This window comes from Zingiber officinale, chromosome 4A, assembly GCF_018446385.1.
Source record: "Zingiber officinale cultivar Zhangliang chromosome 4A, Zo_v1.1, whole genome shotgun sequence".
NCBI lineage: Eukaryota > Viridiplantae > Streptophyta > Magnoliopsida > Zingiberales > Zingiberaceae > Zingiber > Zingiber officinale.
In genome coordinates, this window is record NC_055992.1 from 12,327,763 (window position 1) to 12,399,851 (window position 72,089).

Genomic DNA, 72,089 nt, shown 5'->3' on the forward strand with positions numbered 1-72,089 from the left:
TCTGCTAATTATCATGGATGGCAACAAGAGACTGTATAGATATTAAATCAATTATCTCAAAGATCGAGTGGATAAGTATCAAGCTCAAGAAAAAATATGAGTGGAGTCAAGGTAAATACAGTAACTACTCAAAAATATAGCTCATGCATTAAGGTCAAATTACTTAAGAATCAAGGTAAGAAGTACTACCCACCTTTATCTGTCGATCGTACTCAATAATCCCACGTTGAGACGTCAAATCAATGTCCTGTAAATCACATGATGTACAATTTAGCTAATCATATATACAACAACTAATCGAAACCCAATCCTAATTTGATTATATAACCATGTTTAATTCCACATAATGATCCAAATCTAATTAGATAACAAGTCCATCCTTAATCCACCAATCAACTCCTTAATTCTCACCAATCAAACACTAATTAAACCCCATCATAAATCATTCTAAATCCACTAATCACTAATTATCCTTAACTAGCACCTAGTATAGCATCCACACCCCAAATTGTGTGCTTAGAGATGATAGATTACCTCAAATATAGTAGTCGACAATAATGTTCCTAGTGAACAGTACCCCTTGAACAATTTGGCCAAAATCTTCTCCTTGGAACATAAGGTAGGATCAAGCACCAGTCACAGTGGTGGATAGTGGCCAGGATTTAGTAGTTCACATGGTCTCCACAACTATGGATCTGCAACTAAACATAGTGGTCGGATAACATCAGTGACCGACGGTCGAACCAAAGGAAGGGCAGATGATCCTGTCTAAGAAGCCTGACAAAACGGAAAGCTAGGAGAAAACCTACTGCTGATGAAGAATGATACCTGTGGAATACCGATTTGAGAAACCCAAAGCGGATCTGGAAGAATGAAGTCACAAAATGCCCTCCTTGTGCGAAGATCCAGAGACAAAAGGAGAGATCCAATGAAGAACACCGAGATCTGGGGCCTCCAAGGCTTCTTGCGCACAAGAGACCAACCAACACTATCGTCAGTGACCTAAGACCGGGGTGGAAATCCCTGGCTAGGCCCTCCGATGCTCAAGTTAGTGATCTCTTTTGGTGTGGAAGAAGGAATAAGAAGATGAACAGTAATTGAAAACTAGGGTTGTGAGTGTGAGCCTCAATGTGAACTTACTTAGCCAACGGAGAGGATTCCCCTTTTTATACCACTTCATATAACCTCCGTAGTCATGAAGTGGACCCCGGTTTGTTAGAATTTGTTATGAGATGATGTAAGCTGTGCACTTGTGGAAAGTAACTTTTAAGGATTCTTTTTTGTATCCCAGATGTACCTTCTTTGTCATTTAGTACCTGCTGAAGAGTCTAGAAACATACTTCCCGCCAAGTTAGCAAACCTGTTATACAATCACATATCACAGATATCTTTATTAAACTATTTATGAATATTCTGGAAATACTTGCTTTCGTCCTGTCTTCACTATGTTATAGACAACTCGATATTATACCATGATTGTAACGCCCCAAATTTCCTCAATTAGAGTCCTAAAAGTAATTTTAAAATATTTAAAAATGCTATAGAAATATTCTAGGGATTTTTAAAAATTTTTAGAGTATTTTTATGTAATTTTTGGAGGTCGTTTGGTATTTTTATTAAACGAAGGAAGTTTCGACAAAAAAATGTCCAAGCCGAGAATAGAACCCGCGACCTTTGACTCGGTCAAAACACGACTGACCAGGTGGGCAAACAGATTTTTCTGTTTAGAAAAGGTAGCGAATTTATTTAAGATAGTTAACAGAATATTGGATTATAAAAGGGATAAGTTGATCCTAGATTTGTTTGTTTAGAAAAGGTAGCGAATTTATTTAAGATAGTTAACAGAATATTATAAAAGGGATAAGTTGATGTTGGATTTGTTTGTTTAGAAAAAGTAGCAAATTTATTTAAGATAATTAACAGAATATTGGATTATAAAAGGGATAAGTTGATGTTGGATTTGTTTGTTTAGAAAAAGTAGCAAATTTATTTAAGGAGTTAACAGAAATATCAAGTTATAAAAAGGGATAAGTTGATGCTCTGTTTTCCCGTGACTTAAACCATTCTCTCCTTCTCTTCTGCGTACGATGGCGGAGCTCAGGCAGAAAATGAAAGGGAGTTAGGGTATCATCTCCGGCGGCCGGCCAAGGTCCTATATGCCCTTTTTGTTCGGTTGTGAGTCCAAGAATCAAGGTAAGTGCTTCTCACCTGCAGTAGGAGTAGTTTCGGACTTTTGTTCTTCTTGAATTCGAAGCATGATGAGCGCTTATAGAGCATATTTTAATTAAGTCTATAGTGCAGATTTTAATTAAGCTCATAGTGCAGATTTTTATTTAGGCTTATAGTGCAGATTTTAATTAAGCCTATAGTGCAGATTTTAATTAAGCTTATAGTGCAGATTTTTATTTAAGCTTATAGTGCAGATTTTAATTAAGCCTATAGTGCAGATTTTAATTAAGCTTATAAGTGCAGATTTTTATGTAAGCTTATAATGCAGATTTTAATTAAGCATTGCAGTGTAGATTTTTCATTAAGCATTTCAATTACAAATTTTGAGTTCCCTATTAGTATTTTGAGTTTAAGAAAAGTATAAGAAAGATAAAGAAAAGAAAGAAAAAGGCCAAGGCCTTAAGTAGATCTCAAAGTCAAGACTTTAGGGAATTTGGCACACAAGGTGCTAAAGAAAATGCCGAGGCATTATATATTAGAAGTATTAAAAGATAACAAGTATTTTACTTTCATCAGTGGCACTGTGCTGGACTCTCAGTTGTCCTTGGGTTAGGCTCCCATAGTCGTCCCTAGGTTTAGATAACCTAGTAGTAACGGCTCGGCCGACGGTCGACGGTCGACGACCATAGGGTCGCCAAATGGGCCGTCAAATGGGCCGCCGAATGGGTCGGGTCGTTACAAAAGTAAAAGCACAGTTGCCGGGCCCAAGAAGAAGTTGATTATTATTTTGAAGTATTATAAGTATAAGTTTTTGAACAAGTAAAACGAGTTTTACATAAACATAAAGTATTAAAGATTAAGTTAGAACAAATGAAATAAGTTTCATATAGTTCTGAAAATCAGTAAGTTTAGTTCTTTATTCTACCATGTTTATCTAGTAGACGAGTAGTTTTTCATGTTTACCTATTAGATGAGTAGCATGATTAGCTATTAGAATTACATGAGTAGATTCCTTAGCTTTTCTTTGCTATTAGTTTGACATGAGCAGTTATGTTTATGCTTTATTTCTTTTTAGAGCATATAGTTTTTAGTTCTTTTCGTATACATGCACATTCGTGTTTTTGTGAGTTAGATAGCGCTTACTAAGTAAATTTTGCTTATAGACTACACTTCCTCTTACTGCAGATACAGGAAAGGAAAAGATATAGAAAGGAAGGCGACAAGGAGGTGTTCGAAGGATGTGTGATGCCTGGACTATAGAAGCCTTGGGATTTAGCATAAGAATTTATTAACAAAGAGTTGAGTAGAATGTATTAGATGAGTCATTTAATCTTCCGCTGCTAGTTAATTGTATGTTTTGAGTTTCTCCGAGAGTTTTAGGAATTTCTATCAACATGTGAACAAGGATAGTTAAGTAAAGTTAGTAGTCCAGTAGCGCTCCGCCCTCACAGACTAGTAGCGAGGAGGGTGGGGTGTTACAATGATTTACATTGAACAGAATTGAACTTAAGTTATGTCCGGGCTAGTCATTCCTATTGTTCAACATAGGTTCTAATATATTATAAATCCCATAAAGCCTTGTATCTTTTCATACCTGGTCGATCATATACACCCAACTGGTACTAATTTACGTTTGGATGTGTTAACTTAATCGGTTTTGATTTATCTATTTTACCATGCTTAAGCCCGACCGATGTTAGTCTACTGCCTTAAGGTATTATCCCGATCGATATTACTCTACCCTTCTCAAAGTATATCCCGACCGACATTAGCCTACTTCCCTAAGGTATTATCCCGGTCAAGATTGCCCTACTCCTTGCAAGGTATATCCCGACCGGTATTAGTCTGCTGCCTTAAGGTATAACCTTGGCCAATATTAGCTTATCTTTCCTAAGTCTGTCGTCCTAGCCGTCATTGAGCTATCCTTCTTACGGTATTTCTCGGCCGGGATTGGTCTACCTTTCTCAAGGTATATCCTGTCTGAAATTGGTCTATCTTTCTCAAGCTATATACTAGCTGATATTGAACTATCCTCTCCAAGGTATTTCATGACCGATATTGGACTATCCTTTTCAAGGTATTTGATAACCATGATTTTACTATACTATTCTCATTCATATAATCATGGTTTGATGTAGTTTTCATATATAGAACCCATATTTACACTACATTTTTATACATTGTATCAATTTTGGACTAAATTACAAATTATGTTATTATGGCTTAATTTGATGCTAATATTTGTTTGTTATTTTGTAGGCATCAGAAGGGTCATGGACCCGATCAGATCAGGCTGCATTTGGGCTCAAATCAAGGGCTAATCAAGTCGATTAAGCCTCGGAGCATTATAGGCCGTTCATCCAAGATTGAGCAGATCTGAGCCATCCGTTGAAGATCTGGCTCATTCAACCTAATGAGAGATAGATCTGAGCCATAGATGAGGATCCAGAGGTTTTGATCCAGATCTGAAGACATCACAGCCGTTGATCAAGCCAGAAACGACCTGGACCGTCAGATCAGATCTGAGGAGTTTAAAAGGCTTCGCGTGAGAAGCTACAGTTGGACTCGGCGTTTTCGCGACTACAGTGCCTTCGCCTTCCTTCTTCCGCGACGCCGAGCTTCCCGTTCCTCAATTCCAGATCCGAGAGCGAGCTTCTTCATCGGCGGTGATTGCGAGCTGATGGCGTCCATCTCCCGAGATCAGTGAGTGCCAGAGGGAGATTTCTCTGGTGCGATTTTGGATTTGTTCACTGTCGCGATTCTGAAAGAGGGAGGTTTCTCAATCAGCGATCTTCTCGTCCACCAGAGCTTCGAGGGAGGTTTCTTGGAGTTTCTGATCATCTTTCCGATCGTCATTCCATAGCAAGACTGACTCGATCTGATCAATCGGATTGGTTTGCAAACCACAGATTCATCCTCTGTTCTTCGGCTGTTTGGGGTTGCCAGATGATTGCGAGTTTGAGGGGAGGTTTCCAAAGACTGTGAGCGATCCCTGGTGATAGCTGTAAGCTTGTACATTGATCGTTGGGTGTTGAGGGGAGGTTTCCGATTCACCTCTGTTTCACAGCAGATTGTGGAGGTTTGAGCTTGGATTCGGATGAGGAATGTTTAGGTTTTGTTTTTCTTTATCTTGTCTTTGAATTGTGTTCAAACTTTGCTCAGATCTTCAGATCTGATACCTACCTTTGCAATTTCAATTTCTGTTTGAGATTTTATGTTTATGATTTCGAATTCTTGCTTTCAAACCCGGATTATTGACCTGATACTGATACTGATATTAACCTTAGTGATGTTAGGTTTATTCTGCTACTAATGCTGATGGTTGTAGGCTCTTGTGATGTAGTTAGTAATTCTTTGCTCTGATTTTGGTCTTTAAACTTGTAATCTTGCTTAAATGAAGATGGATCAACTTGAGTTTTGATTGTTACCTCTATTTAAGGAGTTTATGAGTTCATCTATTTCTGTGAATGAGCTTAGTTGTAGAAAACTTAACTTGAGATTTGATTGTGTACCTTGTTACTGAGATTGTAGATTGTGGAGATAGGAATTGAACCATTTGATTCAATGATGCATAAAAATCCTCGTTTAAGTGATGTTCATTTGGTTGGAAGGAAGGTGATCAAGTTAAGAAGAGAGTGATATGTAGAGAAGAATAAACCTTATTTGATTTTAGTTTCAATTGAAGAAGAACTCAATTTGCTATGTGAATCAATTCTAGAATACTCACACATTTATTAGTAACCCTTGGAAAAAAAATACGACTTGGGACTCGTTGCTACAACGCTTGTATTAATTTTAATGAGTTTCAATTTTAATTAATTTGATGTGCCACGTGACATGAAAATGGCTAACACCAAATATTGGCGCCGTTGCCGGGGAGCAACTAACTAGTAGTGTGTGTTCATTTTAGATTATGCATTGAACATTGATTGATTTATTTTGTTAGCATGTTGATTGATTTGATTGCCTATTCTTTTTGTATTTTCATGTAGATTTGTTTTTGAATTTTTAAATGCTTTTACTGTTCACATTTTCATGTGTATGAAACTTTATGCTCTTGAATCTTCTAATCTTGATTTTTGAGTGTTGTAGTGAAGAACAGGAGATTTCTTTAGCATGGATCCATATTTTCAAATTTTTGGGGGTGGAATGGAGAATCAGTATTTTAAGCTTGAGTACCAATTTTACCCAAGCATTGATCAACAAAATAGGTATGAGTCATTTTCAAATGATTTTAATGCTAATTGGGTAGATAATTCATCTTTCAGGTATGGAAGTGCACAAGGACCATTTTTTGAGCCATATCAGGCTGCATTTGGGCTCAAATCAAGGGCTAATCAAGTCGATCAAGCCTCGGAGCATTATAGGTCGTTCATCCAAGATTGAGCAGATCTGAGCCATCCGTTGAAGATCCAGCTCATCCAACCTAATGAGGGATAGATCTGAGCCATAGATGAGGATCCAGAGGTTTTGATCCAGATCTGAAGACATCACAGTCGTTGATCAAGCCAGAAACGACCTGGACCATCCGATCAGATCTGAGGAGTTTAAAAGGCTTCGCGTGAGAAGCTACAGTTGGACTCGGTGTTTTCGCGACTACAGTGCCTTCGTCTTCCTTCTTCCGCGACGCCGAGCTTCCCGTTCCTCAATTCCAGATCCGATGAGCAAGCTTCTTCTCCGATGGCGATTCTGAGCTGCCGGCGTTCATCTTCCGGCGATCAGAGGAGTGTTAGAGGGAGGTTTCTCAGCACGCCTTGACTTTGCTTCACCGCGCGTTCTTGATCCGGGGAGGTTTCCGATCAGTGAACTTCGTATCCAACTGAGCTCAGAGGGAGGTTTCTTTGAGTCTCAGACCCTTTTCCACACCCCATTCCGCAGCTACATTGGATCGATGCGGCCGTTCGATCTAGTTTGGCAATTCACAGATTCAAGCTCTGTTTCCTTCGGCTGATGAGGTTTCCAGTTGCTGGGAGTTTGAGGGGAGGTTTCCAAGGACAATGAACGCTTTCTGGTAATAAGTTGGAAGCTTGTTTATCGTTTGTTGGTGCTTGAGGGGAGGTTTCCGATAGCACATCTGTTTCACAGCAGGTTGAGAGGAGTTTGATCCGGATTTGGGTTTGTGGAATGTTAGGGTTTTGTTTCTTTCATTTTTGTCTTCGAATTGTGTTCAAACATGCTCAGATCCTATGATCTGATGTCTTTGTTTTGTAGTTCCATTTCTGATTTCTTACTTGCAGTTTTTATTTTGTTGAATTTCGGCAATTAAACCCCATGATTAGTTACTTAAGAAGTTTGCAATTCTGATTAGAATAGTTAGTTTAACTACTTGGATTCCGAGAACTTTTGCCATTAGATCTTCGTTTTTAATGGTTAGATTAGTTTGTAATTTAGTTTTTGTTTTGGATTAGAAGTTAAGATTGACACAAGCTTGTTAGTTTCAGTTTTGTAGTTAGCGAGGTTTTTGTTCTGATCAGTGATATTTTATAACTGGGATCATGCTTACATTTGGACTGCTTAATTTGATATATTGATTGTTACCTCTGTTCAATATAATTTTGTTTAATCTTATGAGTTTAATTGTCAAGTTGAATTTTACTTGTTCATTGAAGATTTTATTGATTGTTTTCCTTGTTTTACTGATGCATTAAATTCGAATTTAATTTCAGTTAAATTGATATTGAATTCATCTTGATGATGTACGAGTATAATTGGAACCAATTCTAGAAATCACACATTCACTAGTTAACCTTGGAAAAATACGACTTGGGGCTCCTTACTACACGTGTTTCATTTAGTTTATGTGAGTTTCAATCTTTATTAATTTGGAACGCCTCGTGACATGCAAAAAGGCCAACACCAAATTTTGGCGCCGTTGCCAGGGAGCAACTAACTAGTAGTGTGTGTTCATTTTAGATTATGCATTGAACATTGATTGATTTATTTTGTTAGCATGTTGATTGATTTGATTGCCTACTCTTTTTGTATTTTCATGTAGATTTGTTTTTGAATTTTTAAATGCTTTTACTGTTCACATTTTCATGTGTATGAAACTTTATGCTCTTGAATCTTCTAATCTTGATTTTTGAGTGTTGTAGTGAAGAATAGGATATTTCTTTAGCATGGATCCATATTTTTAGAATTTTGGGGGTGGAATGGAGAATCAGTATTTTCAGCCTGAGTACCAATTTTACCCAAGCATGGATCAACAAAATAGGTATGAGTCATTTTCAAATGGTTTTAATGCTAATTGGGTGGATAATTCATGTTTCAGGTATGAAAGTGCACAAGGACCATTTTTTGAGCCATATCCAGCTTACCAGAGTTCATATGGGTTTCAAGAGGTTTCAACAAATTTTATGTCACAACCTTTTCAACAAAATGACCCTCAGATGAATGAGATAGCATGGAAACTCAGAGAGATTATGCAACAAATGAGTGAACATCAAGAGCAACAATTTTCAAGGATACAGAACATACAGAGTCAGATAGATCAAATTGCATCATCCATCAATTAGCTGAAAGCACAAAACTCCAGTGAGGAGATAGGAAGTAGTGATTCTGTCAGGCCTGACCATACTTCCATTACTTCACATGATTCTTCTAGTATTTTTTGTGATAATGATGTAATTATGCAAATTTCTGATCCTAACGATTTTATTGTTGAAGATGTTGTTAGTGAATCAGGTTCTGAACATATTTTTGAAGATGATTTAAGTGTAGGGGAATGTTTACTGGAAGCATTACCTCAAGAATCACGAAGAGTTGAAGGTGTAAGTGTAGGGACTTGTGCTATGGAGCCAAGCACCCAAGAATCACTACACGAGGATGTACAACCACTAGAACAAGAGCTTGAGCCATATCTTGATGAAAAGGAGGTAACAATCACCACTCCAGGTACCTTTCAAAATGAAAAGGTGAGTATTGTTTGTGATTTTTCAAAAAAAATTATAGAGGTACCGTTTATTGATTCCATTAGTTGTGATTCCTTCCTTGCTAAATTTTCTACCCACACTGATATTTTCCTATTTTCTTACCCTATATGCGTATGGGAGGACTTGTTTTTTAATGATGTTGTAGGAGAACATAAGCTTCCGGAGTGGATGCTTACACTGAACCGCCTTAGACCTCCAGAAAAAATTTATAATGGAAAAATGATGAATAAAAAGGAATTGAGTGGAACCAAAAGTACTCCACTACCGGCATGAATTATTCTTCTCAATCTTCTTCGACCACCGGAATTAAAGGGGAGTTGGTTTTAATTTTACTTTCTTTTGCATTTTAATTCATACTTTGTAAATAAATTCTTTTTGATGAGACTTTCTTTAGTTTCATACTTACATTTGCACATTTACTTCCATACTTTGCATTTTTGTTTAGTATATAGCATGTCATTTTTGAATAAAATTCTCCATGGAAATTTTTTAAGTAATACTTTTAAGATGGTAAAAGTCTCTTAAATTTGATCATCAATTTTAGGTCATTTAACATGATTGGATGCTTTTCTTGCATAATATTGGTTAATTTGGTGGTGGACTCCAATTTAATAAATTGAGTTAGATTGCATGGAAAATACCTAGAGAGGACTACCTTAAGCCTAAAAACTATTATTTTCTTTTGTGTGGCATGCACTCACAACAATTGAAACTCTAGAACTTGCTTAGTTTCTTTTCAAAGTCACGATAGCATTTGTGTGCATGGAAATTGAGGATTTTGTCAATTTTGTTTCCCTTCATACTTTCTAATTCCTTCCCTCACAATTTTCTTTATACATTCTCATCTAACAATTTTATTCTTGATAATCTTTGCTTGTCATTCTTTAATTGAGTGTTTTGGGTTGAATACTTGATGAGTAAGGTTGTCCAAGGTTTTAAGTGTGGGGGAAGGAGTGATTATTTGACAAGTCTATGGAATTGCTTTGCTTCTGCTCAATTACTTAAATTTCTGTTAGTTGTGATCAACTGTCAGAATTGAAAGAGTAACAAATTGTGAAGCTTGGAAGGTGGAACAGAATTGGAGGTTGGGCTATCGAAGGATATAGCAGCTGAGATTGAGTTCAGATTTCATTAAATCAAAAGCCTCAATTTGAAGCTTGACAGAAATCTGCTTTCAAGAAATCTGTCAATGCAGAATCTGTGGGTTAAGCTTGAAGCCAATGGAGAAGAGGAGTTGCAGAATTTGATATGGTTATTGAATTACTGATGCTGGATTCTGAAGTTGGATGGACAAGCAGATCTGATTTATGGAATTACTTTTGGAATGGAACCAAGTTCAATTTCAAATTCTCTGAAGGTTGTTGTTGTCCAAGTTAAGTATCTAATTTGCAAAGTTTTTTTGATGTCATATACTTAAAAGCTTGGAAGAATGTAGTGCAGAATTATAGTTAGCAGTTGGAATGTTGTAACAAGGGAAATTTATAGAGAACACTTGCATATGCTAGAATTGAGCATCTGAAAGGGAGTAACCAAGATAGCATTATGTGGCAATGAGTGTACCAAAATTCTGCAATGGCACATAATCTGGATAGTAATGAATTGCACAGGAATTGAAGCTGATTTCTGAATATAATTCTGAATTGGGAAGTTTTGTCAGATTTGCAAGAACAGAAATGAAGAAAGGCTGCAAAAATGTATTAATTTTGTGCCAAGTCAATTGTAGACTCTGATCACAAGTAACCTCAAGATAAAATTTGGAATGGCACACTTAAAGTTAATACACTAAACTTGAGATATTGCTATCAAGCTACATTCTCTGGACTTGAAATTGATTTCTCTAATTTTCCAGTAGTGACAGATATAGAAATCAATAAGATTCTTCATGGTCAAATGTGATATTCTTTGTGTTTACAAATTCAGAAACAGAAGCTCTGAAATTATAAGCTGGCATTGTTTTCTTAATTCCAGATAATTAAGTGTTTTAAGCAGTCATATCTTTTGATGATCGGTTTTTATGTTGAAAGGTTCATTACTTGAGTTCCAAAAGAATAGTATCAGTCTAGTGGAACCAGAAGCTTGCAAACTTGGAATAAAATTTTTGAAACTTAGTTGGAAAGTTTAATCTGTTTTTGATAAGTTCTGGAATTGAAGTTTGGAATTGGAATCTGGGAATACAGAATTCAGAAGCTGCTGCTGATGAGACAGAGAATTCTTCTACAAAATCCTTCTAATGTCTGAGATTTAAGGGTGTGTCGAGCTCCATTTGGTACTGAATTCTGAAGTTTATGAATGCTGAAATGCTTTAACAGTCTTGAATTCCGGGAAGTGTTCAGAAGAAGCCTTTGTTGGATTTTAAGGTTGTTGTTGTGTAGAAATTAAAAGGTTGCTGCTGTGTTGGAAACTTTTCTGGAAGTGATAAGAGAATTGTGATTCTTTTCATGCTTCTTGTGCACATAATCTGGAATATGGATTCTGAAAAGCTGTTATGTAGAGCTGAGTTTAGCAGCAGAAATTGAGTTTGGGATTCTGAAATTTGATTCCGACCTACTAGATATTGCAGTGCTGAATTCAGGAAGTTGGATTGCTGAACCAACTTGAGCAGGGACTGATGTAAAAAAATATATAGAAATGGCTGCAGAATGGTGTTTATATCAGTAACTAGGAGGAGAAGCATAGTGTTCATCATCAGAAATGCAAGACAAGAATTAAGATTGTTGTGCAAATATGCAAAAGAATATACTAGATGAATGTAATCTTTTGGAGGTTGAAGCTTTAATGTTTGGCCAAAATTTCCAAGTAGATCAGAAAAGAAGAAAATGCAGAAATTTCTGCAAATGAAGCATTTTTGTGCCATTTCGGAAAATGAGTTATGACAAGCTAGAATTGTTCAAATCTAGAAATTTTTGGAGGATGAATTGATAGGGTTCTTAAGAGGCTAAGCGAAGAGGAATTGGAATTTTTGGTGGCTAAATGATGACTAGTTAGCACAAAGTCAGGAAGCTGTATAGAGATTCTGGAAACTTGCAAGTTCTGTGATACATGGTGTTTAGAGCCATTGGATCACTGAAAAATTATAATCCAACTATTGTTCAAGTATTGTTAAATGATGAATTTACTTTTCCATAGTTTACAAAACAAAACTGAGAATTGGATGCAAATCAGAAACACAAGCTAAGAACTGAAACTGAAAACAAATTCTGCAGTTTGGGTTTTGAACTGTAATTGCTGTGGTGAATGTTAAAATTCGAGTAGAATTTTTGTGTCATTGCAGAAAAAGAGGTTAATTTTGGCTACCAGCCAAGTGTAAGAGGATATAAAGTTTAAAGAGGGAAGGGTGCAGCTGCTAGTGGAGTTGTATTCTAATTTTAGAGAAGTGCAGTTCAGTGCAAATGATTTCAGAACCTGTACTAATTTTCTATCAGTTAAGTGTTTGAAATTTCTGATTCAGGAATTTAAGTACCAAGTGGGAGTTTTGTATCAAGTTTTCTTTAAAATTCTGAAATTGCTACAATTGCAATCTGCTGGTGAGACTAACTTCTTCATAGCAATTACTAGAAATGTTGGAATTGGCTAGCTGCATTTTTCTAAATTTCTTCAACTGAATTACTGAACTTGGAAACATTGATACCATCTGATGTGTTCAAAGGAGACTATACTATAAGAGAACAACAGGTTTTATTCTGCTTGTTGCAAGTACATGGAGTTTGAATCACAATTCTTGATGTTGGTATCTGTAGCAGCTGTATACAGCAGAACCTTGCTTCCTTGATTGTTTTGTTTGATTCTGAGATTTGTTTTATTGCCCGAGACGGTCAAAATTTTAAGTGTGGGGGAGGGAGCTAGTCTTTATAAGTTGATTGAGATTATTTTAGTCTTCAAATGCTGAAATTTAAGTGGAAAAAGGAAAAAATGGCACATTCAAGAGAGTATCAAAGTTGGAGATAGAGTATCAAGATTCTATGTTTGCATTCAAATTGAAGGAGAGGTTAGCTTGATACTTTGAAGTGGTAATAACAAATGGTATTCATCTCTTTTCACATCAAAATGGTCAACTCATCAAGTATATTCCTCCAATACTCTTATCTTTTCATTCTCTTCATTGAATTCTTTTCTTTTGCCATTGCATTCACTTTCATTGTTCTTTCTGCTTCCATTTCAATTCTTGATGATAAAATCCTTTTGATTCATGTATGTTATGTTTATAGTGGTGGAGAAGTAGGAAATAAGCAAGCTTATGGTAGTGAAATGTTGTGAGTGACATTGAGTGAGCTCCACTAATACATATTTTGAGTGAGAGGGCTAGAATAGGTAAATTCCTTGTGAGATTGCAACTTGCTTAATTTTTCAATTGGATTAAAACTACCATAACTACTGATTATTGTTTGGATTGTATTGATGAATGTTTGTGATTTTTAAGATGATCTTAGTTAAATTCTTTTTACTATCTTCTAGGTATTGCTAGAGAATTTGTGTGGAGATGATTTTTAGTTTTTCTTGACTTTCAAGGGACGTTCAAGAGTAAGTGTGGGGGAATTTGATAACCATGATTTTACTATACTATTCTCATTCATATAATCATGGTTTGATGTAGTTTTCATATATAGAACCCATATTTACACTACATTTTTATACATTGTATCAATTTTGGACTAAATTATAAATTATGTTATTATCGCTTAATTTGATTCTAATATTTGTTTGTTATTTTGTAGGCATCAGAAGGGTCATGGACCCGATCAGATCAGGCTGCATTTGGGCTCAAATCAAGGGCTAATCAAGTCGATCAAGCCTCGGAGCATTATAGGCCGTTAATCCAAGATTGAGCAGATCTGAGCCATCCGTTGAAGATCCGGCTCATCCAACCTAATGAGGGATAGATCTGAGCCATAGATGAGGATCTAGAGGTTTTGATTCAGATCTGAAGACATCACAGCCGTTGATCAAGCCAGAAACGACCTGGACCGTCAGATCAGATCTGAGGAGTTTAAAAGGCTTCGCGTGAGAAGCTACAGTTGGACTCGGCGTTTTCGCGACTACAGTGCCTTCGCCTTCCTTCTTCCGCGACGCCGAGCTTCTCGTTCCTCAATTCCAGATCTGAGAGCGAGCTTCTTCATCGGTGGCAATTGCGAGCTGATGGCGTCCATCTCCCGAGATCAGTGAGTGCCAGAGGGAGGTTTCTCTAGTGTGATTTTGGATTTGTTCACTGCTGCGATTCTGAAAGAGGGAGGTTTCTCAATCAGCGATCTTCGCGTCCACCAGAGCTTCGAGGGAGGTTTCTTGGAGTTTCTTATCATCTTTCCGATCGTCATTCCATAGTAAGACTAGTTCGATCTGATCAATCGGATTGGTTTGCAAACCACAGATTCATCCTCTGTTCTTCGGCTGTTTGGGGTTGCCAGATGATTGCGAGTTTGAGGGGAGGTTTCCAAAGACTATGAGCGATCCCTGGTGATAGCTGTAAGCTTGTACATTGATTGTTGGGTGTTGAGGGGAGGTTTCCGATTCACCTCTATTTCACAGCAGATTGTGGAGGTTTGAGCTTATATTCGGATGAGGAATGTTTAGGTTTTGTTTTTCTTTATCTTGTCTTTGAATTGTGTTCAAACTTTGCTCAGATCTTCAGATCTGATACCTACCTTTGCAATTTCAATTTCTGTTTGAGATTTTATGTTTATGATTTTGAATTCTTGCTTTCAAACCCGGATTCTTGACCTGATACTGATACTGATATTGACCTTAGTGATGTTAGGTTTATTCTGCTACTAATGCTGATGGTTGTAGGCTCTTGTGATGTAGTTAGTAATTCTTTGCTCTGATTTTGGTCTTTAAACTTGTAATCTTGCTTAAATGAAGATGGATCAACTTTAGTTTTGATTGTTACCTCTGTTTAAGGAGTTTATGAGTTCATCTATTTCTGTGAATGAGCATAGTTGTAGAAAACTTAACTTGAGATTTGATTGTGTACCTTGTTACTGAGATTGTAGATTGTGGAGATATGAATTGAACCAATTGATTCAATGATGTATAAAAATCCTCGTTTAAGTGATGTTCATTTGGTTGGAAGGAAGGTAATCAAGTTAAGAAGAGAGTGATATGTAGAGAAGAATAAACCTTATTTGATTTTAGTTTCAATTGAAGAAGAACTCAATTTGCTATGTGAATCAATTCTAGAATACTCACACATTTATTAGTAACCCTTGGAAAAAAAATACGACTTGGGACTCGTTGCTACAACGCTTGTATTAATTTTAATGAGTTTCAATTTTAATTAATTTGATGTGCCACGTGACATGAAAATGGCTAACACCAGTATTACTCGGCGAGGATTGGCTTACCTCTCTTAAGGTATATCTCGGTCGATATTGATCTATTTTCTTAATTCTGCTATCTCCTTTCCCTTTTTCACCAGGGACCTACTAAACCTAACTCATATAAGCAGAAATAAAGAAACTCAGTATTCTGGACCGAAGGAAGGGCAGAGACAAAGAAACTCACTGTTCCCTCTGTGGACTGAGAAACGTGTCCCGACTGATATTTTAGGAGATTCTGGACGGGTGCTTCACGTCAAAGCAGGGAAAAAGATCTTGCAGAAGTAGTGTGGTTTGATGGGTGGAGGCAAAATGCATAAACATGCGACAATAGATATCCTATGGCTGACGGCATCGACGATGAGGAAAGGAGAAGAAACTCTTGGTCGATAGTGAAGCAAACAGCTCCAGCACGATTAGGTGGCAGTGTGATGAGATCGCGAGGGAGGAGGGTGGTGAGGTCATCCTCAAGATGGTCGGCTGCGTTGTATCTTTGGAGATGTGTGGGCGACTACAGGTGAGGAGAAAGGAAATAGGGGGGATCGGGAGGAATCAATCGGGGCACAACTGAAGGGCGATGGCATGCAACGGGGTCATCACTCTCATGGTCGAAGCGTACAGCGACCGATGTCGGATTGTGGTCGTCGGCAAATTGGGATCAGGCAGGGGAAGGAATCGGGAGAGGTTGAGGTATTGAGAATGAAGGCGTCGACAAGATGGGAGAAAGAAGAGTTAGGGCTTAGCAATTAAAACCTAGGTACATATATATAACCTTAGGTTAATTAATCTCAACCTTAGGTTAATTGAAACAATTACCTTCTGACTAAATGAGTATTCTAAACAGGCTTTCTCTAAGCTTGATCGATTCATCACCTTAGACGTGTCATACAGATTCTGTTTAAATCTAGAAAATTTCTAAAAAATTTTGAAAAATTCTGTAAGGTTATTACTCTAATAACACTTATTATTGATTTGTTGTATCTTACATAGTGCCTCAACTTCACGTGCAAGCTACTATGCTAAAAAGTGCCGACAAGCTTCAACATCTATTTCTATTGTCGGTATATTTTTTTTTGTTAAGCTTGCATTGTTTACTTTCTAAAAGATAATAGTGTGTTAATATCTTTCATCTGTATGAATTGCATCTTTTTGAAGATTTTGGAAAGAAGAATTATAGTGGATTGTCCAACAGTGCGATCAAAGATTAAGGGTCTTGAAGTAGGAGTTGACAAAGACTCTGAACAAAGTAACCAAAACAAGTTCTTTATTTTCCACTGCACTACTCTTGTTTTAACGATTCAAAAGAAAAAGTTTTAATGAGCGATATCCACCCCCGCCCCCTCTGTCACTACAAAAAAACATAAATTTGGGGACAAATATTTGGAACGAAAATTATTCGTCTCAAAATTGCGACAAATTTAGGGTCGAAAACAAATTTTGACCCAAATAACCAACGAAAATTGCAACAAAAAAAATTTGTTTCAAATTTGCAACAAGAAAAAATTTCGTTGCTAAATTCGTCGCAAAATCTGGGACGAATTCAGAATTCGTCCCAAAATCTGGGACGAATTCAGAATTCGTCCCAAAATCTGGGACGAATCCAGGATTCGTCCCAAAATCTGGGACGAATCCAGGATTTGTTCCAAAAATGGTATTATTTTTAAAAAAAGACAATCAAATATCGAAGGCTTATATCTTGACCTAGAGACATCGAAATTTGATGAAACAAGTTTCTATGCATTCGTATCATTAACTTGATCGTAAATATGTCACCATCCATATTTTTTAAATAATATTTTAAGTGATTCAAATTTTTAATACCAAATTAGGTCAAATTGGAATTAAAAAATTCCAAAAATAAATATATTTGGTAAAAAATATTTTTATGGATATATTTACGATCAGGACAATGATACGAATGCATAAAAATTTGTTTCATCAAATTCCGATGTCTCAAGGTCAAGATATAAGCTTTCGGTCTTTAATTTTATTTTTTATAATTATTTTTAGTTTTGGGACGAATCCTGGATTCGTCCCAAAATTTGGGACGAATCCAGGAATTCGTCCCAAATTTGGGACGAATCCAGAGATTCGTCCCAACAATTTAATTATAAAAAAACAAAAAAAACAAAATTGGACGCCTTATATACGGACCTAGAGACATCGGAATTTGATGAAATAAATTTCTATGCGTTCGTATCATTGTCCTGATCGTAAATATATAAAAATAATTTTTACCAAATATTTTTATTTTCAGAATTTTTTAATTCCAATTTGACCTAATTTGGTATTAAAAATTTGAATCACTTAAAATATTATTTAAAAAATATGTTTTGTGATATATTTACGTTCAGGGCAACGATACGAACGCATAGAAACTTATTTTATCAAATTCTGATGTCTCTAGGTCAAGATATAAGCTTTCGGTCTTTGATTTAATTTATTTTAAATTAATTTAAGTTTTGGGACGAATCTCTGGATTCGTCCCAAAAATTTAAATATCTTTAAAAAAAAAACAAAATGGGACGCCTTATATACAGACCTAGAGATATTGGAATTTAATGAAATAAATTTCTATGCGTTCGTATCGTTGTCCTGATCGTAAATATATCCATAAAAATATTTTTTACCAAATATTTTTATTTTGGGAATTTTTTAATTCCAATTTGACCTAATTTGGTATTAAAAATTTGAATCACTTAAAATATTATTTAAAAAATATGTATGGTGACATATTTAGGATCAGGGCAACGATACGAATGCATAGAAACTTGTTTCATCAAATTCCGATGTCTTTAGGTCAAGATATAAGCTTTCGGTCTTTGATTTAATTTATTTTAAATTAATTTAAGTTTTGGGAAGAATCCTGGATTCGTCCCAAAATTTGGGACGAATCCAGGAATTCGTCCCAAAGTTTGGGACGAATCTCTGGATTCGTCCCAAAATTTGGGACGAATCCAGAGATTCGTCCCAAAAATTTAAATATCTTTAAAAAAAAACAAAATGGGACGCCTTATATACGGACCTAGAGACATCGGAATTTGATGCAATAAATTTCTATGCGTTCATATCATTGTCCTTATCGTAAATATGTCCATAAAAATATTTTTTACCAAATATTTTTATTTTTTGAATTTTTTAATTCCAATTTGACCTAATTTGATATTAAAAATTTGAATCACTTAAAATATTATTTAAAAAATATGTTTAGTGACATATTTACGATCAAGGCAATGATACGAATGCATAGAAACTTATTTCATCAAATTCTGATGTCTATAGGTCAAGATATAAGCTTTCAAACACTAATTTACAACCGTTCACTACACAACCCCTTTTTAGCTAATAGCAACCTATATATGTATTAAAAAATATCTACCTAGAGACATCAGAATTTGATGAAACAAATTTCTATGCGTTCGTATCATTGTCCTGATCAAAAATATATCCATAAAAATATTTTTTACCAAATATTTTTATTTTTGGAATTTTTTAATTCCAATTTGACCTAATTTGGTATTAAAAATTTGAATCACTTAAAATATTATTTAAAAAATATGTTTTGTGACATATTTACGATCAAGGCAATGATACGAACGCATAAAAACTTGTTTCATCAAATTCGGATGTCTCTAGGTCAAGATATAAGCTTTCGGTCTTTGATTTAATTTTTTTTAAATTATTTTAAGTTTTGGGACGATGTAACGACCCACCTTTCTACACTACTACTATTCTCTAAAGGTGGACGCTACTTGACTACTAACTCTACTTAACCGGTATGATTAAAAATTACATAGAAACTCTACCGAAAAATTTCGGCAGAGTCTCCCCTGTACTGGTGACCCCAAACTGGGATACATAACATGTATACTCAGCCACAGGCGGCTGGAACATATAATTTCACAACCACGCAGTATAATAGCACAATAAAAATATGAAACTACTCTAGCAATGACAAACAACCATATCACTCCAACAATAGGAGGTATCAAACTACAATGCGGAAATAAACTCAATTACAATCTCAACTTCATAATAACTTAAACTAAAACTCTAAACAGGTAGGTCCTGAAAATTCACTAGCGAACTCTGGATCTCTCCATAGTCCTGGCATCACACACACTGTCACAGCATCTCCTTGTCGCCTTCCTTCTTATATTTTTCCTTTTCCTTTATTTGCAGTAGGAGGAAAATAGTATCTATAAGCTAAAAGCTTAGTGAGCGCTATCCTACTCACAAAATCTCGATATGCATGTATATAAATAAAAACATGCTAGAACTGAATGCTAACATGTAAAGCTACTCATGCTCATAAATAGCAAAGGAACTAACTGAAAAGCTAACATGTAAAGCTAATCATGCTCATAAACCAATAAAGGAATCATACTAACTGAAATACTAAACATGTATAGCTAATCATGCTCATAAATAGCAAAGGAACTAACTGAAAAGCTAACATGTATAGCTACTCATAGAACTATCCTGTGTATCAATAGGAAACTGAACTGATACATTAGCTGATCTAATTAATGCTAAACTGAATCTAACTTGTATTCACATAACTAATTTGTGAAGTTTTGAAAACTATTTACATAATAGATCAAAATAATAATCATGCTGCTGATGGGCCCGGCAACTGTACTTGCTGTGCGCGCATCCCTAACTAAACCCGGGATTGCAAGTTCCGAGTCTAGTAGGGTTTACTAGGTTATCTAAACCTAGGGACGACTGTGGGAGCCCAACCCAATGGATATCTAATCCAGTACAGTGCCACTGCTGAAAATAAAATACTGATTTCATAGCTAATTTTCTTACCTTGCTTTAACTAGGTTATCTGAACCTAGAACTAGGTTATCTGAACCTAGAGGCGACTGTGGGAGCCCACCCATTGGACCGTAGTCCCATATAAGCTGAAGCAAGACTAAATAAGTTATTTTAAATGCTTCTACTGCATTAACTGAGCTATTAAAATGCCTACTGTAGCATTATATTGAGCTAAGCATTTTATCAAGCACTTGGTGTGCACTAGAACACACCCTACGTACTGAAAATCTGTATACAAAGCTTAACATAAATCTGCATGCAAAGCTTAACAAAAATCTGCATATTAAGCCTATCACAAATCTGCGCTAAAATGCTTAATAAATCTATGACAAACTAAACTGAATGCTTTAAATCTAAAACTGCAATACAATTGGAAAACTGCAATGCCAAACAAAACTAAAACTGGAATACTAAACATAACTAAAACCAAAACAGTAAACTCCAAGGCTGTTCATGTCCCCTTTTGTGGCACAAACTAATTTGAAACTTGTTGGCATTTAAGCCTTTGTGAAGCTTGCTGGAATCTTAAACAAACCTATGTAAAACTGGTTCAAGCTTGTACTTTTATAGAGCAACAAAAACAAAACTGCAGGTCTAATTACTCTACTAACTAATTACTCTATTTAAGGTTCTAACCGAATGCTAACCGTGAGGAAGAAAACAACTACAAGCTCAAAATTTATCCCAAGCTATCTCATGTGCATCGCCTACTGCATATACCAATAAGACTAACACACTTCTGTTCAGTATTGTGGCAAGGAACCAAAAAACCTAGCTATTCTGTATACCCAGTGCCACGGCAGGGAAAACTCAGACCATATGCCAACACTATGCAATTCGTCTCCCTTCTTTGACAGTCACAGCATATCTTATTAGGTCAGGGAGGTGTAAAACAATATCAAGAAACATTTTGAAACTCTTTTCCATATCTGTATCGAGACCCAAAGGAAAACTCACGGCAATAGCATAAAACCAAAACCCCTAGCTAAATTCTGAAACTTGTAGGGCTCATGTGTAAACCGAACATACCAATTAGGGTAACAAACAGGAAACCCAAATCAAACGCTGAATTGCTAACATCAAAGCTTGAAGAAAACTAAATCCGAAACCTCAATTCACAGCGACAAGGCAGAAAATCCCGGAAGCAAACAAAGAAGAATCAAAGCTCGCGGAACTACTCCTACTGCAGGTGAGAAGCAACTCACCTCGCTGTTCTTGGACTTACAACCGGAGAGGAGAAATCTAGGGTTTCGGGTGAAGCTTGAAGATCTCGGCGGCTCCCTTGAGTTCCCGAGCTCTCTTCGTCGCGGTGACCACGCACAGGTGAAGGCCGACCGGAAGAAATCTTCGTCGGTCGCCGGAGAGAAACCCTAGGTCCAGCATCGTTTTCGCCCGAGAGCAGAAATCGCCGCGCGCCGTCGCGAGGGAAGGGTGAGGAGAAGTTTTGTTTCGGGAATAAGAAATTAACCCTTTATAACCTAGGTTTTAAATCGAACTATACCTTAAATCAATTTGTTCTCATATCTGGTTAACAAATCGAGCACAGCTCGGTTGGTCGGGCCGAGTTCTGCTTGGGCCGAGGAGCTGGGTTCGAACCCCAGCTTCTACAAACTTATTTTCCTTCTTATTATTCTCCATTACCATGTTCTACATCATATACATTTCATCTCATTTATTATTAACAAAAACGTTTCCAGACCAGTTGGTTGGCTAAGTCCGGATTCGGGTCCGGGGTCTTGGGTTCAAAACCCGGCTTCAACATTTTATTTTTAAAACTTCTTCCTCTGGGTAAAAATACCAAACGAACTCCAAAAATTGCATAAAAATACTCTAAAAATTTCTAAAAATCTCTAGAATTTTTATAAAACATTTCTAGATTTTTATAAGGACTTTTAGAACTCAAAATAGGGAAAATTGGGTTGTTACAGACGAATCCTGGATTCGTCCCAAAATTTGCGACGAATCCAGGAATTCGTCCCAAAAATTTAAATATCTTTTAAAATAAAACAAAATTGGACACCTTATATACGGACCTAGAGACATCAAAATTTGATGAAATAAATTTCTATGCGTTCATATCATTGTCCTGATCGTAAATATATCCATAAAAATAATTTTTAAAAAATATTTTTATTTTTTGGAATTTTTTAATTCCAATTTGACCTAATTTGGTATTAAAAATTTGAATCACTTAAAATATTATTTAAAAAATATGTTTGGTGACATATTTATGATCAGGGCAACGATACGAATGCATAGAAACTTGTTTCATCAAATTCCGATGTCTATAGGTCAAGATATAGGCTTTCAGACACTAATTTACAACCGTTCACTACACAACACCTTTTTAGTTAATAGCAACCTATATATGTATTAAAAAATATCTACCTAGAGACATCAGAATTTGATGAAACAAATTTCTATACGTTCGTATCATTATCCTGATCGTAAATATATCCATAAAAATATTTTTTTACCAAATATTTTTATTTTTGGAATTTTTTAATTCCAATTTGACCTAATTTGGTATTAAAAATTTGAATCACTTAAAATATTATTTAAAAAATATGTTTTGTGACATATTTACGATCAGGGCAACGATACGAACGCATAGAAACTTGTTTCATCAAATTCCGATGTCTCTAGGACAAGATATAAGCTTTCGGTCTTTGATTTAATTTTTTTTAAATTATTTTAAGTTTTGGGACAAATCCTGGATTCGTCCCGAAATTTGGGACGAATCCAGTAATTCGTCCCAAAGTTTGGGACGAATCTCTGGATTCGTCCCAAATTAAAAATTTAAATATCTTTAAAAAAAAACAAAATGGGACGTCTTATATACGGACCTAGAGACATTGGAATTTGATGAAATAAATTTCTATGCGTTCGTATAATTGTCCTGATCATAAATATATCCATAAAAATAATTTTTACCAAATTTTTTTATTTTTGGAATTTTTTAATTCCAATTTGACCTAATTTGGTATTAAAAATTTGAATCACTTAAAATATTATTTAAAAAATATGTTTGGTGACATATTTACGATCAGGGCAACGATATGAACGTATAGAAACTTGTTTCATCAAATTCCGATATCTATAGGTCAAGATATAAGCTTTCAGACACTAATTTACAACCGTTCACTGCACAACACCTTTTTAGTTAATAGCAACCTATATATGTATTAAAAAATATCTACCTAGAGACATCAGAATTTGATGAAATAAATTTCTATGCATTCGTATCATTGTCCTGATCATAAATATATCCATAAAAATATTTGTTACCAAATATTTTTATTTTTGGAATTTTTTTAATTCTAATTTAACCTAATTTGGTATTAAAAATTTGAATCACTTAAAATATTATTTAAAAAATATGTTTGGTGACATATTTACGATCAGGGCAATGATACGAACGCATAGAAACTTGTTTCATCAAATTTCGATGTCTTTAGGTCAAGATATAAGCTTTCGGTCTTTGATTTAATTTATTTTAAATTAATTTAAGTTTTGGGACGAATCCTGGATTTGTCCCAAAATTTGGGACGAATCCAGGAATTCGTCCCAAAGTTTGGGATGAATCTCTGGATTCGTCCCAAAATTTGGGACGAATCTAGAAATTCGTCCCAAAAATTTAAATATCTTTAAAAAAAAACAAAATGGGACGCCTTATATACGGACCTAGAGACATCAGAATTTGATGAAATAAATTTCTATGCGTTCGTATCATTGTCCTGATCGTAAATATATCCATAAAAATAATTTTTACCAAATATTTTTATTTTTGGAATTTTTTAATTCCAATTTGACCTAATTTGGTATTAAAAATTTGAATCACTTAAAATTTTATTTAAAAAATATGTTTGGTGACATATTTACGATCAGGGCAATGATACGAACACATAGAAACTTGTTTCATCAAATTCCGATGTCTATTGGTCAAGATATAAGCTTTTAGACACTAATTTACAACCGTTCACTACACAACACCTTTTTAGTTAATAGCAACCTATATATGTATTAAAAAATATCTATCTAGAGACATCAGAATTTGATGAAACAAATTTCTATGCGTTTGTATCATTGTCCTGATCGTAAATATATCCATAAAAATATTTTTTACCAAATATTTTTATTTTTGGAATTTTTTAATTCCAATTTGACCTAATTTGGTATTAAAAATTTGAATCACTTAAAATATTATTTAAAAAATATGTTTGGTGACATATTTACGATCAAGGCAACGATATGAACGCATAGAAACTTGTTTCATCAAATTCCGATGTCTCTAGGTCAAGATATAAGCTTTCGGTCTTTGATTTAATTTTTTTTAAATTATTTTAAGTTTTGGGACGAATCCTGGATTCGTCCCAAAATTTGCGATGATTCCAGGAATTCGTCCCAAAGTTTGGGACGAATCTCTGGATTCGTCCCAAAATTTGGGACGAATCCAGAGATTCGTCCCAAAAATTTAAATATCTTTAAAAAAAACAAAATGGGACGCCTTATATACGGACCTAGAGACATCAGAATTTGATGAAATAAATTTCTATCTATTTGTATCATTGTCCTGATCGTAAATATATCCATAAAAATAATTTTTACCAAATATTTTTATTTTTGGAATATTTTAATTCCAATTTGACCTAATTTGGTCTTAAAAATTTGAATCACTTAAAATATTATTTAAAAAATATGTTTGGTGACATATTTACGATCAGGGCAACGATACGAACGCATAGAAACTTGTTTCATCAAATTTCGATGTCTATAGGTCAAGATATAAGTTTTCAGACACTAATTTACAACCGTTCACTACACAACACCTTTTTAGTTAATAGCAACCTATATATGTATTAAAAAATATCTACCTAGAGACATCAGAATTTGATGAAACAAATTTCTATGCGTTAGTATCATTATCCTGATCGTAAATATATCCATAAAAATATTTTTTACGAAATATTTTTATTTTTGGAATTTTTTAATCCCAATTTGACCTAATTTGGTATTAAAAATTTGAATCACTTAAAATATTATTTAAAAAATATGTTTTGTGACATATTTATGATCAGGGCAACGATATGAACGCATAGAAACTTGTTTCATCAAATTCCGATGTCTCTAGGTCAAGATATAAGCTTTCGGTCTTTGATTTAATTTTTTTTAAATTATTTTAACTCTCTGGATTCGTCCCAAAATTTGGGACGAATCCAGAGATTCGTCCCAAAAATTTAAATATCTTTAAAAAAAAACAAAATGGGACGCCTTATATACGGACCTAGAGACATCGGAATTTGATGAAATAAATTTCTATGCGTTCGTATAATTGTCCTGATCGTAAATATATCCATAAAAATATTTTTTAACAAATATTTTTATTTTTGGAATTTTTTAATTCCAATTTGACCTAATTTGGTATTAAAAATTTGAATCACTTAAAATATTATTTAAAAAAATATGTTTTGTGATATATTTACGTTCAGGGAAATGATACGAATGCATAGAAACTTGTTTCATCAAATTCCGATGTCTCTAGGTCAAGATATAAGCTTTCGGTCTTTGATTTAATTTATTTTAAATTAATTTAAGTTTTGGGACGAATCTTGGATTCGTCCCAAAATTTGGGACGAATCCAGAAATTCGTCCCAATTTTAGGGACGAAATTGGGAACAAAAAATATTTGTTCCTAAAAACCCTAGATCTAATTCCCAACCCGATTCTTTTTCCCTTCTCTCTTTTCTTTCCTCTCTCTCCCCCGTTCCCCCTTCTTCCCATCTGCGATTTCCAGGTTTCGGCCACATCTCCGACCGACGACGGCGTGATCTACGACGATTGGCGGTGGAAGGTTTTCATTTGGTAAGCAAAACGCTCTCAGATCTCTCTCTCTCTCTCGGCGTCGTTAGACTCCTTGCCGGCGCGGGCTGGCCGCGTCCAGGCGCTGCCTGGCCGGCGCTGCCTGGCCTTGTGCATGGCTGGCGGCGGCAGCCGCTGCCTGGCCTCCGGCAGGCCCTGCATGGCCTCCGGCAGGGCCTGCCTTGCCTCCGGCAGCCTCTGCCTGGCCTCCGGCAGTCCGCTGCCTGGCCGGCGTGTGGCTGCCCGCTGCCAGGCGATGGCTGGACGGCGTATGGCTACCGCTGTGCACCATTTTGGCAGTTGGCTGGACTGTTTATGGCTGCCGCCGTGCACCATTTTATCAGTTGTTTAAGTTAATATTCAAATATTACTGTCTGAATTGATAATGTTCTTTTGTGCAGGTCTCATTTTGGCGTGATCTCAGTGTAGTTGAAGACATATTTGTTGACTTCTTTTCGGTATTCTTAAGTTCATTATTATGCATTTACTTTATATATAAAGTTAGCTTTAAATAATTTTATTATAGTTGATTAATTGCGTTCCGTCTTTTTGATTAGCTGTTGTTTTTTGTTTTGTCCTCAATGATAAGATTTATCTATAGTAACTTTTAATAATGTTTAACTAAATAGTTGAATTCAGGTAAAATGCAGAATGAGCGAAGTTGGATGTATAACAAAAATTTGCCTAATCGTCAGGGGTTAACTCCTGAGTTTATCACTGGACTGAGGCAATTTTTAAATTTTGCATCTACTCAAGTTATGTATATGGATGGCAAGAAGATAAGGTGCGCGTGTAGAAAATGTCACAATGGGAAATTTTTACCCACAGATATAGTTGAAGAACATTTTGTAGATTTGGTTTTACTCCGAATTATTATAATTGGACAAGTCATGGCGAACCGTTCATATCTGATGAGGATTATGGACGGAATTTTCAAGCCTCTGCTAGTGGGGATCAGAGTTATTATGAACAATTCAATCCATATCAGAGGATGGTAATTGATGCAAGTTGTCAGAATTATATTCCCGAGACGCTTGGTGCAAGTTCTAGTTTTCCTCCAACAAGTGAACAAATGTTTTGCCACTAATACATTGCCGTTGGAGGAGCCTGATGTACCATGTCTGGATGAATTATATTACAAATTTCAAGAAGTATTGAGTGCTGCAAATGAACCATTATATTCCGGTTGTGACAGTCAGACTAAATTATCTCTCACATCCAGATTATTAAATATAAAGGCAGATCATAATATGTCGCAAGATTGTTTTAATGATGTTGTTCAAGCGTTTAACGATACATTGCCACGTGATCACAGTTTGCCTCTTGATTTTTACAGTATGAAAAAACTGGTGAAAAATTTAGGTCTTCCAGTTGAAAGAATTGATGTTTGCAGATATGGTTGTATGTTATATTGGGGAGATGATGCAGAAGTAGAGGTTTGTAAATTCTGTAATCAAGATAGGTATAAGACAACCAGGAGTCAACAACGACGTAAAGCGCACAGCCAGTTGTTTTATTTACCTTTAACTCCTAGATTACAAAGATTGTATGCATCAAAGGCAACTGCGGAACACATGACTTGGCATGCAACTCATCAAACAGAAGAGGGTTTAATGTGTTATCCATCAGATGCAGATGCTTGGAAAAATTTTGATAGAACATATCCAAATTTTGCAAAGGAGACTAGAAATATTAGATTATGTCTCTGTGCTGATGGATTTGCTCCGTTTGGTAAATCAGGAAGAAATTATTCTTGTTGGCCAGTTATTTTAACGCCGTATAATCTTCCGCCTGGGATGTGCATGAAAACACCTTATATGTTTTTAACATTGGTTGTACCAGGTCCGCAAAATCCAAAAAGTTAATAGATATTTATATGCAACCTCTGATAGCAGAACTTAAACAACTATGGGATGAAGGTGTTCCTACATACGATGTTCATTCTAACCAGATGTTTATACTGAAGGCTGCTCTTCTTTGGACCATAAATGACTTTCCAGCTTATGGTATGCTATCAGGTTGGAGTACTGCTGGGATCTTGGGATGCCCAATATGTATGGAGAGATCAAAGTCATTCAGATTGAAACACGGAAAGAAACCAAGTTATTTTGATTGTCATAGGCAATTATTACCAACAAATCATAAGTTCAGAAAGAATAAAGATGAATTCACTAAAAATAGGATCGAAAGAACACTTCCGCCATTGAGATTGACTTGTCAAGATATTTGGTACAGAGTGCATCACTTTCCCTCTGTTATTGAACAACCATATGGTACAAATTATGAATATGGGAGTACACATAAATGGACTAAACGAAGTATATTTTGGGATTTACCGTATTGGTTTAGTCATTTGATACATCATAATCTCGATGTAATGCATATTGAGAAGAATGTTTTTGATAATCTGATAAATATGATGGATATCACCGGAAAAACAAAAGACAATCTCAATGCAAGAAAAGATATGCGACTCATATGTAAAAGACCCACTCTTGATGTCGATGAAAATAGTAGAGGACCAAAGCCAAAGGCAATTTATACATTAAATAAGGATCAAAGACGTGTCCTATGTGAATGGTTGAAATCTTTGAAATTTCCAGATGGGTATGTCTCTAATCTTGGAAGATGTGTTGATATGAAAGAATGGAAGTTAATTGGTATGAAAAGTCATGATTGTCATATCATAATGCAATGATTGATTACTATTGCTTTTAAGGAACTCTTACCACAATTTGTATGGGGAGCGATTACGGAGTTAAGTATTTTCCTACATGATATTTGCTCAACAGTTTTGAAACGTTCACACATGGAGAAGTTAGAGAGAGATATTCCAATCATTTTGTGCAATTTGGAAAGAATATTTCCACCCTCTTTTTTTTAACTCCATGGAGCATCTTTTGGTTCACTTGCCATATGAGGCCAAAGTTGGACCCGTTCATTTTCGGTGGATGTATCCATTTGAAAGGTAGAGTGTCTTATTTGTATAATTCGAATGTTTGAATGAAAAAAAATATTTCTACTCCTGGATTATTTATATATATATATATATATTTAATATAATTTTATATATCTTCAACAGATTCTTATATCATTTGAAGAAAAAGGTGAAAAGTAAAGCACGAGTTGAAGCCTTTATTGTTAATGCATACATTGTGGAGGAAGTCACCACTTTTGCATCATATTATTTTGAACCTCATGTTCAATGCAAAAGGCGAAGAGCGGGCAGAAATGATGAGGGTCCTATTGATCCAAATGTTACCTCATTTTCAATTTTTAACTACCTTAGTCGACCAAGTGGACCATGTAAACAAAGATACTTAACTGGTAAAGAATGGCGAGCAGCCCAAACATATATTTTACTAAATTGTCCAGAAGTATCATCATATTACGAGTAAGTATATATTTTTATTTTTATTTCTTTATTTTTTCAATTATTTGTGTAACAATATGTTTTTTTGAGTAGGATATTTACCAACTTATATTCTGAATTATCGGCACAAGAGTTCGATCGATTTTGTGAAGAAGAATTTGCTGCATGGTTCAAATCATATGTAAGTAAAAAATCTATATTTGTGTGATACATATGCATACTTTTAACAATTTGTGTTTTGACCTTAGGTTCAAGCTAATCAATCTCACCTTGAACAAGAATGGCTAATCCATCTGTCATGGGGTCCAAATTCATGCGTACGCACTTGGCCAGCATATTTCATAAATGGATATAATTTTCATACTCAAGACTATGGAATGGGCAAGAATACCATGAATAGTGGGGTGTGCGTATCGTCATCCAATGAAGGAGGTCCAAGTAATGATTTTTATGGTTTGTTGGATGAAATTATAGAAGTAGAATACCCAGGACCACAAATGCAAGTTATATTATTTATGTGTCGCTGGTTTGACCCTGTTAGAGGGATGAAAGTGCATCCACATTATAATTTAGTTGAAATAAATCATAAGAGATTTTATAAGAGATATGAACCATTTGTGTTGGCACAACAAGCAATTCAAGTATTCTATTCTTCATATCCGAGTTTGAAACGCGATAAGATTGATTGGTGGGCTGTTTGTAAAACTAAAGCATGAAAAAAAATTGAGGCACGTTGGGAAAACATTGCATATCAACAAGAGGAAGTTTCAAACACCTTTCAGACTGAGGAATATATTATTCCAACTTTACGAGATCCCAACGGTGTAGTAATCAACGTAGATAGAAGTGAAATTGATGATGATGAGATGATGATGATGAGGAGGAGGAGGAGGAGGAGGAGGAGGAGGAAGAGGAAGAGGAAGAGGAGGAGGAAGAGGAAGAGGAGGATGAGGATGATAATGACAATGATGACTTTGATTTTTGATGATGGGTAAGTTTTGTTAGCTTATTTAAAGAAATTTCCCATATTTTATTGTATATACTGTCTCTTTTATAATTTGATTTACTTTATCTGTTAACACATTATATTTATTCCTACAGGTCATCAGAGGTCACATTTCATAAATTTCCCCTCCATCCTTTTCCATAATCTTTACATAAAAATGGTAAGTTTTTAATTATCCTTTGTTATGTATTAGATCTGTAATTAACTTTATTAAATTGTTGAAATTTCCAGCATATTTCGACGTGGTGGGCGTAGACTGCGACCACAGGACCAGACACATCCATCACCGCCAATGAACCTAATCCACCCCCTACTCAAGCAGGCCCATCCCATGTGTCTTCTCCACCGGCATCATATTCCCCTGCCAGTGTACCTATGCCACCCCTTCATCAGCCGGCCCTTCTCATGTACCTTCTGCACCGGTTTCATATTCGCCGCCACAAGTACCTTACCCAGAGCAGTTACCTGTCCACTCAGATCCTCCTGACTCAGCAAGAAATTCATTTGCTGAGTTTAGGAATGATAGAGCCCCTTTAGTCCCCATCGGTGATTCGTAAGTACTATAAAATATTTTATTTGTTAGATCTATCTTAATTATATAATATCATTATTTTGTAATTTAATGCAGCTTTGAAAATCCGGTACAAGTTGTTCGAGAAATAAATAGGATCGTGAACAACCATTGGGGAGGGGATTCTTTGACATATTCAAGCACTCCACCAGCCACAAAACAACTTTGGTGGAGCGAGTTCAAAGTAAATTTTCTTAACTTTACTTCAATTTTACAGTGATTATATAATAAAATAAATTTCTATTTCAGCGCTTAAATAATTGGGACCCGAATGACGAAATGGAGATACGAAGAATATTTAAAAAGAAATGTGGCGATCACATTAGACATGTATTAAGTCACGCAAAGAGTCGGGGGAAAACCAAACTTCATCACTGAAGAAAATTGGGAGAGGATCACTCTATTTTGGGCAACGGAGGAAAGTAAACAAAGGAGTGACCTGAATAGAATGAATCAATCTCACAATTCTGGTGACTCAAGTGCTATATATGCGGGAGGCTCCATTAACATAGATGAGCATAGACGGAGAATGGTAATAGTTTCACTCTTTCACAAATTTTTAATATATATCAAATTATTTCGTTATTTGAAATAATGTTTTTTTAGACCAAGGAGACAGGGAAGGAGCCTTCTTTCATTAATGCTTTCACTCGCACTTTTAAAAAAAAAAGATAACACATGGAGTGGGGCGAGAGCAAAAGCAGTCAAGGTTGGAATTAATTTTTATTTTACCTTAATATATGGTTTAAATTTAATTAGTTACCTACCATTATTGTCTTAATATTATATGTGTTTCTATTATATTTAATCAATATCGTATGTGTTTTACAAAACAGGAAAAATATGATCAACTCGAGCTAGCTCAAACATGCTCACAAGCTGGTATCGATAGTCAGGGGTCTGAGGAGTCTGTTGGCAATAATTTGAGTTTATAGTTAGAGGCCAGTGGAGGACCAAAAGGGGGAAGGATATTGGGGATGGGTTCCTTGAGTAGAACCCAAAGATTAGTTGGAACTTCTTCCTCCACATCAGCACTTACGACCCAAGTAAATACCTTGACTGATGAGGTTAGCCATCTGAAGGAAATAATTTCGCAAAGAGACCAAGAAAGGGTGCAAAGAGACCTAGAACGGGCTAATTTGGAGAAAGATATTAGAGAAATGCGCCGACAACAAGAATTAATCATGCAACACCTTCAGTTGAGCTCCGCTCAAAGTTAGAATCCTCCCAATGATGACGATGATGATGCCTACGATGATAACGATGATGGCGGTGATGATTTTTGATAATTTTAATAATGTATGATGATTTTTTTTTCTTATGTTTACTGCTTTACACATTAATCAATGGTTTTTTAACTTTTCAACTCTGCCATTTGTAGGTTAAGTCTGTTGTCTTCTTGCACTGTTCCACTGTCAATGTATGAGATGACTTATCTTTGACGTAGACTAATCTATATGATTCTTAGTTGTGTACCAGTAACAAAATTAAAGCATAATTAGGCAATATGAATGAAGTCTCTAATACTCTGACTTTATTTTTTTCCTGATTTGATAATGTTGTTTGTGCAGGTCTCAAGTTGGTCTGATCTCAGTGTAGTTGAAGACAGCTGTATTTGTTCACCTCTTTTCGGTATTCCTAAGTTCTTTAATATGCATTGACTGATCTATATATAAAGTTAGCTTTAAATAATTATGTTATAGTTGTTTAATTATATAAAGTTAACTTTAAATAATTATGTTAAAATTAGCTTTAAATAGTTGTTTAATTGTGTTCATTCTTTTTGATAAGTTGCTCTTTCTTGTTTTGTCTTCAATGATAATGATGCATAAAAGTTCTGAATTTGATCTATGTATAGTTTCAAAACTATATAGATACATAAAAGTTTTATATTTCATCTAGAATTACATTACACTATTCTAAAATTCTTTACTAGATAACGATGCATCCTCCTACCTTAATATTTTGTAAAGAGTTGTTAAAAATGTGCTAAAGTTATTCATATGAAATTGTCAACTAGTTAACACAATGAATGAACAATTATTTTAAACATCCTTTAGTTTACATTAAATATCAACCAAAGACAAAACTATAAATTCAGCAAATTAAAATGAAAAATAAAGTTAACTAAGTGAGAAAATTTAAACCCTAATACCATACTTCACAATATCTCTCTCTCTTTCTCTCTATATGATGTGTCAATTATATTAGGTTGTATCGTAATTACGATACATGTACTTAGCTTCAAAATAATTCTTATAATTTTATTTACCGTTGTTATGACATGGATGATTCATATCGTTGGTAAATATGACTTTTATTAGAATTAGGGCTTTTATTAGAATGTTTAAGGAATTTCACATTTATGTTTTGTTTCCAATTATTCTTTTTACATGGCCATATCGTATAATATTTACAATCTTTCTTGTTAGACATGATCTAGTTTATTTGTTTGTTGTTATGTAGGCAAAGGAGATTTGATGGGGATCAAAGATTTTGTGGCACATGAAGATGACTATATGTATTCTTAGTGTTGTTGGATGGATGATGGACTTATAAAACATTGGGTTGTTGAACTTTGTATCATATTTTCTAGTAGCTTGAACAAGATGGATATTGTAAACTTTGTTGCAAACTTTATACTTCTTGAATTATGAGTTGATCGATGTGTTGAATGTTAAATTTGTATGTGTTGAATGTTAAATTAGGATGTGTTGAATGCATATTATTTGTTATTTGAATTTGGTTTGTATGTATTTGGATTGTATTGTAGAAAGAAATTGAAGCTGGAAAAAATTATTTGAAATAGGGACGAATTTGGCAACGAAAATTATTTGTCCCAATTCTATCGTAATTTGGGACAAAATTATTTTCGTCCCAGATTTTGGGACGAATTTTGGGACGAATCCACAAAATTCGTCCCAAAATCTGGGACGAATTGTGGATTCGTCCCAGAATCTGGGACGAATTGTGGATTCGTCCCAAATTTCGTCCCAAAATTTGGGACGAATTCTGGGACGAAAATTTATCTTATGTGTAAGGAACTTGTCAAGTTTTTGTTGTGAAATTCGTTGCCAGTTTTGCAACAAATTTATTATTCGTTGCAAAATTAGGAACAAAGATGGCAACAAAAATAATTTTGTCACCGAATTTGTCCCCAAATTCGTTGCAATATTAGGGACAAACTTGGCAACAAAATATAATTTGTCACCGAATTTGTCCCCAAATTTGTTGCAAAAATCAAGACAATTTTGGCGGAAAATTTATGTAAATTCGTCCCTAAATTTGTTCCTAGGTTTGCAACAAAAACAGTTTTCGTTGCAAATTTCTATACTTTTTTGTAACGAATTTGGGGACGAAAATTTTTTTCGTCGCCAAATTCGTCCCCAAATTCGTCCCCAAATTTGCAACAATCCATAATTCGTTCCAAAAGTTGGCATCAACCATTTTGGGACGAAAAAATTTTCGTCCCAAATTTTGTCGCAAAAATTTTTGCAACGAATTTTTTTTTAAAATTCGTCCCCAATTTTGTCCCGAAATCCTTTATTTTTTGTAGTGTGTCGCTTCTTTTCAATCCTTCAATTGGTATCAAAGCAGGTCACTCTAAAATTACTTAACTATTTTTTGATCAAATTTTAAAACTTTTTATTTTTCTTTAATTTTTTTATGTAATATTCTTCTACTCTTTATCTCACACTGCTAATCCCAAGACGTGAGTCTTGGAAATTTTTCTTCTTTTAATTCTTTGATTGCAAGAATGTTGATGTCATATCATGAAGGGCGAAGCATCTATGACCCTCCACCATACGATCAAGTCTACTTCAATTGTTGGAGATGGGGAATGTAATCTTTCATGGGAAGTGAGAGCTTTGATAATTGGATTGCATTGAAACAACCTTCTCAAAATTCAGAAGGAAACACAAAGGTAACAAATATTTTAATTAGTGTTTTGCATAACAAAATTATGTGTATGCTAGAAAATATCAAGAATGCATTCGAGTTGTAGACCCAATTGATCAAGCTTCACAAGATACCATTGACGCTAAAAGATCAAGGCAAAAGTGATTTCTAACTTGAGTCTAAATCCAGAGAGTTCAGAGTCAGACTCAGAAGAACAAGACCAAATCCACTTAATTGCACTAATGGCTAAGGAGGTGGTTGATAGATTTGAACTTAAGTTGGAATAAGAGTTTAAACCTAAATCCAAGATGGCAATAGTCAAGGGGGAGAATCCTATAGAGGATTCAAAAGGTAAAATTGTCAATTTAAAATTTAAAAATCACATAACATGTTTCAGGTGTAATAAAAAAGGACACTACAAAAATAAGTGTCCTACTTATAAGAATAGATTCATACAACTAGAGGCAAAGGAGGAACTGATGCATGGAGTCTGGAAAAGGAAGGACCACATTGAATGCTTTAAGTGCAAAAAAAAAGGGTCATTACAAATTTCAATGAATGGAAAGATGACTCAAGGATCCAAGGGAGCAATTAAGTTAAATAAATTATATGAAAAATTGTATGCTTTAGATTTTTCTTGTTTAGATTGTACTATGATTTTAAAAATGCATGAAAATCCTACATTGACATTGCTTAAAAAAAATAACTCAATTAATAAAAAGTTAACTAGTTCAATTTTAACAAACATTTATCAAATCAACCGAAACCTTAATAAAAACTTAGATCTAGTTAATCAAAATTCATTTATTTAAGATAATTTAAATTCAAATGATAATTTTCCAAAATTAATTAATAATAAACAAAATTTAATTAAAAACTTGGAAAATAAAAATAAGAAATTAAACTATAAAAATTCAAAAATTTATCCTTTAACCTTTTAAGAATTTGGAAAATAAACTTTCAACTTATAAAAATCAAAATTCTACCTTGAAAATAAATAATAAAGAAAATAATTTTTCTAAATTTAAAAATACAAACTTAAATTTTAGAATACTAGAAAGATAAAATTGATAAATTACAATAATTAATTAATAATTTTACTAACTCACAAAATCTAGACTTGGGTTACAAGTCTATGTCAAATCTAAATCAAAAACTTAAAATTTACAAACCATGTTTTAATTAAGTATATTTTAACTATAATAATAATAATAATAATAATAATAATAATAATAATAATATGACTTGTTTGAATTGATTGTCTTGCCATGATCATGCATATTTAAATTACTTGTTATATACCATGTCATGCATTTCATCCTTAGTTTTTAATTGATAACTTAGAATGGTTAGTTAAAAATGTTTAATTGACGCTAACAACATAGTATCGGAGTGGATTAAGATGATAGTACGCCAAGAAAACTTTATCAAAAGCATGTCCAAGCTAAATCATGTGTATTCTACTTGGTGCACTAGACCTAGTGTAAGATTTGACAATTAAGTAATAAGTGTTATGGGGGGAAATAACACTATTGGATTTTTCAAGAATTTTTAAAATTTTCTGAGGATTTAAATGGAGTTCGTATGATACGTTTAAGAGGATAAAATGATTGGGCTAGAAGAAAACCTATTTAGAATATCCCTTTAGTGGGAGTTGATTATTTTCATTACACCTAAAGTTGGAATTAATTGAGCTAAGTATAAAACTAAACCTAGGTTTAGTCTATTCATTCCCTTCTCCCATCTTCGCCCGATCTTCCTTCTCTCCCGAGACCTCTCACGATTTACCCTCACCTGATTGTCGACCGCCAATGTCACCATCTATGTCGACCGCCGATGTCACCATCTATGCCGACCATCATCGGTACAACCCTCCGTAGCCACCGTCGTCGTCTTCTTGCCGCGACACCCACAACTCCATGTGTTGCCGCTGCACTAGCCGCTTGTATCGAGTCGTCGATTCCCTCTTTTGATCTATCTCTCTCTCTCGATCTCACAGCACCACCCGATCGTCATTAGCCTTGTTGCGTAGCCCCTATCGGCCGACGCCACCGACGTCGCTTACCTCTACAATCGATCACTGTCGATCTACCTTGTGCCCTAGTTGCCACCATCAGAGAGCTTCCATTCTAATATGAGGTCATCATCCATTCCATCGTCAGCAGCTCCTACCCATCTCGTTCATCCACGGTACATTGCATTCAAAATTTTTTTCCCTGTTGTAAGTTTCCTAGCTCGATTAGGATTGCAATGTGTGTCATACACAGTAGATGGCTATCAAAATCACATTGGGAGCATATTGCTAACCTCTGATGCTCACTGCCATTGTCATTGGGTGTAGTCGCTAAGGGTTCATTGTAGGGGAGGGAGTGAGCGAAGAGGGTAAGCCCTAATTTTGATTTCCAGGGTTTATGTAAACCTAATTGCTTCCATAAGTGAAATAAGATTTGGATTTATCTTTAGATGTGGTTGAATGATAGTCAGATTTGGGTATCAATAGATTTAAGCCCCCGTTGAGATATTGGCAGCCTATCCTTATTCACACATCAGTGTAAGTCTCCATTGTTGGTGCAGGGAGCACTAGATGATCGAACCTAAGTTTTGATTATGGCAAAGTGTCCAAAATTAAGGTTACTTATTGACTAAAAACGTTGAATGAGCTTGCAGAAAAGTCCTATTGGATTCTAGGCAAGTGGAAAACCCTAGGGGGAGGTAACCCTAAGTCCTAGGGAGAGGTAACCCTAGGTGGTGGAAAATCCTAAATACGATTAGGCAAGGCGAAGTGTTGACAGATCGAGCACTTTGGGTAAAATCCTAGAGTCGGGGACTCTATGTGAAAATCCTGGTGGTCGCGGACCTGGTGGAAGTCTGGACGGGCCATGGAGTGAACATTCGACATGATGACCTGAAGTTTCAAACACTAAGCAAAAGTCTAGACGGTCATGGAGGACCGATTTAGCAAAAGGTAAACTCTCCTGAGAGTAGTAGGTGAGGACGTGTTCCTCCAAAGAGAAAACAGTAAGCGTCGGTTCAACCTAGAATTTCAATGAAACTCAAAGTTAGAATTGAACAGTCAAAGGCTGTCAAATTTATATTATATATATTATTTATTGCCCAGACTAACTTTGTTTTACAGAAAAAGGAAGACTGAAAAAAATTGGTCCGGGCACCCGGAGTTGGTCCGAACTCTCGGACTAGCCTCGCCAATGGCGGGTGGTAGGCACCCAAGCGGTCCGAGCCCTAGACTCGGTCCAGGCACCAGACCCGAAAAATCATCCATAAGCCTAGATGGAGTGCGTTGATTGGCTGGGATACATGGTCCATGCACCCGGAGGGGTTCCAGGCACCTAGAACATCCTATATAAGCAACATTCGACCATGAGCTAAAGAACAACATTTAGAATGACTTCTGCTCTTGCGCACTGCTCAAAAAATGCCTGCTTGAAGCCCAAACGCTGCTCTGACGACCGAGAACAAGAATCTTCAGATCTGTAGTTGTCGGTATTTTCATTTTATAGTTGTCTTAATATTGTAATTCCATATTTGTACTTATTCAGAACTGATAGTGAATTTCCCAATGAAAGCACTCTCATGTGCGGGCCTTGGAGTAGGAGTCGCCACAGGTTCTGAACCAAGTAACTCTTGGTGTTCGCAATTGTCTTGTTACTTTCTTTCTTTTCTTTCTTATTCCACTGTGTCTTAACATGAACATTTTTTATACAAACATAAAAGCCACAAGTTTTATTCACCCCCTCTAGCGTAATGATCCTACAATTGGTATCAGAGCAGGGTCGCTTCAAATCGGTGAAACTACCATTCAAGCAAGTTTTTTTTCGTGGTATTAGTTTTAAAAAATTTTTGAAGTCGATCATAATCGGTACAGTTGCCTCATTCCGATCAGTTTTATCACAATTAAGCTTTCTTCTCGAAACTAGTTCAACACCACTCGAGTTTGTTTATTTGATTAATACTTAATTTTGTACTACTAAGCCAAGACTCAGTCTTGGGATGAGTTATGTTTTTGTTGTTTATGCAAGAATATTTTTTATAGCCTACCAAGAGGGGTACAGCACTGCACGCCCTCCCCTCTTCACTGGCGAAGGCTTCAGCTATTGGAAAAGCCGAATGGAGTAGCACATCAAGACACAACTCAAGATGTGGATGATCATCCAAACGAGATTCCCATATCTCATCGAAGATGGAGTCCTTGTCCCGTGTCACAAATGAGAAACACCAACTAGAAAGAAGATCGAGGCTAATGCCAAAGCTACTCATACTCTACAATGCAGGCTGACAAAAGAAGAGCTAAACCAACTCGACCCGTTTTCAAGCACAAAAGAATTATGGGAAAAGTTGATCGAGCTGCACGAGAGAACATCCAACACGAAGGTAAACAAACGTTTGATCTCTCTGTTACACCATGCAATATAGTACTGTTGCTCATGTATCAATTTATTGGGAAAGAAGGGAGCAAGGGAAGCAGGGGCTACTGGTACTTCCCTTTTGAAATAGTTAGGTCCGCATAGGTTGCAGGTCGTTACCAAGCATTTTGGACAATGGATTCTTGCCCTTTTTATAGTAGTCCATTTGCAATAGGTACACCTATCTGGTTGTGGTGGATAGATGTGTTCATTCAAATGACACTCATGTGAGCATCAATATTGTTCATTCGTTACTTTTACTTGAGGGTGATATCCGCCGTCTATCTGCCCAAGCATAAAAATGTTCTCATTAAGGGCTAGAGTTTGGATAGACCTATGGAGATCTTCAATGTCATCTTCTCCTTCTGATATGCTGAAGATGGCATCGCTTTGCGCTTCTCCCACGTGGACGGATAGTATCTCACAGTCATCAGGAATGTCCAGCTGCTCGAACATAGCAACCCTCTTAATATTTCTTCGGTCATTAGGGCACTCTCAAGCAAAGTGTCCTTCCTGCCCACAACGATAACACTTGCATTTCTTGTTTTTAACCAAGTGTTTTCTCTTTTCAATTCTCACATGAGATTCATGTGGCTTGCCCTTATAAGTTTTTCTTTTCCTGATGCCAAACTTTTTCTGCCCTTGCCCTTTGTAATATCCTGGGAGTGGGATTTTGCTGTAGAAGGATAGATCTTTAAGGGATCTTTTAAAAGCTGCATCCCTACATTCTTGCTCAAGAAACTTGTAGGCAAATAATACTCGGGGGATTAATCCTACTATAAGGCCTGCATATTTTGTTTCAAACGCGACCTTAATTTTATTGCCAAGATCCCCTATCATTTTGAACTAGAATTTTTCAGACAATTCTGGCCCTGTAAAAAGCCAACCAGATTTTGAAGTTAACTTTTATTGGAACCCCAAGGTTATTTTGGTGTGATCAACAAGTTAAGTTAGGTCCTATGTATTTCTAACCTTGTGTCTAAGTGTGCAGGAGCTTAGAAGCACAGGTCGTCGAGTGGAAGATGCAGTTAGTGAGAAGGACGACATGCGGTGCGTCCGAGGGACGAGGCGCTGCGGAAGAGTACACCGGCGGACGAGAAGGAAGCGCGTGGTGGTTCCGAGGGACGAAAGCCGGAGCGGAAGACTGCTCGAGGAGCAAGAGATGCGACTAGCGAGAATGATGGCACGTGGTGCATCTGAGGGACGAAGACTGCGGATGAGAACTCTGGAGGACGAGAAGGAAACACGCGGCGATTCCGAGGGATGAGAAGTTGGAGCGGAAGCCCACTCGAGAAGACCGGAAGTTGGGTTCAGGTGAGCCCTTTTCCGGATGTCCGAGATCACCCAAGTGAGAAGATCCGGAGTTGAAGACCCGGACCGAGGCGACTAGAGACGGAGCAAAGGACCCGGACTAAAAAGTCAACTAGAGTTGACTTTTGGGTCCGGGGCGCCCGGAACGTACCGGGGCGCTTGGACCCCTTCGGGGCGCCCGGAACGTACCGGGGTGCTCGGACCTTGAAGTTTGACCAGAACAAGTCTTTCACTATCTGGACATTGGGGGATAAAGTTTTATCCCCCGAGAGCGCCCGGAACCCTTCGGGGCACCCCGACCAAGGCTATAAATATAGCCTTGGTCCAGAAGCTTTTCAATCAATTCAGAAATTGTAATAACACTTGTGCGCTTCCACTGTTTAGATTAGCTTCTTTCTTTTTGTGCCTACACTGCTGTAAAAGAGGCTTCTCCACTTGAAGGAGATAGTAGTGCGATAATCTTCCTTGGATTAACAACCATCCCGGTTGTAACCAAGTCAAATCTGTTGCCTCATCTTTTTGATATTTTCTGTTTATTTTATTATTCTTCAAGTGTTGGTTTGAAAAGTCGAGAAGGGTTGTTTCATTTTTACAGGGCTATCCAACCCCCCTTTTAGTCGGCCGCAATGGTCCTACAAGTGGTATCAGAGCCAAGATGCTTCAGGAGGACTAACCGCCGAACGAAGCAATGAGATGGCCGGACCAAGCATCCACCCGCCGAAATTCGAAGGGGATTTCGCTACCTGGAAAAAGCTGATGCAGGTATTCTTTACCATGGATTTTGAATTAATGCTAACAATGGAAATTGGTTTTACAACACCATAAGGTAAAGAAAAATATCATTGGACGAAAAAGAAGCAGGCCGACTTCGTGGTGAACGACAAAGCAGAATACCATCTGCTAAGCGTTCTTCCGCCTCAAGAAGTCAACCGGATCAGGAACTACGACTCGGCAAAGGAACTTTGGGAGAAGTTCCTTGAGCTGCATGAAGGGACGTTCGAAGCCAAGCTCGCCAGAAGAGATCTACTTCGCAATCAGCTCTGTTGGTTGCTACTCGGAAAACCTAAAGGTTCCACTGTACAAAAATTTTGTACAAAGGTCTGAACCTTTTCCTAGCTACCATGTGTTCTTTTAAATTAAATTTTGGATCGCCTGAGGAACTTAACACGTTTGATCCAAAACTTAATCTATTCGTTCTTTTAGGTTTTGACTTGAGTCTCCTGCGGAACTTAACACGTTCGACCCAAATCACCTTAAGTTATTAATTCCATTAAATATTAATTAACATAATTGGTTCCCAGTACTGACATGGCGAGGCACATGGCCTTCTTGGATATGGGAGCAACCACCACCGACTAGACAAAACCTTTTATAGAAAGCTAATATTTAATTTCCTAAAATAACTTTAGGTTAACCGAAAAGAACAATCAAATCACAAGGAAAAGAAAAAACAAAAGAACACAACATCGAAAAACATATTCGAAATTCTAGAATCGTAAGTCTCTTGTATTTGGTATTATTTCAAAAAATAACTAGTATGATGCGGAAAGAAAAATTACTAGTTATACCTTTTAGAAAGACCTCTTGATCTTCTACCGTATTCCTCTTCTAACCTCGGACGTTGTGTGGGCAACGATCTTCCGAGATGAGAACCACCAAGCACCTTCTTCTTCCTTACAAGTTTCGGCCATCAAAACTTCTCTTAGGATGAAGAGGTTCGGCCACCACCACCATGCTCCAAGGGATGCTAGAAAAGAGGCTTCTTTTATCTCCTTCTTCTCCTTCTTAGATCCGGCCACCAAAGCTATCTCCACCATGAGAAGGTTTCGGCCACACAAAGGAGAGGAGAGGAAAGAAAGGGCCGGCGACACCCAAGGAGAAAAGAGAGGAAAAATAGAATAGAGTCGTTCACTTTGAAGCCTCCTCTACCCCCTCTTTTATAATCCTTGGTCTTGGAAAATAAGGAAAATTTAATAAAAACTTCCTTAATTCTTTTGCCATTGAAAAGGAAAATTTATTTAATTAAAATAATTTTCTATTTTCAAATTATAATGGCCGGCCACTCTTCTCCCCAAAACAAGGAGAGTTTTAATTAAAACAAAAATTAAAACTTCCTAATTTGTTTCTAGAAATTTATAAAAATTTCTCCAATAATTTTAATCCCTCCTTCATGATTGGTTAATAAAAAGAAATTTTATAAATTAAAATCTTTCTTTTAAACATGTGGATAATTTCCAAAAAGAAAAGTTATCTCTAAAAATTAAAATCTCCTTTCAATCTACAAATAAGGAAAGATATTAAATCTTTTCTTAATCTTTTGTAGAAACTAATAAAAGAGAATTTGTAATTTTTAAACTTTCTTTTAAATCATGAATATAATTAAAAGAAAAGTTTTTACCAAAATTAAAATCAACCTTTTAATCTACAAATAAGGAAAGAGATTTTAACTCTTCTCTTAATCTTTTGTAGAATCTTATAAAAGGAAGGATTTAAATTTTTTAAACTCTCTTTTAAATTATATTATCCACATAAGAAAAATTTTAAAATTTAAAATTCCTTTTTATTTAATAGGGCCGGCAACATGAATTCACCCATGAACATACCCATGGCCGGCCCTAGCTTGGTCTCCAAGCTAGCTTGGGCGGCCCCTATAGGATGGGTAAGAAGGTGGGTATAGGTGGGTATAGTACTCTATAATTAAGAGGCTACGATAGGGACCGAGAGGAGGAATTGGTTTTGGTCTCCCGATAAAATTAAGCATCCCGTGCTCACCCCGAACACACAACTTAATTTTATCAATAATAATTCATTCCACTAGAGAACTATTATTGAACTACCGCACCAATCCCAAATTATATTTTGGGCTCCTTCTTATCATGAGTGTGTTAGTCTCCCTGTGTTTAAGATAACAAATGTCCACTAATTAAGTAAGTTACTGACAACTCGCTTAATTAATATCTAGCTCCAAGAGTAGTACCACTCAACTTCATCGTCATGTCGGACTAAGTCCACCTGCAAGGTTTAACATGACAATCCTTATGAGCTCCTCTTGGGGGCATTCTCAACCTAGATCACTAGGACACAGTTTCCTTCTATAATCAATAACACACACTATAAGTGATATCATTTCCCAACTTATCGGGCTTATTGATTTATCGAACTAAATCTCACCCATTGATAAATTAAAGAAATAAATATCAAATATATGTGCTTGTTATTGTAAGACCGTTGGATTCGATAGAGGGGGGGGTGAATATCGATTCGAAAATCTCGAGTTAAAACGCAGCGGAAAAGTAAGGAAGTAAAGAAATGAACACGGTTGATTTTTTACTTCGTTCGGAGCCTGTGACGACTCCTACTCGAAGGCCCGTACTCCTTGAGTACCTTCGTTGGGCAATTCACTAGCAATTCGGATAATTACAATTTACGTACAAATATTGCTAATGAAAAGAAAGAAATCAAAGCTAACCGACAAACAATGAATTAAAAAGAGAGCCGGAGTGGGTCGTCGGAGCTTTGTGAACGTTGTTGGAGCGCAGAGCAGCAGAGTGATTGGACTCAGAGTTCTCAGAAGACTGATGTCTTGAAGCTCCTACCTGGGGCTTCTTTTATATGCTGCTCCGGGCGCCTGGATCTCTTCCGGGCGCCTGGAGTGTGACGTAACACTCCCAACCAGCATGCTCCAAGTGTCAACGTCGTCCTGGGATAAAGTTTGCCTCCGGGCGCCTGGATCCCTTCCAGGCGCCCGGACTTCCGGGCGCCCGGAGCCATTCCGAGCGCCCGGACCATCACTGTTCCCTACCTGCAAAACAGTGTTAGTCCGAAGCAAATAAACCCTGCAGCACAGTTTGTTAGCACATTTTTACAGATACGTTAAGTAATAAAAATTAGCATCAAGAGTATGACTTAGATTCCGTCTTTCCGAGACTGGAATCTAGTCACGATCTCGACTTAGATTTCCGAAATGGATCTAAGCCGGATCGACGCCTAATGTCCCCTTCCCGGGAACGCGTCCTCACAGTCACTCCCCTCCAGTGACTTACCTCACTTACCTGCCAGACGTTCGGTCAGCCCGTCGACCCGTCTGGACTTCTCGCCAAGCGTCCGGTCAGCCCGTCGACCCGCTTGGACTTCTCGCCAGCTATCCGGTCAGCCCGTCGACCTAGCTGGACTTTTCCTGCACACTTGATCAAAGTGTCAGACAACAACACAACTAACTTAACCTATTTGTCATTCATCAAAACCTGGGTTAGACCGTTAGTGCTACCCGCACCAACAATCTCCCCCTTTTTGATGGAATGACAACCTGGTTAAGTTAGTGAAAGCATATGTACGAAACAACATGCATTTGTGTGGTTTTAAAGTTAGTTTGTGTTTTCAAATTGGTTTAGCTAACTTAACCACCTAACCCTTCTCCCCCTTTGGCATTCATAAAAAAATAAGCAGGGGTAAACAAGCATAGTGTAGAGTAATAAAAAGTTTGGTTAAAAAAAATCAAAGATATTGATAAAATTAACAGCAAAAAAATAGTCAAGTTGACTTGGGGGAGTTTAAGCTTTTGAAAATTCGTTTAAAGCATTTAGCTTTTAGCTTTTAGAAAGCTAGTTAAGTTTTCATTTTCAAACACAAGTTTTCAAAAATCAGAATTCCAAAACTAAGTTTGAAAAATTTATTTTTCAACACTAAGTTTGTAAACGATTTAATTTAAAACTTAAGTGTTGACAGTGATTTAAGTTTGAAAAAATCTAACTTTCATAATTTTTAACACTTGAGTTTTTTTAAATCAAATTTCAGTTTGTAAACATTGATTTTGAACTTTACTTTTAGTTTTCAAAGGAGTTTGGTAGAACTAATTTTGATAAAGTAAAAATAATTAAATCTAATTTTCAAAAATCAAAATTTTAAAGTTCAAAAGTACTATTTTCAAAACCATGGTTTAAAATACTTGAAAAGTTGAGTTTTCAAAGACTAAGTAAAAAGGATAAAAAGTTTGTGATTTAAAACAAAGAATTTTCACAATTTTAAGCAAGTTGATATTGAAAATTGATTTTCAAAAGTAAGGAAAGTGATTTTGAGAAGCTTAGTTTGTAAACTTAAGTTTTGAAAAATCTAATTTCCACAATTTTCAAAACTAAGTTAAATCTAATTTTCAGAATCAATTTTCAATAAAAAGTAAAACCCAATTCTTAAAAACAACTTAGTTTTATAAGAGTTAGTTTTCAAAAGTAGGTTTAAGAAATTTTTAGGAGAACATTTTTCAAACAAGATTTAAAATATTTTATATAAAGGAAAATTTTTAATTAATTCCTCCCCCTGAACCTGACATCACTTTAACCAGCTGTCTAACCAATTAGGTACTAACTAACTATCAGAAGATAGTAACTTTCACTTGGTTAGTCAGATTAAGTTAATTACAACCAGTCAGTGTTTGACTTGACTGATGAACTTTAATCTGATTAATATCTGAATTGTATTTAACGTCCAGACTTATGTTGATGCACTGAAATTAGCATCTTAAGTCCAGACAGTTGGCCTATGCATCTCATCCCTTTCTATGTTTATCAAACACAAGCAAGGTAAACCTAAGGTGTTGGTGAGATGCTCAAGAACTAAACCTATGGGTACATGCTTTCTAAGGATTCAAAACTAGTCTAAGGCCAAAACTATTTTTGAAAAATCTAAAAATGGAAAGTTTCGAAAACAAGCAAGTTTAACCTATAATTTGATAAAACCATTTTTGAAAGTATTTTGAAATTTCCTAGTCTATTGAGCACATCCCCAATTTTCGTCGTAAGTTGCTAAATTCACTCTCAGGGAGTGGTTTTGTAAAAATATCAGCTAAATTTGATTTAGACTCAATGTACTTGAGTTCAATATCACCTTTAGTAACATGATCCCTGATGAAGTGATGCCTAACTTCAATATGTTTGGTTCTTGAATGATGTACAGGATTCTTGGTTAAGTTAATCGAACTTATATTATCAATTAATACTTTTACATTTGTGATATTTAAGTTGAAATCTTTTAGAGTATGCATCATCCATAATATTTGTGCAACACACTCCCCTATAGCTATGTATTCTGACTCAGTTGTAGATAGTGTAACACAGTGTTGCTTTCTACTAAACCAGCTGACAAGGGATGGACCAAGTAGTTGGCATCCACCACTTGTGCTTTTGCGGTCTAATTTGCATCCGGCATAATCTGAGTCAGAATATCCTATTAATTCGAAGTTGTTGGTCCTAGGATACCAAATTCCTACATTTGTGGTTCCCTTGAGGTATCTAAAGATTCTTTTGACTTGAGTCAAATGAGATTCTTTAGCACAAGTTTGGTATTGAGTACACATATAAAATGTCGGTCGACTTGCAGTTAGGTAAAGTAGACTACCTATTACACTCCGATAATGTTTTAAGTCTACTGATTTTCCATTAGGATCATCATCTAGGATTGTGTTTACTACCATAGGTGTTTTTATTTCTTTAGTATTTTCCATTCCAAATTTTCTAAGTAATTCCTTAGTATATTTTTGTTGATAAATATAATTTCCTTCATTTGTTTATTTGACTTGTAACCCTAGAAAATAAGTTAATTTTCCTACCAGACTCATTTCGAATTCGTGTTCCATTAGGTTTGTAAATTCGTTTAAAAACTCTGAGTTTGTTGAACCAAAGATGATATCATCTACATAAATTTGAGCTATAAAAATATCTTCTTTTATTGATTTCACAAATAGTGTTGGGTCAATTTGACCTTGGTTGAACTCTTTGGAGGTTAAGTAAGAGGTTAGTCTTTCATACCATGCCCTAGGTGCCTGTTTAAGTCCATATAATGCCTTTTTTAATTTGTAGAAATAATCAGGGTGTTCTAGGCTTTCAAAACCTGGTGGCTGACCTACATAAACTTCTTCTTTTATCAATCCATTAAGAAAGGCAGACTTGACATCCATTTGGTATAGTTTGAATCCTTTATGGGCTGCATAGCTTAGTAACATTCTAATGGACTCTAGTCTAGCTACTGGGGCATAAGTTTCATCGTAGTCAAGTCCTTCAACTTGACTGAACCCTTTGGCAACTAACCTAGCCTTGTTCCTAGTAATTTCTCCAGTTTCACTTAACTTGTTTCTAAATACCCATTTGGTTTCTATTATTTTCTTATCGTTAGGTGGAGGTACTAAGTCCCAAACTTCATTGCGCTCAAATTGAGCTAATTCTTCTTGCATAGCTATGACCCAGTCTGGGTCAAGTAGAGATTCAGCTACAGTTTTGGGTTCAATATTTGAGATTAACGAGATTTGACTTAGGTTTCTGAAAGATGACCTAGTTTGGACCCTCAGGTCTGGGTCACCAATTATTTGATTAGTAGGATGGTTTGGGTTGACTCTTATGGTTCTAGGAGGTTGACTTTCTTGTAGTTGTTCTTCTTCTTCATGATTTTGGGTTTGGTTTGTTCCCTCAGAATTGATATGTTCGTGAACAGAGTCAACTGGTTAAGGTTGGGCTTGTTCTAGGTTTTGATTGGATTCTTTGAATTTTACATTGGTGGTTTCCTCAATTCTTAAAGTGACTTTATTATAAATTCTGTAGCCTCTACTATTCAGAGAGTAACCTAGAAAAATTCCATTTTCTATTTTGGAAGTGAATTTGCCTAAGTGTTCTCTAGTATTTAGGATAAAGGCTGGGCAACCAAATACCTTAAAGTATTTTATATTAGGTTGTTTGTTGTAAAATATTTCAAAAAATGTTTTATTGTGTTTTTTGTTTAGTGTTGTTCGGTTTTGTACATAGCAGGCTGTACTAACAGCTTCTGCCCAGAAATATTTAGGTAAGTTGTATTCATTTAGCATAGTTCTCGATGCTTCAAGTAAGGTTCTATTTTTCCTTTCTACAATTCCATTTTGTTGGGGAGTTTTAGGGCAAGAAAATTCATGATGGTAGCCATTTTCAAGGCAAAATTTTTCAAAATTATGATTTTTAAATTCTCCTCCATTATCACTTCTGATTCTTTTAATTTTTATGCCTTTTTCATTTTCAATTTGTTTGCAGAAGTTTGTAAAAATTTCAAAGGTTTCATCTTTATTTTTTAAGAATTTGACCCAAGTGTACCTAGAATAGTCATCTATTATAACTAAACAGTATAGACTTCCATTTATTGATTTAACTCCATGGGAGTCAAATAGGTCTAAGTGTAACAGTTCTAGGACTGAGTTGGTTTGGGATTCATTAATTGGTTTGTGGGTAGATTTTGTTTGTTTGCCTTGTTGACAAGCATTACATATTGTTAAATCTAAGTTAGGTAATTTTGGTAAGCCTCTAACTAGACCATTTAATTTACTTATGTTTCTGAAATGTGTGTGTGACATTCTTCTATGTCATAGCCAGGTTTCTTCTTTTTGTGTTAAATAACACTTGACTGAAGAAGTGGTTAAGTTAATGGCATAGATATTGTCTTTTCTAAAGCCTTTTAGGCTTATAGTTGGATTATCTAGATGTTTGATCAAACATTCTATGGATAGAAATTTTACCTTATACCTAGTGTCACATAATTGACTTATGCTCAGGAGATTGTATTTAAAGTTTTCAACAAGTAGAACATTTGTAATTATGAAATCTATTTTTAATTCAATATTACCTATACCAATTACCTTGAGTTTACCGTTGTTTCCAAAGGCAACTGTTCCTAGGCTTTTGTAGGTTAATTGAGTGAACTTGGTGTGATCTCCAGTCATATGTTTGGAGCAACCACTGTCCAAAATCCACTTGGTTTCCTACAACAAGTAGGATTTTTATGTTAGTCTTAGTTTATCAATTTTTAATCAATCATTATTTAAGTAAAAAAGTCTTAATTAAAATTTTGAAATTAATTTAAGTTTTAAAATTAATTTTTGAATTTTGACAATAATTTGAGTTTAAAATTAATTTAGGTTTAAAATTTTGAAGTAAATTTTTTTTTTTTGGGTTTAAAATTAAATTTTGAAATTAATTTAAGTTTTAAAATTAAAGTTTTGAAATTAGTTTAAGTTTTAAAATTAAGATTTTGAAATTAGTTTAAGTTTTAAAATTAAGATTTTGAAATTAATTTAAGTTTTAAAATTAAGATTTTGAAATTAATTTAAGTTTAAAATTGAAATTTTGAAATTAATTTAAGTTTTAAAATTAAAATTTTGAAATTAATTTAAGTTTTTAAAATTAAAATTTTGAAATTAATTTAAGTTTTTAAAATTAAAATTTTGAAATTAATTAAAGTTTTAAAATTTTGAAATTAATTTAAGTTTTAAAATTGAAATTTTGAAATTAATTTAAGTTTTAAAATTTTGAAATTAATTTAAGTTTTAAAATTTTGAAATTAATTAAAGTTTTAAAATTTTGAAATTAATTTAAGTTTTAAAATTAAAATTTTGAAATTAATTTAAGTTTTATTCATCTCACCCGATTTATATTATCAATCAAGGAATCCTATGATTTTGTGAGATGAAATTAGTTAGATTACAGAGTTTTGTTTTAACTTGTGTTAGATTTAGACTTAGCTTTGGTTTCCACAAATAGGCATTCTTCGGATAAACTTCTAAGCTTGGTGAGTCACAAGGACATCATTAGAAGTAACCAACCTTTCGAGGTTTTCCGAATAGTCCTATCCACGGAACTTAGTACTAAATCTTGGTCTAACTGGTTAGGATTCGTTTAAGGGTAGCTTCGATCAGTTCCACTTGGCCAAATACACCAGATCGAAACCATATCTTTCTAGACATGCGATGCCCAAGCTTCCCTAACGTACTATCATCCAAAAACTTCACCAGTACCATGAGTCAAGTTAAACTTGGTCTCTCTTTAACTAATCCTAATTACCCTGCCGGGTTAGTTTGTTTTGGGTTACCCTGTCGGGTAGGTTAGTTTTGGAGGTGCCAGCTATTCTGGAGCCTCCCCCTGAATTATTGGCCATTAATTTAGATTTTGGGTTTGTGTCGATTCTTTTTATAGTTATAATCAACTTGGTGATAATCTAAATTTTGTTGAGTTTTGAATTTTGATTTTAATTTATATTTTAGTTTTTGATCTGATTTATTCAAGTTTATATAATGTATTTTATCTTTAGGTATATAGAATTGATTAAGTCCTACTTGTGTGGTTAAGCACGCTTTCGGGACCCAAGCTTGTTTAGTTGCTTTGTGTTGGGTTAATAATGATTTAAAGGTTTTGTTTGAGTTTGACTTATATCCAAGTCCGGTTTTATTATAGCATGCCTTTTGGTTATTTAGAATTAAATCTAAATTTTTAGATCTTGTTGTGAATTTTTCCAACAATTCTTTCAACTTATTAATTTCATTTTTTAATGATAAATTCTCCTCCTCAAGTGTTCGATCTTGAGTTGGATTCGAATTTTTTAATTGTTCCTTGAGGTTTTGATTTTCCTCAAGAAGCGATTTATTTTTATTTTCCAATTTAACTAATTTTTTATTTAAACACGAGATAATTCTAAAGAATTTATGATTTAAGTTTAGGTATATCTCTTCGGAACCTTCGGAAACGAGTGCGGACTCGTGGCTTGATTCGGGTTCGGACCCGTCTTCTGATTCCTCTGATTCGTCTTCCGTTTCAGCTTCGCGAGCCATCAGCGCGAGGTGACTTTGGTGCTTTTGCCTTTCTCCCTCCGATTCGTCTGAGGAGGAATCGTCCCATGTTGCTTTGAGGGCTTTCTTCTTTGTTGACTTTGGTTTGTCAAGTTTCAATCTTGGGCATTCGTTCTTGTAGTGCTCCTTTTTGTTACATCCGAAACATGTGACATTTCTTGAGTCGGCTGGCGAACTGATCTTCTGAAGATCCTGTTTGCTGAAGCTTCTCTTTTTCCTGGTGAACATTTTCCTTACCAGGTTCACCAGGTGTTCTTCGTCTTCAGAGTTTTGATCGGAATCTTCTTGATTCGGCTTGTTCTTCTTTTCTTTAGAGGAACCTGCAAATAAAGCTACACCTTTCTCGACCCCGGCGTTAGTTTGCTCATGCAGTTCTAATTCACAGAAGAGTTCATCCAATTTTAATTTAGATAATTTTTTTGAAATTTTGTAGGCATCTACGATTGATGCCCACAAATTGTTTCGCGGAAAAGCATTTAACGCATACCTGATTAAGTCTCGGTTCTCCATTTGGTGGCCAATCGCGTGGAGACCGTTGAGGATATCTTTGACCCTCGCGTGGAGCTAACTTGCCGTTTCTCCTTCCTGCATTTTTATATTAAAAATTTTATTTAACAGCAAATCTCTTTTTGTTACCTTCGCATCGCTTGTTCCTTCGTGCAGCTCGATCAGTTTATCCCAAAGCTCCTTAGCGTTTTGATGCGGTCCGACTCGGTTCAGTTCTTCTCGTGTTAGTCCGCAGTGTAGAGTATTGATGGCTTTGTTTTCAATTGATGCCTTTTTCTTTATATCATTTGTCCAGTCTTCAGGGTCTAGTATGTTCCCGGAGTTGTCTACTGGAATTTTGTAAGCCCTTGTGACGCTCATCCATTGGTCGTAGTCTGTCTTCATGTAGACCTCCATTCTCCTCTTCCAGTACGAAAAATCATCCCCGTTGAATAGAGGAGGACGTACTATGCTGAAGCCTTCTTGTTGAGACATCATTACCTACACACACGAAATTAACTGGAAAAATATCCCAAGACTTCGTCTTGGATTAGCAGTGCGGGAGAAGTAGAAACTCTAAGTTGGTGTTGCACCAATTTAAAAAAAAATAAAAAAATCTTCCAAGAAGATAATAATAATATCAGTTTTGAATTGTTAAAAAAAATGATTTCACCCCCTGTCTGATTGGTGGTTGCACCAAATCAGAGCGGTACCTGCTCTGATACCACTTGTAAGACCGTTGGATTCGATAGAGGGGGGGGTGAATATCGATTCGAAAATCTCGAGTTAAAACGCAGCGGAAAAGTAAGGTAGTAAAGAAATGAACACGGTTGATTTTTTACTTCGTTCGGAGCCTATGACGACTCCTACTCGAAGGCCCGTACTCCTTGAGTACCTTCGTTGGGCAATTCACTAGCAATTCGGATAATTACAATTTACGTACAAATATTGCTAATGAAAAGAAAGAAATCAAAGCTAACCGACAAACAATGAATTAAAAAGAGAGCCGGAGTGGGTCGTCGGAGCTTTGTGAACGTTGTTGGAGCGCAGAGCAGCAGAGTGATTGGACTCAGAGTTCTCAGAAGACTGATGTCTTGAAGCTCCTACCTGGGGCTTCTTTTATATGCTGCTCCGGGTGCCTGGATCTCTTCCGGGCGCCTGGAGTGTGACGTAACACTCCCAACCAGCATGCTCCAAGTGTCAACGTCGTCCTGGGATAAAGTTTGCCTCCGGGCGCCTAGATCCCTTCCAGGCGCCCGGACTTCCGGGCGCCCGGAGCCATTCCGGGCGCCCGGACCATCACTGTTCCCTACCTGCAAAACAGTGTTAGTCCGAGGCAAATAAACCCTGCAGCACAGTTTGTTAGCACATTTTTACAGATACGTTAAGTAATAAAAATTAGCATCAAGAGTATGACTTAGATTCCGTCTTTCCGAGACCGGAATCTAGTCACGATCTCGACTTAGATATCCGAAATGGATCTAAGCCGGATCGACGCCTAATGTCCCCTTCCCGGGAACGCGTCCTCACAGTCACTCCCCTCCAGTGACTTACCTCACTTACCTGCCAGACGTCCGGTCAGCCCGTCGACCCGTCTGGACTTCTCGCCAAGCGTCCGGTCAGCCCGTCGACCCGCTTGGACTTCTCGCCAACTATCCAGTCAGCCCGTCGACCTAGCTGGACTTTTCCTGCACACTTGATCAAAGTGTCAGACAACAACACAACTAACTTAACCTATTTGTCATTCATCAAAACCTGGGTTAGACCGTTAGTGCTACCCACACCAACAGTTATTATATTAGGATTAAGAGCACACGCTTCCATAATAACTGAGGTCTTTGTTCATTTATTAAGTCAGTATAAAAGGAACGACCTCAAATGGTCCTACTCAATACACTTTAAGTGTACTAGTGTAATTATATAGTTAAGATAAACTAATACCTAATTACACTACGACCTTCTAATGGTTTGTTCCTTTCCATCTTGGTCGTGAGCTACTGTTTATAATTTATAAGGTATTGATAACATGATCTTCTGTGTGTGACACCACACACCATGTTATCTACAATATAAATTAATTGAACAACTACATTTATCATAAATGTAGTCATTTGACCAATGTGATTCTTATTTCTAGATAAATGTTTATACCAAAAGCTAGGCTTTTAGTATACACTCTAACAAGCTCACCAGCCTGCGACTTGGGGAAGACGAGACAGTTGCACACTTGCACTCAAGAATCAAGGAGATCATCACCGGACTCTCGAATCTCGGAGAAAAGGTAAGTAACCGAGATTCGCTAAGGTACGCTTTAAATTCCTTTCCTAGAAATACCAAATGGGCATCATTAGTAGATGCCTTTTACATTTCTAAAGATTTAGAAAAGATTTCGTTAGAAGAATTATTCTCGACTCTTGAAGTGCACAAATCAAGATGTGCAGGTATAAAGGAGCCCAAGAACAACGTCGCCCTCAAAGCATCGAGAGACGAGCCTGAGGAAATGGTAATGATGGTAAGGCGATTTATGAGTAGGTAATACATATGACTATTTGAAACAATAGGAACCAGTCGGAGAGATGGACCTTGAAGGGTGACCGGTGGAGGTCCTAGGTGACTTCGTACAAATGGAAGGTGGTTGAGTGGGCAAAGATTCTAGTACTTTCCCGACTAGCCCAGGATCCCGCACAACTAATGAGTGCATAGGCGCACGATCGCCTGATCTTGTATCAGATGTTTGTTCAGAGCTTGAAGTGATTGAAGAAATGACTAAAGCTTGCAGGGGAGTTAGCTAACTAGGTAAAGGTTCTAATGTTGTCTAGACTGGTCAGGTATTTGGGGCAATCACACAAGATGTAGATATAAGAGTGGTTGGCCTCATCATAGAAATTCTAGAATGAGACCAATGATGTTTTGGAAGTCCAAGCTCTTTACCTCGAGCAAAAGAAACCTTGGTCACATCAAGGAAAGTCTGCTTGGCGGTTGGTTGCTTGCATAGCTCCAGACCCAAAGACTCCAACTCAGGCCATTTGCGCTTGAACGTAAGAGGAGTATCTGAATCTGAAGATCTAGAAGAGGAGGTCTCTTTGGGAGGATCTATTGGAGGGGGGGGGGGGGGGGGGGGGTAAATAGCTGATAGAAGACTACGCTTGCCTGGCTTCGCGATCCTTTAGCAAGGTTTCCCCCCGTTGGTTCAAAACATCTTCCTTCAGCTGAGTGCTTTTAAAAAGTAAGGTTGGAGTGATAGCCTCTGCTGCAACAATAAGAAAATATCATAATAAAGAAAAATTTTCTCCAATAACCGAGGGAAAGATAGAGAGTTCTTACTAAAAGTAGCACTCAAACCAAGGTTAACCAGAAAAAGCCCAAAGATATATAATAAACCTTCTATGCTAGTTTAGGTAGGCTAAATTTTAAACCTCTTAGCCTCTCCAGAGTCTTAAGCAAGACTGGATTAGTGTGGATATTGTCTAGATCTAGGATAGGGAGAAGATATTGTTGCCAAGTTATTGAATAGGATAAAGAGGCTGGAAGTCGAATGAAGAAATATTTATCTCTCCATTATCCCGAGGCTAGAATCCTATCAAATAAGACTACTTTAGGGTGGGCATAGAAACAGAATAAGTCATTCATTGCTTGTTGAGGATAGAAGTAATGATGAAATAGGCGGGGAGACAAAGGGAGGTCAAGTTAGCGGAAGACAATAGTGGCACCATTTAGGATGCAGATGGAATTGAGGAGGATTTGATGGAGTAGAATGCCAAAATATTTCCTAATGATGATAAATGATGTACGTAGATTGTATACACTTGTTTAGCATGTTTTAACGCACATTTACATATTTTACGCATGCTTTGTCTATACACTTTCATACTCTTTGACTTACTTTCAACATAAATAATTTTCTTTGTTCGGAGATCTGCTCTTGTGTATTTTCTATTGTTAGGAGTTGAATTTGGAGAAGAAATGGTGTTCATGGATGATCTTGGCAATAAGCAAAGGAAGACAACATTGGCTATGTGAGCCACACGACCGTGTCAAAGGAGCAGGGAGGAAAATGACCTTGGCCGTGTGGAGCAGATAGGTCGCGTAGCTTCACCAGAGGAGGAGAATGACACGGCTGTGTCATCCCAGCAAGCACAACCAGAACCTGGCCGTGTAGATCTACATGGCCCAAGCAACTTCTCCACATGGCCGTACAACATTCCAGAGAAGAGGCAAGCCCAGGCTGTGTGTGTCACATGGCCGTGTGAGGTTTCCAGAGGCAAAGATTTGCACGACCGTGTGTGCCTCATAGTCGTGTGAGCCAACTAGAGAAACAATAGTACACAACCGTGTGAAGGCCACATGACCATGTGACCTTGGCTGAGGGCAGAGCAGCTGGGCCGTGTGTGCCACACAGCCGTGGCACGGACTGTGTGGTGCCCATGCCCTGCACTATATAAGGAGCTTCTTCCTCTTTTCAAAGGGAGGAGGCTCTTCCTTTTAGGGAGATCAAGTTTGGGGTCAATCTCCAACCATGATCCAGCGTTCCTAAGCCATTTCCATCTCAGATTCAACTCCAGAAGTGAGGGATTGGTTTCGAAGATCACTCATCGTCGCTAGATAAACATTTCTATTCCCTTCTCTCGATTTGGGTTGAAATGTTTGTGATCTCTTTGTCTTCGGATCTCTATCTTTACATTATGGAGTAGATTCATTGTTCTAGGACTAAGGGAATATTTGTGGTATGATTTGATGTAAGAATCTCATGGATGTGTCAATTTCCTATATCAATGATGTTGTTATGTTTTGTATCTATTTGATCTTGTGTGGATTGTTGTATTTGAATCTGATTTCCATGCTTGATTGGATGTCTGTGCTACTTGTGGATCTCGTAGAGGGATTCCCTAGATCGTATGACCAAGGGGCGCTAGTGACATGCTGGCCTGCTAACGGACATCTAGGGAATCACCTTGAAGGGTGAATCTAGTCTTACAAGGATGTGGATTGGTTGAGTGCATTTATTCCCTATGCCTTTATGTGGATTGAATGGTGATGTGCTTCTATATTGTATGACCGAGGGGCGTTGGTGATAGGCTGCCCCGCTAACGGACTTCATGGAGACCATAACTATCAAATTACTAGAGGTATAAATAAAAGTTCCTTGTCGATTGACTTCTGCAGGAGGAAACCGGCAACTTCCTGCAAATTCATGACAATTGAGGATAAGAATTGGTAGCGGTTGAGTAAAAACCTACACACTTAGTCAACTTGTTAGATCACAACAAGACTTAACTTGAACCTTTGACAACATCAAAACTTAGGTTTAATTTTGGTGCAACTTGCACCAACAATCTCCCCCTTTTTGATATTTGGCAACTAAGGTTCAAAGTTAAGTTAAAATATACAAAAATAAATAAGCAAGCACTTTAACTCTCCTCCTAAGTTAAACATCTCCCCCTGAATTCACTATCTCTCCCCTTTTGACACACATCAAAAATAGGAGAAATAATCACACATAAGAGAAAAAAATTGAAATTTTCGCAAAATAAAATTTTCAAAAAAAGGAACAACTATGAGTATTTGAAAAGATTAAGTAAAAGTAAGACTTGAAAAAAAAAATCGTAAAGTAAAATTGTAAAGAAATGGTTAAAAAAATATGAAAGGTTTAGGAAAGTGTAAAAAAGGACAACACGGTGCACGAACCTCCCGCTATGCGGGGTCCTGAGAAAGGATCTATTTTACACAGCCTTACCCTATATTTTTTATAAGAGGCTATAAATTTTGGAAAGTGTAAATTTTGAAAAAATTAGCAAGGTTAAAATTTTGATTTTTTGTCATTATTATTATTATTATTTTATTTTTTTATTTTTAAAATTGTAAAGTAAATAATATTGAAAATTTTAGAAAATATAAAGGATTGAAAAAAATTATTAGGGAGAAATTTAAAAAAAAATAATAGTATAGGTAAAATTTTGAGAAATTATATTGAAAAATTACTAAGGAATAATTTTGAAAAACTGTAAAAAGTAATTTGAAAACTATAGATAAAATTTTAAAAAAATTTAGAAATAAATAATTTTCAAAATATTTTGTTAAAAGAAAGGGGTTTTGAAAGTTTAGTGTGAAGCTCCCACTACAACAAAAATTACAAACGACAATGGATATTATTTGTTGTCGTAGGGTAAAAAAACTATTGTAACTGACTATGTTGTAAAAGGCATTGCCATATGATAACGGTTTTGAATCTGTTGTCTTTGTAGACATTCGACAATGATTTTTATCCATTGTTGTTTATATGCTCAAAAAAATTTTACCCTATACGACAACATTTTTAAATCGTTGTGATAGATAATTTCGACAACAAATATAAACCGTTGTGGTAGACCCTTTTTACAACAGATATAAACCGTTGTGGTAGTTAATATTTACTATTTTGCATTTTACAATAGTTATAAATTATTGTAGTATATAATTTTAATATGTTTTATAACGGATAAAACCGTTGTCTTTTATCACTTTTCACAAAAAAAATTCCGTTGTGGTTTACGTATTTTTTACAACGTTTCTAACCGTTGTCTTTAATGTTCATGTTGTAACATGATAATACCAATAAACAAATATGTTTTTAATATAAGCAAACCACCAATACAAAACTAAATATTTACTACATTAAATCCAAAATAAACATCCATAAATCATCTTGTAGCCACACATATATAAAATATACAAAATGAGTTGTACTCATCAAACTTATTAGTATCAAACAATAAATCACATGTTTTTCATTACTGTCCTCCATATGACTTTTACACATTAGCAAGACAATCTACAACCTAACAAAGTTGATTCCTTGCATCAAAATACCTGCATCTTAAACAATTCTCCTTTTATATTCCGTAGTCTCGAAGAATACCTGCATCTTCTTTGGTGAAGCACATCGGTGACTTTATACGAAAAACATTACCCTGAAGGCCTTCTTTCCTAAGCAGAACTCCTAGATCTATTTACAAGCATGTTTGGCATAGTAACAAGAAGATTGTTAAGAAAAAAATCGAGAAACATACCCTTGAGTTCTTCAAACAAGGCTGCTGTCTCAGCCTTGGCAAGCATCTTCTCCTTTCTATCGATCACAAGTTCTACTCCCAACATCAACCCCCGCCCTTTAACATCACCGATAACTAAAATAAGACAGCAAGCAATGTGAATGAGAAAACCAACAATCCTAAGTGGAATTTTGAGTCGATTCTCGATTTTTGAACTCTCTTTTCAATCTTTTTTCAGAAATACTCTAGTAGTCAGAACTATCTATGCAAAGTATCATCTCTCCAATCGTATAAAGGACATTGGAGGAAAGTTGATCAGATTCACTTGTATCTAGCTGTATTCTACAATGAACTAAAATTTGAAAAGGTGTAGAAAGTTACTATGGTACCCAAAAAAGTAAAATCAAACATGGAAACTTAAGTTTGAAATAAAAAATGATTTTGCACTAAGCTCCATCAAAAAATTAAGAACTCATCCTTAGCTGAGTGTCAGGAATCCGTAGTGGCTAAAAATGAGAGGAGAATCAACAATGGCAGAGTAACCTACATTCAAAGTGCCATCAATTTTAACGTCATTCTTATAATTAATCTAGGTTGTAGCATATATTCATCAAGGTATACACCATTTTCAGAGTGAACCATATAGTCTTGTTAAGAAGGAAAAGTGGAGGCACCCCTTATGAAAGAGTGCAAAAACAATCTTGCCCAGTTGGTCCCTTATAGGGATCTAGAAAGTAATTTAGCAAAGGGTAGGAGACACTTGAACCTTATGAAGAAAAATGATCCCTGTCCATATCATAGTGTAGTAGAGTTACCACACCACTAGGCACTCTAAGCTAATGAACCTGTTCCTGCTTGTGATGCACTAAATAAATTTAACATTTCAGATAAAAATTTCAAAAAATTCAAGACTCCAAATATTATAGAATCAGATACCAGGCTCACAAATGGTGCACTCAATAGCCTCATAATTGATGAAGTTAAATTAACATTTACAATGCACAAAAGAAAAATAATGAAAAGGATAATGATGATTCATAGAGAAATCCAGCCTAGAGATCAAAGAATCTGAATTCAGTTCTTGAAGCTGAAAAAATATATTATATAAAGATGTCAAATTGAAGGGACAAAAACAAAAACTCAGTTTAAAATTTAAAAAGAAGCTGAAAGGTAATAGAAGTATAAATATATAAGCAATGCACAATCCACAAAGAAAGTATAGAATTAAAGTTGTTGTGAACTTGTCAAGATTTAGAAAAAAAGATTACAAGTATAGGAACTAATGGCGTTCTTCATGCCAGACTTTAATGAGGTAGTGATAGTTTATCTATTTCTGAACTCTATGATTGATCAAACAATAAATTCATCTAATGTAATGGTGGATATATGAGCTAACTTTTTTTTGGTTTCATGTAAGTAACAAGAGAAGCAAAATAAAAGTTCAATATCCTTGCATAAGTTTAGTTTCTTACATTCAAAACAAAATACATATACATCACAGATGCTACCCTTACATCGCCCACAACAGCAAATAAATCTATATTTTTCCAATAAGTCAGAATGTCTCCTAACCTAGAAACAAAATGGTCAGCTTTTTGGTCTGAGATGTAAAATTACTTTGAGAAAGGTACAAAACTATACCAGTAAGAAAAAGATTTAGGAAAAACAAAAGAAGAAAATTCAGTTAAAATGTTGGCCTCAATTATCATGCATTTGCACAGTTACATGTAAAAAGGAACAAATATAGTAGAATAATAGTTTGATAAGTAATTCAAATTCAAGGGCATTTAGTGTAGTTTTTAAGATAATATTTACTCCATCAGTACAATTTTTTATTGGAAAGAAAATAGATTATTTCATAGCACAAATTAGAATAACGTGTAGATAAAGTTCTATCATACATACAGAAAAGAGCATTAATATTTTCGGGTTCCCTAACTGCTTATGACAAAAATATATCAACTTCAAAAAGAAGATGTCATTCTAAGAGTTGTGGTGAATTAAGTAAGGATAGAGGGAGCTTGAATTAAAGATGCCTTGCAGTGCATGTTAATATGAAAATAAGAGTGTAAACTGATATAGACAAACACAATGGATGTACTAAAGGTGAATCTTGATGAGGAACTTAATAAAAAATAGATGTCAACCTAGCCAAGCCTGTTTCAAGTAAATGAGGAACGCCAAAAAATAATTAGAATATCCTTGAAACCAGATTGTAGATACAACAATCATTTTTTCCATTATACTTCAATGACAGATTAGCATCAAACAACAATAAAGAAGAATCATATTAGAACCTTTTATCATTTCTAACTCACAAGTACCAGCGCCAATATATATTCTCTTTTAGGAAAATAGAATGACACCAATAAACACAATAAAGTACAATCAAGTTAGAACCTTCTATCATTTCTAGCAATACTTAATACCTTAGGTTCCAACAAGTTGATATAAGTAATGCAAACCTCCTCATCCTTTTGTATTGGCTTTATGCTCCAGACTATTACTCTCGGACCAATATAAGAAAATCCTAAATGATTTGCACTGTCAAAATTAATCAAATAAATTTTAGATTTTATGCAAAATAAAATCAAAAAATTCACCGTGGGCCAATTTGTTTTCACCAGAAATCCATGCATTGAACTGTAACCGATAAAACACCCATCAAAACCTCTAATCCCAGGAAAGATGGATATGGTACCCAAAAAAGTAAAATCAAATATGGAAACTTAAGTTTGAAATATGTAGCAACAGGCGGGGCGGCTATGGCAGCGGCAATTATCGAGTAGATCAAGAAGGTGGTCAATGTGGCCGCGAAGATGATGCTCGAGACTTTCCTCCAGGCCTTGATGGATTTAAGCTTCTTGTCAAGCTTGTTCTTTCTCATCTGCATTTTGTCAAGCATCTGGTGTAACGACCACCCTTCTTACTATTACTACTACTCTCTAAGAGTGACCGTTACTTATCTACTACTCTACTTTAACCGGTTTATTAAAAATCTTTAGGAAAACCCTACCGAAAAATTTCGGCAGAATCTCCCCTGTACCGGTGACCAAATCAACAATACAAACAAATAATAAACCATCAGCCACATGCGGCTGGTATAAATACTTCACAACCACGCAGTAATAATATCACAATAACTAAAAGGAAACTATTCTAGCAATAGTAAACAAATAGAACTCCAACGATAAGACATACCAAACTACAAGTGCGGAATAGACTCAATTACAATCTCAACTTCATCATAGCATTAAAAGAGAACTAAAATAACTAAACAGAAAAGTCTTGGCAATTTGCCAGCTCATTCTGGATCTCTCCATAGTCCAGCCATCACACACCTTCATCACCACCACCTTGTCGCCTTCCTTGCTAAATCTTTTCCTTTCCTTTATCTGCAGTAGGAGGAAGTGTAGTCTATAAGCATAAAGCTTAGTGAGCGCTATCTACTCACAAAAACTCGATATGCATGTATATAAATAAAAACATGCTAAAACTGAATGCTAACATGTAAAGCTACTCATGCTCATACATAGCAAAGGAATCATGCTAACTGAAATACTAAACATGTATAGTTAATCATGCTCATAAGAATGAAACTATAAAAGAAGCATACTAAACATGTAAAACTACTAAACTTGTAAAACTACTAAACTTGTAAAACTACTAAACATGTAAAGCTAAACATGTAAAACTACTAAACTTGTAAAACTACTAAACATGTAAAACTATTAAACATGTAAAGCTAAACATGCTGAATAAGCTAATAGCAAGAAACAAATAAAACTACTACTGCATGCTTCAAATAACAAGAAACTAAACTTTCTAATTCTAAACATATTTGAAGCTTGTTTCATTTGTTTCAAAACTTATACTTTAATACTTCAAAATAGTAATCAACTTCTTCTTGGGCCCGGCATTGTACCACTTTGCGCGCATTCTTAATAAGAATCGAGGTAGCTAATCCTGAAACTACTAAGATACTTCTAGGCCTTGTGCCTAGGGGCAACTTGGAGCCCATCCCTTGGACCTTGTGTCCGGTACATGCCCTTTAAAAGTAAAATACTTTTTATCTTAATTATTTATTCTTTAAATGCCTTGGCATTTTAATAGACACCTTGTGTGCCAAAAATCCCTAAAATCTTGACTTTGGGATTTACTTAAGGCCTTGGCCTTTCTCTTTCTTTTCTTTTTCTTTCTTTTACTTGTTAATACTTCTAAAAGTATTTAATAGGATTCTCATTTTTCCACTAGAATACATGGCTGTTCATGCATATTAAAATAGCAAATGAAAACAACTTTGAGCTTACTAATCATGCTATAAAATAGAGTAAAAGAAAGTAACTTTGAACTTACTAATCATGCTATAAAATAGAGCAAAAGAAAGCAACTTGGACTTTCTAAACATGCTGTAAAATAGAGCAAAAGAATGCAACCTTGAGCTTTCTGTACATGCTGTAAAATAGGGCAAAAGAAAGCAACTTTGGACTTTCTAAACATGCTGTGATAAGAGCAAAAGAAAGTAACTTTAAGCTTACTAATCATACTTTAAGCAAATCTACATCCTAAGCTTAACAAATCTGCACTATACTGCTTAATGAAATCTGTAAAAACAAAGTGGATGTTCTAAAATTTCATGGGAAAAACTAGTAGCACATGCTCTACTGAATACTCCCAAAACTAAGACTGTACATGTCAAATGCATGGCACAACAAGACTATAATCTGCTAAAGTTTAAACCTATGTAAAGCTTGGTGCAGTAGCAAATGAAGTCAATTATTCTGTTATAATTGCATTTCTGGTAAATAGCACAGAAATAACAGATTTCAAAGAAATAAAACCACATGTACAATTACTACTACTACTACTCTATTTCAAGTTCAGCAGATCCTTTTCACGGTTCTGTTGTACGTGTGGTTCAACAAATATTGACTTGATCCGATTTAATAAATCTGAGCCTTCTTATAGCCAGCTCAGTAGCCGAAATTGTACAGCAACCCAGTGGAAGTTACTCGTGCCCCTTTTTCTTTGCATAAGATCAAGTTCATCTCGCTGTAAGGTTTAAAATAAACCTAAATGACACCTTCACAGCTTAACTCTTATTGTAAAGCAACCCAAAATCTCCAACGTGCTGCTAATAGGGTAGAACTACTACTGGAAACCTAAGTTTTGTAACTGTTCTTCATGCTTAACCTAAACTAATCCTTTTCTTCTTTCTTCAACCTCACGATAGCAAACATGAGGTGGCAACCTGTACGGTATGATCCGAAAACAGGGAAGCAAGGAAACAAACCGAAACCTAAATTTGCATGGCAAAATACCTAGCAACAACTAAAGGAAGGGATGCATGACAACCCTAGGACCATCTATTCGGCACAATAGAATCCATGAGCAAGGAAACGAAAATCGAAAACTCGGAGCTACTCCTACTGCAGGTGAGAAGCAACTCACCTCTTGTTCTTGCACTTACAACCGAGAAGAAGGGAAGGAGGGCTTCTAGGGCTCGGGTAGCAACTTTTCCGGCGTGTTCTCGGAGCTCTCGGGCTTCTCTCCGTCGGGAACAGCCACCGTGGATGAGGGACGGCTGGAATCAAGTCTCGCCGGCGCCGGAATCTCCAACCCTAGCTCGCTCTAGGTTTCCGCCGCAGCTTTGCGCCGTCGCGAGGGAGAAGAGCGAAGGAGATTAGGTTTTCGGGAGAAAAAGTTAGGTTTTCTTAAAATCCCAAAACTTATTTCCTTTTATAAGTATTCGGATATAACCCAACTATACTATAACCTTATTTAACTCTATATGAGATTAACATAAATCTCTTATCCCAGCTGGTCAAGCCGGTTTGGCTTGGTTCAGTCCGACCCGAGGTCGCGGGTTTGAACCTCTCCTCCAACGTTTTTTGCTTAAACTTCTTTGGTTTTGTAAAAATACTAAACGACCTCCAAAAATTACGTAAAAATACTCTAAAAATTTCTAAAAATCTCTAGAATATTTTAACAGTATTTTCAAACATTTTTATGGACGTTTGAAACTCAGAATAGGGAAAATTGGGGCGTTACATCTGGAGCTCATGGTGGTGGATGGACTGGAAAGCCTTGAAGAACCCTTCCGTGAAGGGATCGCCGCCTGCCTTGAAGCGCCTCAGCTCCGTAAGAGTACCTCGCATGTCGCCTTTGTGGTCCTCCTCCTCCTCGGCGAAGCGCTGCAACATGACTTGGAGGATGAACTAGTTGTCACGAGCTTTAGTGAGGCACTTTTTGAGGGTAGTGCAAAAGTCGAGATTTTGGAGGCTGTTTTGGAAGTAATCCTTGACAAGGTCGAAGAGCTCAGTGTTCTTCCACACGTCGCACTTTTGCAGTTGAGGATGACCTTGACCACCTCCTGGTTCATCTCGAGGAGGCAGCCGGTGATTTCCCTGAGGGAATCAAGGGAGAGGGAACGGACCTAGACGCCATCGGTGAGGGTGGAGATGGCGCGACTGATGCGCTGCTAGATCATGGAGTCAAACGTCTCAAGCTCGGGATCGAGGCGGCAGGCCTCCTCGTAAGACATCAACTCTGCCAAACACAGGAGGTGTGTGTGGCCATCTCCTCCGTCGGTGCCGGCATCTGCAACAGCTAGGCTGTGTAGCCTCGTGCTGTGTTGAGCTCCCATCTAAGGATATGGGAAAAAAGATCTAAACAAGTTGAGATTTTTACTGCTGAAAACGATGGAAAATCCAAAGTCTAAAGGGGAAAAGTGAATGGATCGAAGAAATGAAAAAGAACCAGATTAGCAACTTGACGAGAGGAGAGCACATCGTCGTGGAGGAAGATCCAGCAGAGGCGGCACCCCTTACTGTTGTGCTGTCGAAAGGATAGCATGAAGAGATTGTATGGGGAGAGGGAAAGAAAAATGACTAGGGTTTGGGAACGCGAAGGGGAAAACACGACGCCAAAAAGATATTCGGAGAGAGGGAAAGCAAAACTCAAGGGGGGAAATGATCAAAGTCAAATACAATGGTTTTATCAAAATTGTTGTCGTGGCCCCTAAAAACACGTTTAAAGACAACGATTTTAGAAATCATTGTAAAAAGTATTGTTGATTTAAAAAGAAATCGCTCAATGACAACAGTTTCACAAAACCGTTGTCTTTTACATTTAATGGGGAGTTCAAAGACAACGGTTTTGTCAAAAACCGTTGTCTTTGAGCAAATTTGCAACAGTTTCTCTTAAAACCGTTGTCTTTTGAGTGTTGTCTTTTAACATTTTTGTTGTAGTGCCCCCCTAAAATCGATAATTTCCTAAAAGTCCAAGCATGGTTTAAAACAATGTCCTTATGATAAAATGTTTAACCTTTGTACAAAGATAACTACCACAAGATAGTAGCTATTGATTCGGATTGGTCAATTTGAGCATTTGAGACTAACTAGGTTGTTACTAGTTAGAAAACTCAAATTGATCAATGTATGTTGTTTAAAGCCCAGATTTATCGTCATGCACTGACATAAGCATATGAAATCTTAGGCTAAGTCCTAAGCATTTCACCCATTCTAAGTTGTACAAGGGACCCTACAATGCTTGTGAGATGTTAGCTGCTAAAACTATAAGAACATGCAATTCTACGAGAAAGAGCTAAACTACTCCAGAAAAATAAAATATTTTGAAAAAGTTTTGAAAATAAAATTTTGAAAGGGGGAATTTTACAAAAAAAAAAATAATTTTAAAAAATTACTAAGTAATATTTTCAAAAACATGCTAAGAAATTTATTCTATAAACATGTAAAGAATAACCAATAAATACTGAAGGAAGGTCATAACTGAAAAGTACTCTAAAGCATACATAGTCATAATGCAAAGTATCCCATAAGTACAATAAGTCAAAAGTAAAAGTTCCTAGAGGTCACTCATCCTCATCCACATCATCAGCTCGAAAATAGTCAAGCATCCTCCGTTGCTCCCTCTCTAATACATCAGTACGGTCTTTCATCTCCTGACGAAAGTCTATAATTTGTCCGTGGAGAGAATTGTACCGATCATGCATCTTAGTATCTAATGAGTCAGACCGACTAAAAATGTTATCTCGAAGTCGACTGAAGAAATCACTAGGAGGAGGCACATAGGAACTGCTCTGAGCATTATTAAAATAAGGCATTAAGGTAAATCCTGGATCAACAATCGGTGGAAGAGGTACTTCGACTGGAATCAGATCGTCTTTAGCAATTTCTTCCTCGGCTGCCGGTGGAACGTAATGTGGATGGGTCTCTTTATACACAAGTCCCTCGACGCTAGTCCTAATCCCAACCAAAGACAACTGCCTAATCCCAACAAGATCAAAATCAGACAACTCAATCAACTCACCACGGTGAACTCCTACACCTAGAGAAGCAATATATGCTGCAATGAGAATTGAAGGGCGCTGGAATTCCGTTCTATTTAAATTTCCTGTACAAAAAAAATTGTACAAGTACAGAACTATTCCTAGCAATTGGCACATTCGATCAGACATGTGTCTAATCAATCAAGCAAGTTCTTGAATGATCAAAGCACACCTTGATCGATGTACAAGATCAATGGTCTCTTGTGTTGGTATTCAAAACCAATATCCAAAATCATGAAGAAAACAAAACCAATTACAAGATCAATGGCCTCTTGATCTTCTACCGTATTCCTCTCCTCTTCTTGGACGTCGTGTGGGCGACAATCTACCAAGACAACACCACCCTTAATTCTTTTCTTCTCTTCCAAACTGCCGACCACAAAAGGAGTCTCTAGGATGGGGCGCCTTCTAATCTTCTTCCTTTTCTTTTTCTTTCTCTTCTTCCTCTTCTTCCTCTTCTTGCTTTTCTTCCTCTTCTTCCCTTTCTTCAAGCCGCCGGCCACCAAGATGAAGAAGTGGCGCTGGCCACCAAGGAGGAGGAGGGGATAAGGGCACCGGCCCTAAGTAAGGAGGAGGAGGGGGAAAGGGCCGCCGACCCTAGGAGGAGGAGAGGGGGCGGCAACCACAAGGAGAGAAGGGATTGAGGAGAATAAGAAAGTTAGGTTTTAGGGGTCATATCCTACTCCTTTTTATAGACTCACCATCAGTTACAAGGAAAGAAAAATTAACAAAATTTTGTTTAGAAAAAATATAAACAAACTATGTTAAACGAAACCAAGTTAAGTTAAACTAAACCAAGTTAAGTTAAACCAAACCAAGTTAAGTTAGACGAAATCAAGTTGAGTTAAACCAAACCAAGTTAAGTTAAACCAAACCAAGTTAAATTAAACCAAACTGAGTTAAGTTAAATCAAACCAAGTTAAACCAAACCCGGTTATGGAAGGGTGGATACAAGACTTTTTATATATAGTCTACAACAGGGACCTAGAGGAGGAATTGGTTTAGGTCTCCCGATGGGCTTAAGTTTTCCGTGTTCGCCCCGAACACCCAACTCAAATACATCAATAATAACTCATATGTGCTAGAGAGGATGAATAATGATTCGTGTACTTTCATTTCAATCGTTGATAGTGTACTCGTTTATAAGATGCTAATACATAGCAAAAAATAAACACATTTTATTTTCTCAAGTACTTTCTCATAATAAAAAACCAGCTTTACTTTATTGATCCAATATCAAAGAAGCTCTCTGCTAGTAGACAGATTGATCTAAAAGCCTAGCCTCTATAAAACTCCTTCCTACTATATATATATATATATATATATATATATATATATATATATATATATATAAATTAATATTTAGGAAAATGCTAAAATATAATGGATAATTTAGAAGGAAATAGATTTTATATGAATTTTTGGATATTTTATCTGGATAAATATGAGTTTATATCCTATTTAAAATGAGAGTTAATTGATTTAAATTACTTAAATTTAGATTCATTAACCTAAGTTTCCCTTTTATCCCATCCAATTTGCAGTGTTGTTTTGCTGTGTATTTGAACTAGTGCCAACCTCTATTCACGTATAGCCGATGCTGACGTCGTGCTCCTCCTTCCTCTTCTCCCCTGTCGCCACCACTGGTTGTCACGTCTGAGCAGCCGTATTCTTCTTGTGCTGGCCGCCGCCGAAAATCTCCGCAGACTACCTTGATCAGAATCGAAGCTGGGCTTGTCATATATCAAAAATATAGATAAAGATTTAAAATAATTAAAATTTGAGATAATTTAATTATTCTAAGGAAAATAAATATATTTTAGTGAGAAATTAAGAGAGAAATAGGTTTTTAAGAATTTATATAATTTTTTAGATTTTTTCTAGATTTTAAATAAATTACTTAGATTTTATAAGGATAAATGGATAAGAGAAAACCCCGTTTAATATATTCATTTGAAGTTGATTAAAGTTATTAATATAAGTCTTGATTAAAATACCTAGGTTCATTTTCCTATTACTATTCGGTGTCGCTTCTCCTTGTGACAACTGCATCTGTAGCACGCCGATCACCTGCATCGCCTCCGTCCATGCAAGATGACGACACCCATTCCTTTTCCCTTTGTCCCGAGCACTCATCGCCACCATCGGTCATGCCTGCGCCGTGCATCCCTGGTGCAAGAGTCACGATCGTGCCATTCTTTTGCTGCCCAAGTCATAACACTAGCTACTCATCGTTGTCACACCATGCATTTGACTGGGAATGCACTCGGCTCAGGAGAAGGCAATGCCAGTGTCTCTTTCTCCTCCCTTGTGGACCACCGTCATGAAGCCTCTGTGCCCCAAAGTGCCAAAGCACCGCGACATTGCTGCCTTCGACTTCCTCAACCAGTAGCATGCCTGAGCTCTACTAACCGCATGACCACCACCTAGCCATCGTGAACCACCGTTGGAGAAGATATTGTCGATGGATTAGGGTAAAGGTTAATTAAGCTTGGATTTGTTAGAGTTGATTATTGTGGCTATAGTGATTTGATGATATTAGATTATTTTAATAAAATCTTATCTTGATTAGTAATTTGATAAATTGAATTATCAACTTAATAGATTAATTGATGTATTAATTAATTGATTGATTAAATTGACAACTCACAGATGAGTGGCGATTAAGTAAGTTATTAATTAATCATTGATGATTTAAATATTTGATTAATAAATTCATGGTTTGATCATTAACCAACAGACTAATTGATAGATTGATTGATAAGTTTGATTAATTAAGATGATTATATTAACTAGATGATTAAGTGGTTTAATTAAGATATTAATCAGTCTCGGGTCATGACAATTACAACAATCTCAAGTCAGTAGTCAGTAGTCAATGAAAGATCAAATCAAGACGTTAGTAGACCAAACATTACTAATCAGTGGCTCATGATTATGAGGTAGTTATTTTCTTTATCACAAGTTATGTTAATTTTAATAATATATCATCTCTAATTTTTATTATATATCAGCATATATCCAAACTATGATTAAGGTATATTTTTAAAAAATATGTTAAACTTGTATTTTTTAGTTTGAGAATTTTTAAAATAAGTAGTTTTGTATATCTCTTTTAACTTTAGCTTTATCATATAAGCAGGATTTTTTTATATATGAGTAGCTTCACCCGTATTTTTTAATAACTTATGGTATCATACTTGTTGTAGGATTTAATGATGATGAATGTACTAGGTTTGAGGAATATATGAGATGTGTTGGATTTAGATGTGTTGGTTTTGAGTAGGATGTGTTGTTTTTGTGAAGGAATTGTTTTAGAACAATGCACGATACTTTAAATGAATAATGTAATTATTTTATATTGGGGATGGTTTGTGAATTGTTTATTGAATTGTTTTTGGATGTTTTTGATCTTGTTTGTGAATTGTTTGTGGCTGTTTTTGAATTGTTTATGAAGGTATCGTGAATTGCTTGTCAATGATGATGGTTTGTGAATGTGTAATGAATGGTTTCTATTGTTGTATCGTAATATCAAATTGAAATTTCATTGTAAACAGAATTTAAATTGCCGAATTAAGGGGGGTGCTGTCAAAATTTCACCCTGAATTAGCAACCAAAAAAAAAAATCCAATTTACCCTAATTTAGTGATAAAATTTTATTTCCATAACATAAAAAACGGTAGCTAAATTAATGACAATTTTTTTTATTTCCATTGCTAATTTAGCCACGCTAAATAAAAAAAATCCATTGTTAAATTTTACCCTAATTAGCGATAGAAATAAAAAAAAATAGGTTGATAATATAGCAACCACTTTTTTATTTGTGTCGCTAATTTAGCGATGGAAATAAAATACTTATCACTAAATTTAGTGATGAAACAAAAATTTCCATTGCTAATTGAAGACCAAAAATATTATGAATGAAATTTTCGATTGCTAATCAAAGTTTTCCTTGTAACTCATAGTGACAAATTCTGAATGCATCAAATACAATTTTCTGTTGCTAATAGATGTTTTCCTCACTAATGTTTTCCTCATAGTGTTGTACACCACCGCCATGCCTTTGCACATCCTTCTTTTATTTTTTTCCTCTTCTTCCCCATTTCCTTCTTCCCTTTCCCTTCTCCAACGGCATTAAACCTGTAATTTTTTCCTCTCCTATTCTCAAGTACAAGAGTTCTCTTTTCTTCTCCTTTCTCTTCTCTAGCAAGTAAGAAATATAACATCAACTACTGCCCTTTTCTAGCAACAAGAGCAACTCTCACATTTTCTTCCTCTTCTCGTGTTTTCTAGGGTTTTGTTGGCACGACAAGAATAACCCTATTTTGTCTTGCTTTGCTCTCTTTGTGTCATTGCCAAGTTCACTGAATCTAGTTGAGGAAGCTAACGAAGAAGCTAAAGCTCTCCTCTTTTACTTCTTTTTCCATATCTTCTCTTCCCTTCTCTATTTTCACAAAACAATAGTCTTCTTTTTATTTTTTTACAATTGATTTGTTTTTACTTTGAGTCATAGATAAACTCAAGGATCGACAATTGACGGATCATTATTTCAACTAGACTTAACTAAGAGCTAAGGTCAAAATTTTCAATTTAAATTTATTTTTAGCTCTTAAATTTGAAATTTAAGATTTTGGATTGTGAAAATCTACCTACATCAATGTTTGAATCTTTTTAAAAAAATCAATTTATATTTTAAAAATATTTTAAAGTTATTAAAGTTGAATAATTTTATTTTGTGCATGTATTAATTTTTTTTATTTATTGAATTCAGTCCTGCCACTGTTCATACGTTTGATAATGGAGGTTGGTCGGTAGATATCCAGTAAGTACCAGGCCAATCCACATTATCTCTATTATCGTCAATGAGAAAATAACGTGGAGACACGCTCCATGGATTCTGAATGCATCAAATTAATACAATTAAAAC

The 72,089-nt window shown here is 35.9% G+C and overlaps 2 non-coding genes across 2 annotated transcripts; both read right to left on the reverse strand.

Annotated features, from left to right (window-relative positions):
* Positions 1-16,933: 16,933 nt before the first annotated feature.
* LOC121974088 lies at positions 16,934-17,035 on the reverse strand. Its single transcript, XR_006109950.1, has one exon. It is a non-coding gene; the product is annotated as a small nucleolar RNA SNORD90 (small nucleolar RNA).
* A 16,900-nt stretch (positions 17,036-33,935) lies between these two features.
* LOC121974090 lies at positions 33,936-34,035 on the reverse strand. Its single transcript, XR_006109952.1, has one exon. It is a non-coding gene; the product is annotated as a small nucleolar RNA SNORD90 (small nucleolar RNA).
* Between the last annotated feature and the right edge of the window lie 38,054 nt (positions 34,036-72,089).